General features: G+C 42.3%; 1 protein-coding gene across 1 annotated transcript; it reads left to right on the top strand.

Moving 5' to 3' along the window:
* Positions 1-42,647: 42,647 nt before the first annotated feature.
* On the top strand, positions 42,648-46,604 carry LOC115129284 (SLIT and NTRK-like protein 4). The gene is made up of 2 exons (XM_029659457.2): positions 42,648-43,446; positions 44,050-46,604. Exons 1-2 carry the CDS (start codon positions 43,396-43,398, stop codon positions 46,591-46,593), a joined length of 2,595 nt encoding a protein of 864 aa, XP_029515317.1. The 5' UTR covers positions 42,648-43,395; the 3' UTR covers positions 46,594-46,604.
* Positions 46,605-72,089: the final 25,485 nt, after the last annotated feature.

The raw sequence follows: 72,089 nt of genomic DNA, 5'->3' as shown, positions 1-72,089 counted from the left end.
ATGCAACACCCTAACTAAATATATGCAACACACTCTCTGAATGTATGCAACACCCTAACTAAATGTATGCAACACCCAAACTAAATGTATGCAACACCCAAACTAAATGTATGCAACACCCCCTCTAAATGTATGCAAACCCTCTCTAAATGTATTCAACACCCTCTAAATGTATGCAACACCCTCTAAATTGTATGCAACACCCTCTAAATGTATGCAACACCCTCTCTACATGTATGCAACACCCTCTCTACATGTATGCAACACCCTCTAAATGTATTCAACACCCTCTAAATGTATTCAACACCCTCTAAATGTATGCAAACCCTCTCTGAATGTATTCCGCACCCTCTAAATGTATGCTACACCCTCACTACATGTATGCAACACCCTCTCTACACGTATGCAACACCATCTAATTGTATACAACACCCTTTCTAAATGTACGCAACACCCTTTCTAAATGTATGCAACACACTATAAATGTATGCAACTTCCTCTCTAAACATATGCAACTTCCTCTCTAAATGTATTCAACACCATCTAAATATATGCAACACCCTCTACATTTATACAGTGTTATCAACAATTATGTTTATTATGATCTTTTTGTTTTTACAGCTGATCATAACATCTTACAAACAAATGATGTGCTCTTGTAAATGTATTTATTTACTGCTTTATTGGCATATTAGTGCATCTGAAAGAATCCCCAAAAATTGAGATTTCTGAGGAAAACAATCAAACTAAAAATGTATGCACGCCATCGTCATGTCCTTGGCCTTTAGGTTAATTAAAACATTTTGAAACATTCACATTTCTTTAGCTTTTTCCTCATGGCTCAAGGTCATTCACTTTAAGTCTACAGGCTCCCATAATGTGGATTTTAATCAATTATATTCAAAGTAAATTAACAATGAGATGGAGTGTTTAATATGTCTTGGCTTCAAAGGTCAGGTCTCAGAAAAAGGAATAAATGTATGCAACCCCCTATAAATGTATGTATGCAACATCCTAACTAAATGTACGCAACACCCTAACTAAATGTATGCAACACCCTCTCTGAAAGTATGCAACCCCCTCTAAATGTATGCAACAACCTCTAAGAATGTATGCAACACCCTCTAAATGTATGCAACAACCTCTAAAATGTATGCAACACCCTCTAAATGTATGCAACATCCTAACTAAATGTATGCAACATCCTAACTAAATGTATGCTAAACCCTTTCTAAATGTATGCAACACCCTCAAAATGTGTTTTTAAATGTATGCAACATCCTCCAAATGTACACAACTCTCTCTCTAAATATACGCAACACTTTCTCTAAATTTATGCAACACCCTCTAAATGTATGCTAAACCCTTTCGAAATGTATGCAACACCCTCAAAATGTGTTTTTAAATAAATGCAACACCCTCTAAATCTATGCAACACCCTCCAAATGTATGCAACACCCTCCAAATGTATGCAACACCCTCCAAATGTATTCAACACCCTCCAAATGTATGCAACACTCTCTAAATATATGCCACACCCTCTAAATGTATGCAACACCCTCCAAATGTGTGCAACACCTTCTCTGAATGTTTGCAACACCGTCTAAATGTATTCCACATCCTCTAAATGTATGCAAACCCTCTCTAAATGTATTCAACACCCTCTAAATGTATGCAACACCCTCTAAACATATGCAACACCCTAAATGTATGCAACACCCTCTAAATGTATTCCGCACCCTCTAAATGTATGCTACACCCTCACTACATGTATGCAACACCCTCTCTACACATATGCAACACCCTCTAAATGTATACAACACCCTCTCTAAATGTATGCAACACACTATAAATGTATGCAACTTCCTCTCTAAACATATGCAACTTCCTCTCTAAATGTATTCAACACCCTCTAAATATATGCAACACCCTCTACATTTATACAGTGTTATCAACAATTATGTTTATTATGATCTTTTTGTTTTTACAGTTGATCATAACATCTTACAAACAAATGATGTGCTCTTGTAAATGTCTTTATTTACTGCTTTATTGGCATATTAGTGCATCTGAAAGAATCCCCCCAAAATTGAGATTTCTGAGGGGAACAATCAAACTAAAAATGTATGTACGCCATCGTCATGTCCTTGGCCTTTAGGTTAATTAAAACATTTTGAAACATTCACATTTCTTTAGCTTTTTTCCTCGTGGCTCAAGGTCATTCACTTTAAGTCTACAGGCTCCCATAATGTGGATTTTAATCAATTATATTCAAAGTAAATTAACAATGAGATGGAGTGTTTAATATGTCTTGGCTTCAAAGGTCAGGTCTCAGAAAAAGGAATAAATGTATGCAGCCCCCTATAAATGTATGCAACAATCTCTCGGAATATATGCAACACCCAAACTAAATGTATGCAACACCCTAACTAAATGTATGCAACACACTCTCTGAATGTATGCAACACAGTAACTAAATGTATGCAACAATCTCTCGGAATGTATGCAACACCCAAACTAAATGTATGCAACAATCTCTCGGAATGTATGCAACACCCAAACTAAATGTATGCAACACTCTCTGAATGTATGCAACACCCTAACTAAATGTATGCAACACCCAAACTAAATGTATGCAACAATCTCTCGGAATGTATGCAACACCCTAACTAAATATATGCAACACACTCTCTAAATGCAACACCCTAACTAAATGTATGCAACACCCAAACTAAATGTATGCAACACCCAAACTAAATGTATGCAACACCCCCTCTAAATGTATGTCTAAATGTATGCAACACCCTAACTAAATGTATGCAACACCCACACTAAATGTATGCAACAATCTCTCGGAATGTATGCAACACCCAAACTAAATGTATGCAACACCCTAACTAAATGTTTGCAACACCCTAACTAAATGTATGCAACACACTCTCTGAATGTATGCAACACCCAAACTAAATGTATGCAACACCCTAACTAAATGTATGCAACACCCAAACTAAATGTATGCAACACCCAAACTAAATGTATGCAACAATCTCTTGGAATGTATGCAACACCCAAACTAAATGTATGCAACACCCTAACTAAATGTATGCAACACCCTAACTAAATGTATGCAACACCCTAACTAAATGTATGCAACACCCTAACTAAATGTATGCAACACACTCTCTGAATGTATGCAACACCCAAACTAAATGTATGCAACACCCTAACTAAATGTATGCAACACACTCTCTGAATGTATGCAACACCCAAACTAAATGTATGCAACAGCCTAACTAAATGTATGCAACACCCTCTCTAAATGTATGCAACACACTCTCTGAATGTATGCAACACCCTCGAAATGTATGCAACACCCCCTCTAAATGTATGCAACACCCTAACTAAATGTATGCAACACCCTAACTAAATGTATGCAACACCCTAACAAAATGTATGCAACACACTCTCTGAATGTATGCAACACCCAAACTAAATGTATGCAACACCCCCTCTAAATGTATGCAACACCCTAACTAAATGTATGCAACACCCTAACTAAATGTATGCAACACCCTAACTAAAGGTATGCAACACCCAAACTAAATGTATGCAACACCCTAACTAAATGTATGCAACACCCTAACTAAATGTATGCAACACCCTAACTAAATGTATGCAACACCCTAACTAAATGTATGCAACACACTCTCTGAATGTATGCAACACCCAAACTAAATGTATGCAACACCCTAACTAAATGTATGCAACACACTCTCTGAATGTATGCAACACCCAAACTAAATGTATGCAACAGCCTAACTAAATGTATGCAACACCCTCTCTAAATGTATGCAACACACTCTCTGAATGTATGCAACACCCTCGAAATGTATGCAACACCCCCTCTAAATGTATGCAACACCCTAACTAAATGTATGCAACACCCTAACTAAATGTATGCAACACCCTAACAAAATGTATGCAACACACTCTCTGAATGTATGCAACACCCAAACTAAATGTATGCAACACCCCCTCTAAATGTATGCAACACCCTAACTAAATGTATGCAACACCCTAACTAAATGTATGCAACACACTCTCTAAATGTATGCAACACCCCCTCTAAATGTATGCAACACCCTAACTAAATGTATGCAACACCCTAACTAAATGTATGCAACACCCTAACTAAATGTATGCAACACACTCTCTGAATGTATGCAACACCCTCTAAATGTATGCAACACCCTCTAAATGTATGCAACACCCTCTAAATATATGCAACACCCTCTAAATATATACAACACCCTCTAAATATATACAACACCCTCTAAATAAATGCAACACCCTCTAAATGTATGCAACAATCTCTCGGAATGTATGCAACACCCTCTCTAAATGTATGCTAAACCCTTTCTAAATGTATGCAACACCCTCGAAATGTGTTTTTAAATGTATGCAACATCCTCCAAATGTACACAACTCTCTCTCTAAATATACGCAACACTTTCTCTAAATGTATGCAACACCCTCTAAATGTATGCAAAACCCTCTCTGAATGTACGCAACACCCTCTAAATGTATGCAACACCCTAACTAAATGTATGCAACACCCTAACTAAATGTATGCAACATACTCTCTGAATGTATGCAACACCCTCTAAATATATGCAACACCCTCTAAATGTATGCAACACCCTCTAAATATATGCAACACCCTTTCTGAATGTACGCAACACCCTCTCTGAATGTACGCAACACCCTCTAAATGTATGCAACACCCTAACTAAATGTATGCAACACCCTAACTAAATGTATGCAACATACTCTCTGAATGTATGCAACACCCTCTAAATATATGCAACACCCTCTAAATGTATGAAACACCCTCTAAATGTATGCAACACCCTCTAAATATATGCAACACCCTCTAAATGTATGCAACACCCTAACTAAATGTATGCAACACCCCCTCTAAATGTATGCAACACCCTAACTAAATGTATGCAACACACTCTCTGAATGTATGCAACACCCAAACTAAATGTATGCAACACCCTAACTAAATGTATGCAACACACTCTCTGAATGTATGCAACACCCAAACTAAATGTATGCAACACCCTAACTAAATGTATGCAACACACTCTCTGAATGTATGCAACACCCAAACTAAATGTATGCAACACCCCCTCTAAATGTATGCAACACCCTAACTAAATGTATGCAACACCCAAACTAAATGTATGCAACAATCTCTCGGAATGTATGCAACACCCAAACTAAATGTATGCAACACCCTAACTAAATGTTTGCAACACCCTAACTAAATGTATGCAACACACTCTCTGAATGTATGCAACACCCAAACTAAATGTATGCAACACCCTAACTAAATGTATGCAACACACTCTCTGAATGTATGCAACACCCAAACTAAATGTATGCAACACCCTAACTAAATGTTTGCAACACCCTAACTAAATGTATGCAACACACTCTCTGAATGTATGCAACACCCAAACTAAATGTATGCAACACCCAAACTAAATGTATGCAACACCCAAACTAAATGTATGCAACACCCAAACTAAATGTATGCTCTCTTGGAATGTATGCAACACCCAACTAAATGTATGCAACACCCCCTAACTAAATGTATGCAACACACTCTCTGAATGTATGCAACACCCTAACTAAATGTATGCAACAATCTCTCGGAATGTATGCAACACCCTAACTAAATGTATGCAACAATCTCTCGGAATGTATGCAACACCCAAACTAAATGTATGCAACACCCTAACTAAATGTATGCAACACCCTAACTAAATGTATGCAACACACTCTCTGAATGTATGCAACACCCAAACTAAATGTATGCAACACCCCCTCTAAATGTATGCAACACCCTAACAAAATGTATGCAACACCCTAACTAAATGTATGCAACACCCTAACTAAATGTATGCAACACACTCTCTAAATGTATGCAACACCCTCTAAATGTATGCAACACCCTAACTAAATGTATGCAACACCCCCTCTAAATGTATGCAACACCCTAACTAAATGTATGCAACACACTCTCTGAATGTATGCAACACCCAAACTAAATGTATGCAACACCCTAACTAAATGTATGCAACAATCTCTCGGAATGTATGCAACACCCTCTCTAAATGTATGCTAAACCCTTTCTAAATGTATGCAACACCCTCGAAATGTGTTTTTAAATGTATGCAACATCCTCCAAATGTACACAACTCTCTCTAAATATACGCAACACTTTGTCTAAATGTATGCAACACCCTCTAAATATTTCCAAAACTCTCTACATGTATGCAACACCCTCTAAATGTATGCAACAACATCTAAATGTATGCAACTTCTTCTCTAAACATATGCAACACCCTCTAAATATATGCAACACCCTCTAAATATATGCAACACCCTCTAAATGTATGCAACAATCTCTCGGAATGTATGCAAAACCCTCTCTAAATGTATGCAGCACCCTCTAAATATATGCAACACCATCTAAATGTATGCAACACCCTCTCCGAATATATGCAACACCCTCTAAATGTAGGGAACACCCTCTAAACATTTACATTACATTTAAGTCATTTAGCAGACGCTCTTATCCAGAGCGACTTACAAATTGGTACCTTAAGACATCCAGTGGAACAGCCACTTTACAATAGTGCATCTAAATATTTTAAGGGGGTGAGAAGGATTACTTTATCCTATCCTAGGTATTCCTGAAAGAGGTGGGTTTCAGGTGTCTCCGGAAGGTGGTAATTGACTCCGCTGTCCTGGCGTCGTGAAGTTTGTTCCACCATTGGGGGCCAGACACGAACAGTTTTGACTGGGCTGCTAGGAATGTACTTCCTCAGTGGTAGGGAGGCGAGCAGGCCAGAGGTGGATGAACGCAGTGCCCTTGTTTGGGTGTAGGGCCTGATCAGAGCCTGGAGGTACTGAGGTGCCGTTCCCCTCACAGCTCCGTATGGTCTTGTATGGATGCGAGCTTCAACTGGAAGCCAGTGGAGAGAGCGGAGGAGCGGGGTGACGTGAGAGAACTTGGGAAGGTTGAACACCAGACGGGCTGCGGCGTTCTGGATGAGTTGTAGGTGTTTAATGGCACAGGCAGGGAGCCCAGCCAACAGCGAGTTGCAGTAATCCAGAAGATGACAAGTGCCTGGATTAGGACCTGCGCTGCTTCCTGTGTGAAGCAGGGTCGTACTCTGCGGATGTTGTAGAGCATGAACCTAAAGAACGGGCCACCGCCTTGATGTTAGTTGAGAACGACAGGGTGTTGTCCAGGATCACGCAAGGTTCTTAGCTCTGGGAGGAGGACACAATGGAGTTGTCAACCGTGAACAGTCCTTCCCGGGAGGAAGAGCAGCTCCGTCTTGCCGAGGTTCAGCTTGAGGTGGTGATCCGTCATCCACACTGATATGTCTGCCAGACATGCAGAGATGCGATTCGCCACCTGGTCATCAGAAGGGGGAAAGGAGAAGATTAATTGTGTGTCGTCTGCATAGCAATGATAGGAGAGACCATGTGAGGTTATGACAGAGCCAAGTGACTTGGTGTATAGCGAGAATAGGAGAGGGCCTAGAACAGAGCCCTGGGGACGCCAGTGGTGAGAGCGCGTGGTGAGGAGACAGATTCTCGCCACGCCACCTGGTAGGAGCGACCTGTCAGGTAGGACGCAATCAAGCGAATGGGCCGCGCCGGAGATGCCCAACTCGGAGAGGGTGGAGAGGAGGATCTGATGGTTCACAGTATCGAAGGCAGCCGATAGGTCTAGAAGGATGAGAGCAGAGGAGAGAGAGTTAGCTTTAGCAGTGCGGAGGGCCTCCGTGATACAGAGAAGAGCAGTCTCAGTTGAATGACTAGTCTTGAAACCTGACTGATTTGGATCAAGAAGGTCATTCTGAGAGAGATAGCGGGAGAGCTGGCCAAGGACGGCACGTTCAAGAGTTTTGGAGAGAAAAGAAAGAAGGGATACTGGTCTGTAGTTGTTGACCTCTAAATGTATGCAACACCCTCTAAATGTATGCAACACCCTCTAAATGTATGCAACACCCTCTAAATGTATGCAACACCCTCTAAATGTATGCAACACCCTCTCTGAATGTACGCAACACCCTCTAAATGTATTCAACACCCTCTAAATGTATGTAACACCCTCTATGTAACGGTTTTCTGTATGTGAAGGAGAGTCAGACCAAAATGCGGCGTGGCTATTGCGATCCATGTTTAATAAAACAAAGTAAACACGAATCAAATACAAAAACAAACGTACCACGAAAACCGAAACAGCCTAATACTGGTGCAAAGTAACACAGAGACCGTAACAAGGACAATCATCCACAAAACCCAACACCAAACAGGCTACCTAAATATGGTTCCCAATCAGAGACAATGACGAACACCTGCCTCTGATTGAGAACCATATCAGGCCAAACATAGAACTAGACAAACTAGACATGTAACATAGAATGCCCACTCAGCTCACACCCTGACCAACCAAAACATAGAAACATACAAAGCAAACTATGGTCAGGGTGTGACACTATAAATGTATGCAACACCCTCTAAATGTATGCAACACCCTCTAAATGTATGCAACACCCTCTAAATGTATGCAACACCCTCTAAATATATGCAACACCCTCTAAATATATGCAACACCCTCTAAATATATACAACACCCTCTAAATATATACAACACCCTCTAAATAAATGCAACAATCTCTCGGAATGTATGCAACACCCTCTCTAAATGTATGCTAAACCCTTTCTAAATGTATGCAACACCCTCGAAATGTGTTTTTAAATGTATGCAACATCCTCCAAATGTACACAACTCTCTCTCTAAATATACGCAACACTTTCTCTAAATGTATGCAACACCCTCTAAATGTATGCAACACCCTCTCTGAATGTATGCAACAAAATATATGCAACACCCTCTAAATATATACAACACCCTCTAAATAAATGCAACAATCTCTCGGAATGTATGCAACACCCTCTCTAAATGTATGCTAAACCCTTTCTAAATGTATGCAACACCCTCGAAATGTGTTTTTAAATGTATGCAACATCCTCCAAATGTACACAACTCTCTCTCTAAATATACGCAACACTTTCTCTAAATGTATGCAACACCCTCTAAATGTATGCAACACCCTCTAAATGTATGCAACACCCTCTAAATATATGCAACACCCTCTAAATATATACAACACCCTCTAAATATATACAACACCCTCTAAATAAATGCAACAATCTCTAGGAATGTATGCAACACCCTCTCTAAATGTATGCTAAACCCTTTCTAAATGTATGCAACACCCTCGAAATGTGTTTTTAAATGTATGCAACATCCTCCAAATGTACACAACTCTCTCTCTAAATATACGCAACACTTTCTCTGAATGTATGCAACACCCTCTAAATATATGCAACACCGTTTCTGAATGTACGCAACACCCTCTCTGAATGTACGCAACACCCTCTAAATGTACGCAACACCCTCTAAATGTATGCAAAACCCTAACTAAATGTATGCAACATACTCTCTGAATGTATGCAACACCCTCTAAATATATGCAACACCCTCTAAATGTATGAAACACCCTCTAAATGTATGCAACACCCTCTAAATATATGCAACACCCTCTAAATATATGCAACACCCTCTAAATATATGCAACACCCTCTGAATATATACAACACCCTCTGAATATATACAACACCCTCTGAATATATACAACACCCTCTGAATATATACAACACCCTCTAAATGTATGCAACACCCTCTAAATGTATGCAACACCCTCTAAATGTATGCAACACCCTCTAAATGTATGCAACACCCTCTAAATGTATGCAACACCCTCTCCGAATGTATGCAACACCCTCTCTGAATGTACGCAACACCCTCTAAATGTATGCAACACCCTCTAAATGTGTGCAACACCCTCTAAATGTATGCAACACCCTCTAAATATATGCAACACCCTCTAAATATATGCAACACCCTCTACATTTATACAGTGTTACCAACATTTATGTTTATTATGATCCTTTTTGTTTTTACAGTTGATCATAACATCTTACAAACAAATGATGTGCTCTTGTAAATGTCTTTATTTACTGCTTTATTGGCATATTAGAGCATCTGAAAGAGTCCAAAATGTTTTGAGCTTTCTGAAGAAAACAATCCCACAAAAGATGTATGTACACCATCATTCTGTCCTTGGCCGTTAGCTAAATTAAAACATCTTGAAACGTTCATGTTTCTTTAGTTCTTTTCCTCATGGCTCAAGGTCTCTCACTCTAAGTCTACAGGCTCCCATAATGTGGATTTTAATCAATTATATTCAAAGTAAATGAACTATGAGATGGAGTGTTTTTTATGTCTTGGCTTCAAGCTCAGGTCTCAGAAAAAGCAATAAATGGAGTCCTTGACTACGCCATCTGTTTGCCTACGTCTCGACACTGAGTGTACAAAACATTAAGAAAACCGTGTGAAGACTTACAGAAAACGTTTGACCTCTGTCAGTGCCAACAAAGGGTATATAACAAAGTATTGAGATACACTTTTGTTATTGCCCAAATACTTATTTTTCACCATAATTTGCAAATAAATAAATTAAAAATCCTACAATGTGATTTTCTGGATTTTTTTTGTCATTTTGTCTGTCATAGTTGAAGTGTACCTATGATGAAAATTACAGGCCTCTCTCATCTTTTTAAGTGGGAGAACTTACACAATTGGTGGCTGACTAAATACTTTTTTGCCCCACTGTATTTGCCATACAGGCCTGCCATCATTCACTTTGAACTGGACTGTGTGTTTACAGGCAGTTGCAACACCGCAACTTTAGATCATGAGAACGCATTTGCCAAAAGCTGAAAGAACACACCTGAATGGATTTCTGCAAATATGGAAATACCACAGGAGTCCTTTTACATTTGGGAACTTTACAGTCCTATTGATCAAACAACCATGAAAAGGTTAGGCTCTCTCCCTCTGTTATGCACATCAACAAAAACAAGAACAACAACAAATGCTAGTCAAGGCGAGATGAGCTCAAATCTAACGAGGGAACACTAGGTAAACTCTCTCAAACCTTTTCAGATAGTTGGCCATCCAAATTTCACTGATAAACGATCGGGGAATAGTAGCCTCCTCATCCTTCTGCAGCTTGCCTGCCAATGCATGCTTTCCTAACCCAAGTGTTGATAACTGAATGGGAACTTGCCTGTCCGCCCATTTGATTGACAAATAGATACGGGTGCATTCATAAATTGCCTCCAGTGTGTGAGTGTGCTCTGGGTCTTTCGTAAATTCAGAGCGTTGTCAGATTGTCTGTTTGTAAATTCAGTTTCATTTTCTGCGTGTTCAGAGCGCACACTGCACGACTGACACTGGACGCTCTGGCCGAGGAGTAGGTAACGTAGGGTTGAGAAGAGCGTTCTTCACCACGGCAGTCAAGCACCCAAGCTAACTGGCTAAAGTTAGCTTGCTTCCTAGCTACTTCCTGACATCAATGAGAGAACACCTCACTCTGACCATTTTACTCACCCTAGCAGAGTTGGTTAGGCTGGTTACATGTTATCTAAAGCAATCAGAGTAGTTAGTCAGAGTGAATTTACGAACGCTAACTGGATAACAGTTTTTCAAGTTCAGCATTGCTAGCTAGAAAGCGATTCAAATTTTTTGCTAGCTAACCAAATGAGACCTGCATCTAACTGTAGCCACCGAAAAATGATATGAGGGGGAAAAGTCGATCACTCACCCACTCCTCCAATCACATGGCATGCCTCATATCAGCTAGCTTGCTAAATATAGAGCTACATAAATAGATACACTAACCTATTAGCTACATTATGACTAACATTTACATTACATTTAAGTCATTTAGCAGACGCTCTTATCCAGAGCGACTTACAAATTGGTGCATTGACCTTATGACATCCAGTGGAACAGCCACTTTACAATAGTGCATCTAAATCTTTTAAGGGGGGTGAGAAGGATTACTTTATCCTATCCTAGGTAACTTGATCATTGCCAAGCTAGGTTGATTGCAATAAAATTCAGAGCCTTTGAAACTGAAAGAGTGCTTCTCGAGTGAGTGGAGGCAGCAAACAATGTACCAGGGAGATGTGATTTACAACCTGATAGCAATATTTTTTGGACGACCAAGAAATGTATTGGTGAATTATATCAATCATGCATTGAACTGCATCCATCTATTCTGCCAACAATGCCTTAGTGAACATCATTGAATTTTAAGTCAAATAGAACCTATTTTTAAAACCTCTAATAAAGTTAGTTTTGTAGCATAAACTGGGAGTTTGATATTTTTGATTGATATTATGATTGTCTGTTTGTTTCATATCTGCAAAGTAGTTGAACCACTGTCAGTTCCACTTTAATGAAGAACAATTTTCTCATCCATATCTTTAGGATGTACGTGATGATATCAATTTGAATTGCACGACTGATTCAATGAAGCATTGGATTCGATCTACCTTGCCTGAAACACAACACATGAAGGGAGCCCAATGGAGAAAAATGAAACCAGAAGGGAAGGTGCATTTGAGAATTTGTCCCACAACACAGATGGTGAAAATGTTCATAGGATATTCTTCATTCACCTCCTTAGAAAGCTTCACACACTATTACCTTTTCACTCCCACATGGAAAGGAATCGTAAGTGATATTGACGTTTTAGAGAAAGTAAATGGTTAATGGTTGTTAATAAAGTATTATTTTAGCATGAGAGAAGAGGGGATATCATTTGTATGAGGTCATATTGTTTAGGATAGGATAAGTTGAAATTGAATGTCCCAGGCGGAAAATTGTCTTAGACACACGGTTCTGTTGCATACAAATAAACACTGTATTTTACACACTCAACATAATACTATACACAGTACATTACACGTTACCCTTATCACCATATACTTCTCAAATAGCCACATACTGTATATATACTTTACTGTATAATACTTAGCATATTCCCGTATTCTGTCAGTGGAGTACTAACACAGATCAGCTTTACCTATTGCTGATTAGGTATTTGATGGACATGGGAATGAAGGACTGCTTATACCTGTTCAGCTGTAGAGACCCTATAACATCTGCCTGAGGGAGGGAGGAACCCTATAGCATCTGCTTGAGGAGAGGAGGAACCCTATAGCGTCTGCTTGAGGAGAGGAGGAACCCTATAGCGTCTGCCTGAGGGAGGGAGGAACCCTATAGCGTCTGCCTGAGGGAGGGAGGAACCCTATAGTGTCTGCCTGAGGGAGGGAGGAACCCTATAGCGTCTGCCTGAGGGAGGGAGGAACCCTATAGTGTCTACCTGAGGAGAGGAGGAACCCTATAGCGTCTACCTGAGGAGAGGAGGAACCCTATAGCGTCTGCCTGAGGGAGGGAGGAACCCTATAGCGTCTGCCTGAGGAGAGGAGGAATCCTATAGCGTCTGCCTGAGGAGAGGAGGAACCTTATAGCGTCTGCCTGAGGAGAGGAGGAACCCTATAGGGTCTGCCTTAGGAGAGGAGGAACCCTATAGCGTCTGCCTGAGGAGAGGAGGGACCCTGTAGGGTCTGCCTGAGGAGAGGAGGAACCCTATAGCGTCTCCGGGCAGCCGAGCGGAAATGGAGGAAAACTCGCCTCCCTGCGGACCTGACATCCTTTCACTCCCTCCTCTCTACATTTTCCTCTTCTCTCTCTGCTGCTAAAGCCACTTTCTACCACTCTAAATTCCAAGCATCTGCCTCTAACCCTAGGAAGCTCTTTGCAACCTTCTCCTCCCTCCTGAATCCTCCTCCCCCCCCCTCCTCCTCTCTGCAGATGACTTCGTCAACCATTTTGAAAAAGAAGGTCGACGACATCCGATCCTCGTTTGCTAAGTCAAACGACACCGCTGGTTCTGCTCACACTGCCCTACCCTGTGCTCTGACCTCTTTCTCCCCCTCTCTCCAGATGAAATCTCGCGTCTTGTGACGGCCGGCCGCCCAACAACCTGCCCGCTTGACCCTATCCCCTCCTCTCTTCTCCAGACCATTTCCGGAGACCTTCTCCCTTACCTCACCTCGCTCATCAACTCATCCCTGACCGCTGGCTATGTCCCTTCCGTCTTCAAGAGAGCGAGAGTTGCACCCCTTCTGAAAAAACCTACACTCGATCCCTCCGATGTCAACAACTACAGACCAGTATCCCTTCTTTCTTTTCTCTCCAAAACTCTTGAACGTGCCGTCCTTGGCCAGCTCTCCCGCTATCTCTCTCAGAATGACCTTCTTGATCCAAATCAGTCAGGTTTCAAGACTAGTCATTCAACTGAGACTGCTCTTCTCTGTATCACGGAGGCACTCCGCACTGCTAAAGCTAACTCTCTCTCCTCTGCTCTCATCCTTCTAGACCTATCGGCTGCCTTCGATACTGTGAACCATCAGATCCTCCTCTCCACCCTCTCCGAGTTGGGCATCTCCGGCGCGGCCCACGCTTGGATTGCGTCCTACCTGACAGGTCGCTCCTACCAGGTGGCGTGGCGAGAATCCGTCTCCACACCACGTGCTCTCACCACTGGTGTCCCCCAGGGCTCTGTTCTAGGCCCTCTCCTATTCTCGCTATACACCAAGTCACTTGGCTCTGTCATAACCTCACATGGTCTCTCCTATCATTGCTATGCAGACGACACACAATTAATCTTCTCCTTTCCCCCTTCTGATGATCAGGTGGCGAATCGCATCTCTGCATGTCTGGCAGACATATCAGTGTGGATGACGGATCACCACCTCAAGCTGAACCTCGGCAAGACGGAGCTGCTCTTCCTCCCGGGGAAGGACTGCCCGTTCCATGATCTCGCCATCACGGTTGACAACTCCATTGTGTCCTCCTCCCAGAGCGCTAAGAACCTTGGTGTGATCCTGGACAACACCCTGTCGTTCTCAACTAACATCAAGGCGGTGGCCCGTTCCTGTAGGTTCATGCTCTACAACATCCGCAGAGTACGACCCTGCCTCACACAGGAAGCGGCGCAGGTCCTAATCCAGGCACTCGTCATCTCCCGTCTGGATTACTGCAACTCGCTGTTGGCTGGGCTCCCTGCCTGTGCCATTAAACCCCTACAACTCATCCAGAACGCCGCAGCCCGTCTGGTGTTCAACCTTCCCAAGTTCTCTCACGTCACCCCGCTCCTCCGCTCTCTCCACTGGCTTCCAGTTGAAGCTCGCATCCGCTACAAGACCATGGTGCTTGCCTACGGAGCTGTGAGGGGAACGGCACCTCAGTACCTCCAGGCTCTGATCAGGCCCTACACCCAAACAAGGGCACTGCGTTCATCCACCTCTGGCCTGCTCGCCTCCCTACCACTGAGGAAGTACAGTTCCCGCTCAGCCCAGTCAAAACTGTTCGCTGCTCTGGCCCCCCAATGGTGGAACAAACTCCCTCACGACGCCAGGACAGCGGAGTCAATCACCACCTTCCGGAGACACCTGAAACCCCACCTCTTTAAGGAATACCTAGGATAGGATAAAGTAATCCCTCTCACCCCCCCCCCCTTAAAAGATTTAGATGCACTACTGTTCCACTGGATGTCATAAGGTGAATGCACCAATTTGTAAGTCGCTCTGGATAAGAGCGTCTGCTAAATGACTTAAATGTAATGTAAATGCGTCTGCCTGAGGAGAGGAGGGACCCTATAGCATCTGCCTGAGGAGAGGAGGGACCCTATAGCGTCTGCCTGAGGAGAGGAGGAACCCTATAGCGTCTGCCTGAGGAGAGGAGGGACCCTATAGCATCTGCCTGAGGAGAGGAGGGACCCTATAGGGTCTGCCTGAGGGAGGGAGGAACCCTATAGCATCTGCTTGAGGAGAGGAGGGACCCTATAGGGTCTTCCTGAGGAGAGGAGGGACCCTATAGGGTCTGCCTGAGGAGAGGAGGGACCCTATAGGGTCTGCCTGAGGGAGGGAGGAACCCTATAGGGTCTGCCTGATGAGAGGAGGGACCCTATAGCGTCTGCTTGAGGAGAGGAGGGACCCTATAGCGTCTGCCTGATGAGAGGAGGGACCCTATAGGGTCTGCCTGAGGAGAGGAGGGACCCTATAGTGTCTGCCTGAGGAGAGGAGGGACCCTATAGGGTCTGCCTGAGGAGAGGAGGGACCCTGTAGGGTCTGCCTGAGGGAAGTAGGAACCCTATAACATCTGACTGAGGGGAGGAGGGACCCCATAGGATCTGCCTGAGGGGAGGAGCTTGTACTGAAAGTAAAGTACATTGGAGGGAACTTTTTTTTGCACTTGTTTGGTAACAGTCTGTTCAAAAATAGACTGCAGGGAGAGATGTTGCCTCACACCCATGACCTTCATGGCAGTATGTATCAGGCGGGCAATTTGGGTTTTCCGTTGGACTGATAAATTGCCATGCCAGACCGTGGTGCCTTATCTCAGGATACTCTATATGAACGCATGGTGGAAAATGTGCATTATTTTCTGGGAAACTTCAAAAACCCTGAGTCTCTGTAGGAAATAGAGGCGTTGTTGGACTCTGCAGCAGACACTCTCTACTTGGACCTCCCAGCTCAGGATATTATCCAAGTGTACACCCATGTACTGGTACCAACTAACCTGTGCTATGTAGGCATTGTGGACAACCACAGGCAGGCACATGGTCACAGACTCATTTGGGGTCAAACACCGTCTCCTCCATTTTCTTTACATTGAGGATGAGATGGTGATCATCACACCACTTGACAAACCTTTGAATCTCTGACCTGTACACAGTAATATCAGCATCTTTATATAACCGACCGAGAGTGGAGTTAACATTAGAACATTTGACAATATAGTTACCAGGATTGCTGCTAGTGCATTCATTTGTGTACAGTGTGAATAAGATGGGTGAACTCACACAACCCTGCGGGGCCCCTGTGCTAATGTCTCTTGTCTTAGAGAGGGTACTGTTAACTCTAACCTGTTGAGTATTGTAATTCAGAGAGGGTACTGTTAACTCTAACCTGTTGAGTATTGTAATTTAGAGAAGGTACTGTTAACTCTAACCTGTTGAGTACAGCTAGTCAGGAATGAGTGGTAACCCCTGTACTTATGGTACATCTGCCATCTGCTTTACTGGCTGAGGAGGACATGTGGCTGTATTGTGCTAAACACTGAACTGAAATCAATAAATAACAGTCTAGCATAGGCCTTGAGGTTTTCCAGATGCTTAACAATGAGAGGCGGTATGGTGTTGATAGGGATGTAGAAGAAATCAACAGTTGGGCAATTTATTTCATACCTTCAAAGCCCATATGGTGTAGTCTGATGGGTTAATAGTAATGTATTAAAATGAATGGCGCTGTCCACTTCCCACTGATGTCATGTTGATGTGCTAATAATGTACATTAGGCCTCTCTTCCAGGTGATTTTATATCTCAGTGTGAGTACTGCACCACAGCTTTGATATCTCCATATTGATCTTACCAAAGAGCGGGACTGTATTGAACATTTGTTGAAATGTGTTCTGTGACGTGAAGTGCGACATATTTTGAAAAAACGATGGAACCTATTCAATCAAGCACGGTTATCAAGTTTCAGAGACTCAATCCAACACTCTGGGTTTCAATCAAACACAGACAGACTTCTGGGAATAAGGACTCCCCTTGATAGGCAATAAGGAAAAGTGGATGGAATGTATTTTATTGACCTCTGACTGTAGTCACTAAAAGGACATTCAGCGTTGAACAGACCTGAGCACGGACATTTCCTGTTTTAGTTTTTGTCTGTAGGCTGGGATAAACAAAATGGAGTCGTGGTCAGATTTGCCACGACTCCATTTTGGGGAGGGATTTCCTGTATGTTGTCATGATTACACCACGCTTCGTTAATCATAAGGCATACACCCCCACCCTTCTTCTTACCAGAGAGATGTTTGTTTCTGTCGGCGCGAGGCGTGTTGAAACCGGGTGGCTGTACAGACTCTGATAACATACACCAAGTGAGCCATGTTTCCGTGAAACAGAATGTTAAAATCTCTGTCTCCCTGGAAGGCAACCCCTGCTCAAATTTCATCTACATTGTTGTCAAGAGACTTGACATTGGCGAGTAATATACTCGGGAGTGGTGAGCAATGTGCCCGTCTACGGAGCCTGACCAGAAGACCGCTCCGTCTGCCCCCTCTGCGGTGCCGTTGTTTTGGGTCGTCTACTGGGATCAGATCCATTATCCTGGGTGGTGGTCCAAATAGAGGATCCGCTTCGGGAAAGTCGTATTCCTGGTCATAATGTTGGTTAGTTGACATTGCTCTTATATCCAATAGTTCTTCATGGCTGTATGTACTATGACTTAAGATTTCCTGGATTAACAATGTAAGAGATAATACATAAAAAACGAAATAATGCATAGTTTCACAAGAACACTAAATTAGGCGACCATCTCTGTCTGCGCCATCTTCCCCATTATCCCCAGTGCATTTATACCTGTGTTCTCTATTTGTCTGTTGCCAGTTCGTCTTGTCTTGTCAAGCCTACCAGCGTGTTTTGTTCCATGCTCCTGGTTTTTCCTAGTCTCTGTTTTTCCCTAGTCTCTGTTTTTCCCTAGTCTCTGTTTTCTAGCCCTCCCGGTTCCGACCTGTTCTGCCTGCTCTGACACTGAGCCCGCCTGCCTGACTATTCAGCCTGCCTGCCGCCCTGTACCTTTCGGACTCTGACCTGGTTAATGAACTTCTGCCTGTCCTCGACCTGCCTATTGTCTGCCCCTTATATTTTAATAAATATCAGACTCGAACCATCTGCCTCCTGTGTCTGCATCTGGGTCTCGCCCTGCCCCCACAAAAACGTATATTCATTATAATCCACATAATAATACACATTTCCTGTTGCTGCAGGATTATCTGTTTTATTTCAGTGACAAACATAGAATATCAGCCTACAGTAAATATAACCATATGTCACGCCTTGGTCATAATGTTTTGTGTTTTCGTTATATATTTGGTCAGGCCAGGGTGTGACATGGGTTATGTGTTGTGTTCGTATTGGGGTTTTATAGGATTTGGGATTGTGAATGATTAGGGGTGTGTCTAGTTAGGCTTGGCTGCCTGAGGCGGTTCTCAATCAGAGTCAGGTGATTCTCGTTGTCTCGGATTGGGAACCGTATTTAGGTAGCCTAAGTTTCACTTTGTATTTTGTGGGTGTTTGTTCCTGTCTTTGTGTTGTATTCACCAGATAGGCTGTATTAGGTTTCACGTTCCGTTTGTTGTTTTCGTATTTAACAGTTATTTCATGTGTCACTTTTTCCATTAAAGTCATGAGTAACCACCACGCTGCATTTCGGTCCGACTCTCTTTCGACGAACGAAGAACGCTGTTACAGAAACACCCACCACACACGGATCGAGTGGCGTGGTTACAGGCAGAGACAGCAGGAGCAGCGAAGGGAGGACGTTATGGATAGCAGAGGCCGGGAGTATACGACGTGGGAAGAAATAGACAGGTGGGCGCAGAGCGAAACCCGAAAGTCACCCCAAAAATTTATTGGGGGGTGGCTCAGAGGGAGAGTGGCTGAGTCAGGAGATAGACCTGAGCCAACTCTCCTTGTTTATCGTGAGGAGTCAAGGAGGAGACCAGAACCAGAGCCGGTGTTAGAGGTGAGCGAAGCAGAGACTGTGAAGGAGTTAATGGGGAAAGTGGAGTGGAGAGTAATGAGGGAGTTGCTAGCTTGGTGCTATAGATACGATATTCGTCCGACGGATCGTGTCGGGGATTTGATAGCACCTGAGTTAGCGCTCCATACTCAACCTGAGGTGCGCGTTAGTCGGCTGGTGAAGTTGGTGCCAGCCTCACGCACCAGGCCTCCTGTGCACATCCCTAGCCTTGCACGTCCTGTGCCAACACTGCTCTCAAGATCTCCAGTACGCACTCCAGTCCTCCACACTCCAGTCCTCCGGTGGCAGCTCCCCGCACCAGGCTTCCTGTGCGTGTCCTCGGCCCAGTACCACCAGTGCCAGCACCACGCACCAGGCCTTCAGTGCGCCTCGCCTGTTCAGCGCAGCCAGCGCTTTTCTCCTCTCCTGCGCTGCCGGAGTCTCCCGCCTGCTCAGCGCCGCCAGTCTGCCCAGCGCCGCCAGTGCCGCCAGTCTGCCCAGCGCCGCCAGTGCCGCCAGTCTGCCCAGCGCCGCCAGTGCCCCCAGTCTGCCCAGCGCCGCCAGTGCTCCCAGTCTGCCCAGCGCCGCCAGTCTGCCCAGCGTCGCCAGTCTGCCCAGCGCCGCCAGTCTGTCAGGATCAGTTAGATCCACCAGTCAGCCAGGATCCACCAGTCTGCCAGGATCCGCCAGAAGTGCCAGTCAGCCAGGATCCGCCAGTAGTGCCATTCAGCCAGGATCCGCCAGAGGTGCTGTCAGTCTGCATGAAGCAGCCAGAGCTGTCAGTCTGCAAAGAGCTGCCAGTCTGCAGGGTGCTGTCAGCCTGCATGGAGCAGTCAGAGCTGTCAGTCTGCAGGGAGCTGTCAGTCTGCAAGGAGCTGTCAGTCTGCAAGGAGCTGACAGTCTGCAGGGTGCTGTCAGCCTGCATGGAGCAGTCAGAGCTGTCAGTCTGCATGAAGCAGCCAGAGATGCCAGTCTGCAAGGAGCTGTCAGCCTGCATGGAGCAGTCAGAGCTGTCAGTATGCATAGAGCAGCTAGATCCGCCAGTCAGCCATGATCTTCTAGATCTGCCAGTCAACCAGATTCTTCCAGATCAGCCTGTCAACCAGTCTCTTCCAGATCTGCTAGTCAACCAGAATCTTCCAGATCTGCTAGTCAACCAGAATCTTCCAGATCTGCTAGTCAACCAGAATCTTCCAGATCTGCTAGTCAACCAGAATCTTCCAGATCTGCCAGCCAGCCAGGATCTACCGGAGCCTACTACCTACCTGAGCAACATCTCACTACTGGGCTTCCTCTCAGTACTGGGCTTCCTCTCAGTGCTGGGCTTGCTCTCAGAACTGGGCTTTCTCTCAGTACTGGGCTTCCCCTCAGTTCCGGGCTGCCCCTCAGTCCCGGGCTGCCCCTCAGTTCCGGGCTGCCCCTCAGTCCAGAGCTGCCTCAGTCCCGAGCTGCCCCTCAGTCCCGAGCTGCCCCTCAGTCCCGAGCTGTCCCTCAGTCCCGAGATGCCCCTCAGTCACGAGCTGCTCCTCAGTTCTGTGGGGTTCTGGGTGAGGACTATTAGGCCATGGTCGGCGGTGAGGGTGGATTATCCCAGGACGCGAAGGGGAGGAACTAGGACATTAATGAAGTGGGGTCCACGTCCCGAGCAGGAGCCGCCACCATGGACAGACGCCCACCCGGACCCTCCCTATGGTTTTGAGGTGCGTCCGGGAGTCCGCACCTTAGGGGGGAGGTTCTGTCACGCCTTGGTCATAATGTTTTGTGTTTTCGTTATATATTTGGTCAGGCCAGGGTGTGACATGGGTTATGTGTTGTGTTCGTATTGGGGTTTTATAGGATTTGGGATTGTGAATGATTAGGGGTGTGTCTAGTTAGGCTTGGCTGCCTGAGGCGGTTCTCAATCAGAGTCAGGTGATTCTCGTTGTCTCGGATTGGGAACCGTATTTAGGTAGCCTGAGTTTCACTTTGTATTTTGTGGGTGTTTGTTCCTGTCTTTGTGTTGTATTCACCAGATAGGCTGTATTAGGTTTCACGTTCCGTTTGTTGTTTTCGTATTTAACAGTTATTTCATGTGACACTTTTTCCATTAAAGTCATGAGTAACAACCACGCTGCATTTCGGTCCGACTCTCTTTCGACGAACGAAGAACGCCGTTACACCATAGCAGTTGTGAAAGTCAGGAATGTTTATTTTTCTTTTAGCATGGAAGTGACAAGTATAATACTTCTTATGGCGGTACTTAGGATATTAAGTATGCAAAGTTGAAACTGGAGGAGAACGTTTTCTCCAAACGTTTATTTTTCAAATCCATGAAGGTATGGCACCACAGGGCAACACACAACAGTATTAAATACAAAGACAAAGGATCAACTCAGCCTCCAACACTACTCCCAGTTTAGTCATCCCATGAAAACAGCAAAAGGGAGATGGCGTAGACATTACACCATAGCTCACTATGACTATAGCCCATTTTTTTGTATGTTTCAGGAAAACTGTGTCCTCCAAAGTAACTTTGACTATCTTCCTCCCTATCATTTTGTGCAGATAGTATCATGGATGAAGACATACAATAGATGGGTTGCCTGACAACGTCACGAAACTAGTGCACATATCGAAGGTGTGTTGTGATTCTGGATGGCCAGATAGCGAGTAACAATGACAAGGAACTGCCATGTAGAGAATTGTAGATGACTCGTTTCAGCTAGTTTTATCTTGTTATTGATACCTTGTCTTGTTTTCAGGTGTTTTTACTGATTTCATGTCTATGCTAACATGGCTAAAATTCACTAGGTAGCTAACCAACAACTGTAACAATGTATTTGAGGGACAACAAGTGCTCATTGGACAAATGTCTTTATGTTTTCAATTAACATTTGAGATTAAATATAGTTCACGTTGTCAATAATCCTTCAGAGTTGACAGTTGTTTTGCGCATGCCGTCCATAGACGGTTTACAAGAGAATGAATATACCTAATGTATTAGCCATGATGAAGCAACATCATGTTCTGCCAGACAGCGTCAAAACAACATAGCAGGGATATTTAACAGTAGTCTCTTGACATCATTCTGCCAGTGCTTTATCAACATGCACTAAGCTACTCCACAATACACACATAAACACAATCCCCCTCCCCTCTTCTGAGTCTCATGTGTAACTACAATCCATTTTTTTCTATGTCTGTACATGACAGCAATGCATGTTTTTTTAGACCGATTTTTAGACTGGGAGGACTGGGAGGGCTGGTAGGGCTAGGAGGACTGGAAGTACTGAGAAGACTGGGAGGAATAGGAGGGCTGGGAGGAATGGGAGGACTGAGAGGACTAGGAAGACTGGAAGTACTGAGAAGACTGGGAGGACTGGGAGGACTGAGAGGACTGGGAGGGCTGGGATGACTGGGAGGGCTAGGAAGACAAGGAGGACTAGGATGACTGGGAGAGATAGGAGGGCTATGAGGGATAGGATGATTGGGAGGGCTAGGAAGACAAGGAGGACTAGGATGACTGGGAGCGATAGGAGGGCTATGAGGGATAGGATGATTGGGAGGGCTAGGAAGGCTATGTGGGATGGGAGAACTGGGAGGGCTAGGAGGGCTAGGAGCTGTTTCATGTTGATCTGCATTGACTGGGCAGAAAGTGAAAGAAACAAAATTCAGACTGAGGAAAGGAGAGGAAGGGAGAGGGAGGGAGGGGCCATGAGGAGTGCTTCAATCAGCAGAAAGTCTCCACTCATATTGGCAGATAAATAGAACATGAAGGATAGACAGAAGGGTAAAGGGATCATTTAGAATAGATGTGGCAAGACACATATCTGTGTAGAAGACGCGTACACTAAGTGCTGCATTTGTCATCCCTGACGTTCTGCTAACCTTATTGAGGCTGTTTGTTGTGCAGCAGGGGCCATGTGAGCGTGGTCGCGTGGTAGCCTGGTAGGTGAGATTCAGAGGGGAGACAGGAGGAGGTATCAGTAAACAGGGCAGAGAATAATGCAGTGAGTTCTGCTGCAGCCTCTATTCTATTTCTTGCTCTAAGGGGAGCGATACGACATCATGATGCCAAAGTGGAGTACAACTTTGAATGCAATTAAGAAACTGCAAAGGCACAGATGCCAACCACAAACCATCTGAGCCATATTGTTTTACTCAATACGCTTGTTGTCTGGATACGAATGCTGTGAGTAAGTGTGCATCCCAAATGGTACCCTTTTCATGCTCTGCTCAAAAGTAGTGCACTATATAGAGGCTAGGGTGCGATTTGGGACGCATTCTAAGACTGCATGGCTAAAGTTCAAGGTGCATGGAGCCAACAGGGAATTAGCCATGTTGTGTCTCCTCGGGATCAGCATGTATTTACACAACACAAAGCATCTAGCTGGCTGTAATCTCCTTGTCCTGGTCTTATTGATGACCGACACAGAGTCACTGGCTTGAGGGGAAGGCAATTTCAGATGCAGACTCATTCACTCCTTTTCAAGATCTGTTTTGGAGGAGTTACTTGCCACTTCACCAGACTGTGGGAGGACGTGACAAAGTGAGGAAGCGGGTCCCTGATTAGCACTGAGATGGGAGGCGTTTAACCTTGTGGTGAACCCAGACCAGTCACATTTTATTAGCACCATACCAAACGTATTTATTTCTGACTACGCTGTGGTTATCTCTTCAATACAAGGGCTGGAATAAATGCCTGTACCCTGCAGTCCTACAGGACCAGAGTTGGCCGGTGAGAGTTCTTGACTGAAAGCCTTGACTGAAAGCCTTGACTGAAAGCCTGACATAGAAAATGACTTGCAGGTGAAAAGAGAGAAAGTCAAAATAGAGTTCCAGTGCAGGTGGATCATTACTGTCTTTGTCCTTGTATTGCTTACAACAAGGACATCCATCATTCATTTTTTTGCTCATTACTGTATTCAAATGTGCATTATGTAGTTGTTATACATTATGCATTATCCAGTTATGCTTCCATGCTCATAGGTGTCATTCTGATAATTTTATGGGAAAATGCAATGCCAATCATGCTGTTGATTTATCTGTATAAATTATTAATTCAAAGGTGATTTCTGTTGATGTGCCACTGTGAGACATAACTAAGCTTTTCAAATTGCACAATAAAATTTTAACAAGGAGGGACAGGTGTCTTATTGCTGTTGGGCTGAAAGAATACCTTAGTTTACATATTATACTGTATGTGAAGCTGACATGAGCATACATGCAACCCGCTTCACCTGGTGTCGGTAACCTAAAGATACATGTAGTGATATGAACTACCTTACCACATCACTAGGTCCTGTGGATCAGAATGTATCATCCTTATCGCATAATGAGTGCAAACGATAAGGAACAAATCTGTACTCAGGCAATATAATATAATAATATATGCCATTTAACAGACACTTTTAGCCAAAGCAACATCATTTAAATGTATTTTTAATATATGGTGGGTCCGGGAATGGAACCCACTATCCTGGCATTGCAAGTACCTAAACGTCATGCTCTACCAACTGAGAGGACCACATATTTAGGTCAAAGATTTTGATTGAACATTACATGCTCTTTGGTAGCCCTTTCCTGAAGTCAAATGACCTAGTGGCCTCATGGGTGGAATGGTATTCATATATTTCATAATGAATAAACATTATGACATGTCTATGTCACTTCTATGTTTCTATGTCAAACACATAACCATGTGTGTGAGGTGTGTGAGGTGTATACTTATGTTTCAGTAGATTTATTTAAAACTACCAAGAAACACTATGTGTGGCCATGATTTAGCCTACTGCAGTAAAATGGTGATGTTCTTGTGCAGTCATGTTGACAATAATATAAAGCTGTGGCCTATGGTAAAATGCAGTAAAAGGATAATGTTCTTTCACATCTGTAGCTTGTGTCCTGCAATCGTGGACTGATAATACATGTGTTTACTCTGGTATTGTGCAAAATGAAATGTGAGCTCTGCATTTTTTTCTTGACCTTCCCTGCTTTGCTGTGCCAAATGAATAACAGGACCATAGTTCACCCGGTTCAGCTGTATGGAGGAACCCGTAGCCCAGCTCACTCCATCACCCTGCAGTCCATTTTCCTGTGCCACCTGGCCAAGACACCTCAATAGATTTCTCAGAGTTTTTCTTCAATGTGATTAACTTTGCTCTTGATATTAATAGAATAATTTGCTCCCCCAACACATTAGCGAGGTTGTAAGAAGAATGAACGAGAACAGATAAGACTGGTTCTGTGAGGCTGGTGTCCCGTCAAATGGAGACAAATGATTCACTTTGCTAGAAGAGCACAGGGAGCTTTCCCTTTGAGATGGTACGTTTACCACTCTAGTAACCTTTACAGTGTTTCCTGTGTAGCGCTATGCTACGGCTAATCTGTGTTACAGAGACATGTGTCCTCCCACCATCATCTACAATGTCATATTATATGACGACAGTGGACAACCTCTAGGTCTGTGGTCTTGTGTGTCAGTGAAACGTGCAGCATAGCTGTTCTGTGGAATAATGACAGAGAGTGTTCATGTTTCTGTCACTGACTCAAAATTCATCATTGAGCCCTCAAAGATTATAGGGAGGTCTGACAGTAACAATAGAATGAGTAATCTGTGCTCCTCACTTTACATTTTGATGAGCTCACAGGGCTTATATCGGCACAGAATGCACTGTGGAGACAGTGTGGAGGCACTGTGGAGACAGTGTGGAGACAGTGTGGAGGCAGTGTGGAGGCATTGTGGAGACAGTGTGGAGACAGTGTGGAGGCACTGTGGAGACAGTGTGGAGACAGTGTGGAGGCAGTGTGGAGGCATTGTGGAGACAGTGTGGAGACAGTGTGGAGGCACTGTGTAGACAGTGTGGAGACAGTGTGGAGGCACTGTGGAGACAGTGTGGAGACAGTGTGGAGGCACTGTGGAGACAGTGTGGAGAGTGTGGAGGCAGTGTGGAAGCAGTGAGGAGACAGTGTGGAGGCAGTGTGGAAGCAGTGAGGAGACAGTGTGGAGGCAGTGTGGAAGCAGTGAGGAGACAGTGTGGAAGCAGTGAGGAGACAGTGTGGAGGCAGTGTGGAAACAGTGTGGAGACAGTGTAGAGACAGTTTGGAGACAGTGTGGAGTATAACAACCTTCAAGCTTTGTCCTTTTCCATCAACAACACATCCCAAATGACTACGTATCTCATAGTCATCAATGTGACAGATACAGTTACAGGCACAGAGTGTGCTGTACGGACTTCCAACTCATTCAGATGCATTCAACTTTCCAGCTTGGTCCTTGTTCAAAGCAGACAAAGGTTATCGCTGCCTCGAGTGTCTCATATGCTCAGAGTATAAGAGGGGAGGTGACCCTGAGCTGGCATTCGAGAGCGCCTCCATTCACTGGGATGAAATGGGCTGTGTGATCAGTGTTAAATGTCTACTCCGGCCCTAATGGTCATGCTGTGAACCTGCTGGAACCCTGACGTTGAGGTGCTGCATATTCATGTGGACCTGCCTCACACCATATGGACACATTAGCTCAGGCCGCGCCACTAACCTCTACTCCTCAACTCTATGCCGTATCTTTCAGGTTCACTGGAGTCCAGCTCGCATCAACAAGACATCAAAATGGATCTATATGTTAAGAAACTGCATGGCCCTAGGTAATTAATTAATTGCTAAGCAGCTTGAAGTTGTCAGTGAGTGTGTTTGGTGTCATCAGGTTTCCCAAGTTATCCAGTTTCCTCTAAGGATTACAGTAGGGACAACTGCTATAAATATTTAAAACTGATTCTAATTAAACCTGGGTGCATGGAGCGCTGGTGAGGACAATTGGATGAAATGAAATGCCCTTCATCGATTGATTCTGGGTCTCTGAGTGTCTGTTAAATTCACTGACAGCCCAGCTACATCGACTGCACCACCAGACTCATTCTTCACTCAACAAGTTCAGGACAAAGTAGAGATATTCAAGAACCCAACAACTACACCCTGGTCTAAAAGTTTTAAAAAATGCATAGCTAGCTTGATTCTCCTATACAACGATCTAAAGGTTCTAAAACATATATGGATAGCTTGATCCTCCTGTATGTGCCAGATCTCCCCATGTTGTTCAGGGGCCACTGCTGGATGTGTGTTGAGCTGCAGGGTTTAGGTTCTCATGATACAGTATCATGTATCACCCCCATTAAATAGGCTACATTCTGATTTGATCGGTTTGCCCTAGACAAGGCTACGCAGCGCAGGCCACATTTCAATGTTCCACACATTCTATCTGTTTGTTTTTCTATGCCTCATGACTTAGAAGCCCAATAGCAGTTCTACACTTTTGTAAGATAAACCAAATAGCTGTTCTACACGTTTGCAAGAAAAACCCAATGGTTGTTCTACACTTTGAAAGAGAAACCCAATAGCTGTCCTACACTTTTGAAAGATAAACCCAAAGCTGTTCTACACTATGTAACATACAGTATACATATAAATACATAAAATACAGTAGGCATCTAAAAGATGAAGATATATTGAAGGATCATTGTTTGTTTTTTTCATTCCCACAGTGTCTGACATCACATCAAAACATACTTGCTGTGTTGATGTTCCATTCACTAAAAATACATATTTACAAAGATGTGTCACCACACCAAGATATATTATGAACACACAGAAAACATGAAAGGCATATCTCTTCTTCATGTCTGTGCTTTTATTAAAGTGTCAAATATGACAATTGACATCGTTGTGATACAGCATCAGATCAAGTCCTAGGTGGGCTCTCAACTTTCTCTCTCTCTGACGTTTGGTGCCTAACATCACTCACTCTATCGTTAGTAGGTGTTCATGTGTGCATATCAATGAAGTTACTGCAAGGAAGCACAATGGATAACAGTAATACATTGTATCTGTACAGAGATCACTACCCTTGTTTGTTTGAGACCTAAATCAAATATGTTTTACATTAGACTGCCAATATGTAAGCTTGAAACCTCTTACTTGCAAAGAGACCCAAAGCGATGGGGACAAAAACTCTGTGGTTCTAGGGAGAGCGTCCTTCTTTTCAGAGAGATCACACAGTATGCTACATGGCTGGCTGCAAACAGCTCCAATTAGTGTGACATGGCATGTGAGCCTGGACATGTGGACCTCATTACTGACCAGCAGGATGGGTCATCTCCCACGATACCCTGCAGCGCACTCTGACAGGGCAGTCATAATACAATAGGGGAAGCGTCTACTGTTAGAAGGTAAAACGGGGATAAAAGGGGAAGAAATTGCTCTGTGATGTGCAGGCATTCTACAATCTTGAACTGTGTCCACAGGTAGTGGTAAACAGAGTACAGGTTTGAACATGGAACAATACAACATCTCTTGTGTACATCTTACTTTTAGACAAGAATGTTCTCAGTTCTGAATGTGAGCTGTTGTCGCTCACTCTTGGCTTTTTCGTCAAGAGCTTTATTCTTACAGGACAAGGATTCTTCTGCAATTACAGGGTAAGGACTCTTCTGCAATTACAGGGTAAGGACTCTTCTGCAATTACAGGGCAAGGACTCTTCTGCAATTACAGGGCAAGGACTCTTCTGCAATTACAGGGCAAGGACTCTTCTGCAATGCTAATTTCCTTGAATGGTTGTTACCATGGTTGTGCAGGAGTCAGTTGTAATTTCTTCAGTTAGACACTAACAGACCACTAGGCCCTCCATGTCTTCAGTTAGACACTAACAGACCACTAGGACATCCATGTCTTCAGTTAGACACTAACAGACCACTAGGACCTCCATGTCTTCAGTTAGACACTAACAGACCACTAGGACCTCCATGTCTTCAGTTAGACACTAACAGACCACTAGGACCTTCATGTCTTCAGTTAGACACTAACAGACCACTAGGACCTCCATGTCTTCAGTTAGACACTAACAGACCACTAGGACCTCCATGTCTTCAGTTAGACAATAACAGACCACTAGGACCTCCATGTCTTCAGTTAGACAATAACAGACCACTAGGACCTCCATGTCTTCAGTTAGACAATAACAGACCACTAGGACATCCATGTCTTCAGTTAGACACTAACAGACCACTAGGACCTACATGTCTTCAGTTAGACAATAACAGACCACTAGGACCTCCATGTCTTCAGTTAGACACTAACAGACCACTAGGACCTCCATGTCTTCAGTTAGACAATAACAGACCACTAGGACCTCCATGTCTTCAGTTAGACAATAACAGACCACTAGGACCTCCATGTCTTCAGTTAGACAATAACAGACCACTAGGACCTCCATGTCTTCAGTTAGACAATAACAGACCACTAGGACCTCCATGTCTTCAGTTAGACAATAACAGACCACTAGGACCTCCATGTCTTCAGTTAGACAATAACAGACCACTAGGACCTCCATGTCTTCAGTTAGACAATAACAGACCACTAGGACCTCCATGTCTTCAGTTAGACAATAACAGACCACTAGGACCTCCATGTCTTCAGTTAGACACTAACAGACCACTAGGACCTCCATGGAATGAGCTTTTCAATAATCACTGAGTAGGATGATATAAAAACCAATCTATATATAGAACATACAGTATCATTTTTCCTTTTCAATGATCATTGAGTAGGATGATATAAACACCAAGCTGTATTTAGAACATACAGTCGTGTGATGCTCCTGGATGACCTAAAACAAAACATTTAGAAATGTTTATACGTCAGCCAATCTCAAAAGTTTTGAATCTGACATGGAGCGATGTGGGTGTGGCCTGCTCTGTCTGTACTTGTTAGGATGAATTACTCAAGTGATTGTCTGAAGGCCTGAGCTAATGAAGAGTTTGCAAGTATATCCCACTCTAATCCTCTCACATAGAAACTCATTTCCAGACTTTTGATAGAACGTCATATCACATCTAATTGGATGACGTTGCAAAGATCACTTTTCTATTGACAGGGATAAAATCATTGATGTTAATGGACTGTTTCAGTGTAGAACAGTATATGAGATGTCCGAAAGTATTGAAGAGGAGAGCAATAGGCTAACTATTTACAGTACATAGCTGATAATCGATCATTCACACCAACGATTAACCTGCTGCAACAAGCTGTTGTTACCAACGCATATAGAAAAACAACATCCAGTTAGCAGTGTCACTGAGGATGAACAGCTAGTTTTCTGTTCAACTACTGTAAGGTCTGTTCCAGAAATATGCTTGCATTCCATAGATCACAGAGATGGACTCCAGGTGTACCCTACCCCCACAATGCCCTCTGTTTGCTCAGATCCCTGTGAATACCATCACTGTTAAGATATACCACCATGGCTGACATTTCATTTTCTACTGCGATCCTAACTGTGTTCATAGGGATTACATATGGTTGCTGCGCTCCAAGAACAATTGTGGTTAATGATTTGAAATATGATTGGATTTCCTTTGATAGCATTGTTCCTCCATGTTCAATCCTGTTTCAATATATTTTCTGTTTAAGCACTGGATGTAGGAGCAATGCAGGACTTGTAGAGAATATCAACTAAACTCCAAGCCAACTGTTACCCACTGATCCTATCCCCTCTACCGTCCCTATGCTGTGGGGGTGGAAGCTTTATGATATGGTAGGAGTTTGCGTTGTCAGCACAATTACATGTTAGCTTGTGCACAATACACACTGTTTACTGACTAAAACAAAGTGACATAGTTCAATTAGGAAATGAAAATACCTTAAATATATATATATTTTTAAGAAAATGTATGTTTATTGGTGAACTAAAACAGGCAAGCTACTGTTGCTCCATCTTTGTGTTATTCTAAACAATGCTTTTCCATTCCCATTTGGACCGGTGCCCATATGGGTCTGCACTACGACCCTGTCTCTCATGAAGAGGAAAGACACCACATGAGAGGCTGATGCATGTCTCCATTTGAGTGTCCCTGCTAACAAGCGTTGTGACAGTTTCACACGGCAGCACTGGTGGTCCACCTTCGGGTGGCTGACATGCTGAAGTGCTTCGAAGTGACACTGATGCTGTCCGATGTACTGTGTAGTCTTTCTCGCTCTGCCTATTAGGTGTGTGGGACTGGGTGTGTGGAACTGGGTGTGTGAGACTGGGTGTGATCTACCAGGTGACAGTAGATCATTACTCATGTTCTCTCTAATCAGTAGATCATTACTCATGTTCTCTCTAATCAGTAGATCATTACTCGTGTTCTCTCTAATCAGTAGATCATTACTCATGTTCTCTCTACTCAGTAGATCATTACTCGTGTTCTCTCTAATCAGTAGATCATTTCTCATGTTCTCTCTAATCAGTAGATCATTACTCGTGTTCTCTCTACTCAGTAGATCATTACTCATGTTCTCTCTAATCAGTAGATCATTACTCATGTTCTCTCTACTCAGTAGATCATTACTCATGTTCTCTCTAATCAGTAGATCATTACTCGTGTTCTCTCTACTCAGTAGATCATTACTCATGTTCTCTCTAGTCAGTAGATCATTACTCCTATTCTCTCTACTCAGTAGATCATTACTCATGTTCTCTCTACTCAGTAGATCATTACTCATGTTCTCTCTACTCAGTAGATCATTACTCATGTTCTCTCTACTCAGTAGATCATTACTCATGTTCTCTCTACTCAGTAGATCATTACTCATGTTCTCTCTAATCAGTAGATCATTACTCATGTTCTCTCTAATCAGTAGATCATTACTCGTGTTCTCTCTACTCAGTAGATCATTACTCATGTTCTCTCTAATCAGTAGATCATTACTCATGTTCTCTCTAATCAGTAGATCATTACTCATGTTCTCTCTAATCAGTAGATCATTACTCATGTTCTCTCTAATCAGTAGATCATTACTCGTGTTCTCTCTAATCAGTAGATCATTACTCATGTTCTCTCTACTCAGTAGATCATTACTCATGTTCTCTCTAATCAGTAGATCATTACTCATGTTCTCTCTAATCAGTAGATCATTACTCATGTTCTCTCTAATCAGTAGATCATTACTCATGTTCTCTCTACTCAGTAGATCATTACTCATGTTCTCTCTACTCAGTAGATCATTACTCATGTTCTCTCTAATCAGTAGATCATTACTCGTGTTCTCTCTAATCAGTAGATCATTACTCATGTTCTCTCTAGTCAGTAGATCATTACTCCTATTCTCTCTACTCAGTAGATCATTACTCGTGTTCTCTCTACTCAGTAGATCATTACTCATGTTCTCTCTAGTCAGTAGATCATTACTCCTATTCTCTCTACTCAGTAGATCATTACTCATGTTCTCTCTACTCAGTAGATCATTACTCATGTTCTTTCTACTCAGTAGATCATTACTCATGTTCTCTCTACTCAGTAGATCATTACTCATGTTCTCTCTACTCAGTAGATCATTACTCATGTTCTCTCTAATCAGTAGATCATTACTCATGTTCTCTCTAATCAGTAGATCATTACTAAGCATCCAATGCAACATTGTTTATTGACAACACCTGTAAGTACATATTACTAAATGGGAGTAACACTAAACCTATAATAACCCAAGATATCAAACAGACTAAATAGATTATATGTCATTTGCCAACCGTAAATTGATAGCTTGATCAGAGAACACTGCCTAAAAAGGAAATATTGTTGTTCATGACTCATATCTCTTTGCGCAAACTTTTTGGGGATATACTATAGAAACAACTTTTGGGTCTCAACATTCTGGCATATGGACATACATAATTCAGCATGGTTAAAGATTGAATTTGACTCTCTACACAGTGCTTTCGGAAAGTATTCAGACCACTTGAATTTTTCCACATTTTGCTAAGTTACAGCCTTATTGTAAAATGGATTAAATACAATTAAAATCTCAGCTATCTACACACAATGACACACAATGACAAAGGGAAAACAGACATTTTTGCAGATGTATTACAAATAAAAACAGAAATACATTACTTGCACAAGTATTCAGACCCTTTGCTATGAGACTCGAAATTGAGCTCAGGTTTATCCTGTTTCCATCGATCATCCTTGAGATGTTTCGACAACTTGGTTGGAGTCAGTTGTGGTATATTAAATTGATTGAACATGATTTGGAAAGACACACACCTGTCTCTATAAGGTCCCACAGTTGACAGTGCATGTCAGAGCAAAAACCAAGCCATGAGGTCGAAGGAATTGTCCATAGAGCTCAGAGACAGGATTGTGTCGAGGCACAGATCTAGGAAGGGTACCAAAACATTTCTGTAGCATTGAATGTCCCCAAGAACACAGTGGCCTCCATCATTCTTCTATGGAAGAAGTTTGGAACCACCAAGAGTCTTCCTAGAGCTGGCTGTCCGGCCAAACTGAGCAATCGGGGGAGAAGGGCCTTGGTCAGGGAGGTGTCCAAGAACCCGATGGTCACTCTGACAGAGCTCTAGAGTGCCTCTGTGGAGATGTGAGAACCTTCCAGAATAACAAACATCTCTGCAGCACTCCACCAATCAGGTCTTCATGGTAGTGGCCAGATGGAAGCCACTCCTCAGTAAAAGGCACATGACAGCCCGCTTGGAGTTTGCCAAAAGGCACTTAAAGGACTCTCAGACCATGAGAAATGAGATTCTCTGGTCTGATGAAACCAAGATTGATTTTATTTGGCCTGAATGCCAAGTGTCATGTCTGGAGAAAATCTGGTACCATCCCTACTGTGAAGCATGGTGGTGGCAGCATCATGCTGTGGGGATGTTTTTCATCAGCAGCGACAGGGAGACTAGTCAAGATTGAGGCAAAGATGAAAGGAGCAAAGTACAGAAACACCAGCTCCAGAGCTCTCAGGACCTCAGACTGGGGCGAAAGTTCACATTCTAAAAGGACAACGACCCTAGGCAGACAGCCAAGACAACGCATGAGGGGCTTCGGGACAAGTCTCTGAATGTCCTTGAGTGGCCTAGTCAGAGCCCGGACTTAAACCTGATTGAACATCTCTGGAGAGACCTGAAAATAGCTGTGCAGCAACGCTCCCCATCCAACCTGACAGAGCATGAGAGGATCTGCAGAGAAGAATGGGAGAAACTCCCCAAATACATGTGTGCCAAGCTTGTAGCGTCATACCCAATAAGACTCAAGGCCGTAATCACTGCCAAAGGTACTTCAACAAAGTACTGAGTAACAACCTCTCCCTCAACGTGATCAAGACAAAGGAGATGATTGTGGACAACAGGAAAAGGAGGACCGAGCACGCCCCCATTCTCATCGATGGGGCTCTAGTGGAGCAGGTTGAGAGCTTCAAGTTCTTTGATGTCCACATCACCAACAAACTATCATGGTACAATCACACCAAGACAGTCGTGAAGAGGGCATGACAAAACCTATTCCCCCTCAGGAGACTGAAAAGATTTGGCATGGGTCCTCAGATCCTCAAAAACTTCTACAGCTGCACCATCGAGAGCATCCTGCCTGGTTGCATCACCGCCTGGTATGGCAACTGCACAGCCTCTGACCGCAAGGTATTACAGAGGGTAGTGCGTAAGGCCCAGTACATCACTGGGGCCAAGCTTCTTGCCATCCAGGACCTCTTTACCAGGTGATATCAGCGGATGGCCCCAAAAATTGCCAAAAGACTCCATCCACCCTAGTCATAGACTGTTTTCTCTGCTACCGCAAGGCAAGCGGTACCAGAGCACCAAGTCTAGGTCCAAGAGGCTTCTTAACAGCTTCTACCCCCAAGTCATAAGACTCCTGAACAGCTAATCAAATGGCCTCCTGGACTATTTGCATTAGTCCATGTAGCCATTAGTCCCCAACTCCCATTTATTACGCTGCTGCTACTCTCTGTTTATTATCCATGCATAGTCACTTTACCTCTACCTACATCTACATATTACCTCAATTACCTCGACTCACCTGTGCCCCCGCACATTGGCTCCTTCCCGGAACCCCCTGTATATAGCCTCCCTACTGTTATTTTATTGTTACTCCTTAAATATTTGTTATTTCTCTATTTTTATTTATTTCTCTATTTTTATTCAGTTTATTTTAGAAAATAATTTCTTATGACTTTTTTTCTTAAAACTGCATTGTTGGAGGGTTTGTAAGTAAGCATTTTACTCGAAGGTCTACACCTGTATTCGGCACATATGACAAATACAATTTGATTTGAGTAAAGGGTCTGAATACTTATGTAAATTAAAACGTTTTTTAAGTTTTTATAAATTAGCAAGAATATCTAAAAACCTGTTTTTGTTTTGTCATTAAGGAGTATTGTGTGTAGATTGATGAGGGGAAAAAACAATTGAATCCATTTTAGAATAAGGCTGTAACGTAACAAAATGTGGAAAAAGACCACGAGTCTGAATACTTTCCGAAGGCACTGTATATACATTTTACGTGACATATTTCACTTGAATCACATTTACTAAATCATATACTGAAGTGTGGAATATTGGCACAACATATTTTTACTGCCATGAGAGGACAGAGTGCACTGGCAGCCTGTAACAACCAGAGTTAATAGTGTAGAATGAATATTTCAAGCTTAGACTATCCTCACATTCACAACAATCACAGCTCCATGTGAGGACAAATCCCTCTATTTACCTTTAGGTTAGACAGAAATGTAAAAAAGCAGAACCTATTACAAGAGCTTGTTAACCTTTCATTCATGTTGTGTTTCCTCGTGTGGGATATTGGAGAACAAGGACTCATGGCAGATATTTAAATGGTATACCCTCTTACCTGCAAGAGAATGAAACAGTTAAAAGAGGCACGGTAGTAGGGAAGCAGCTAGTCCATGCAGTTCACCTCCGTGTAGAGTTACAGTGCTGCCTTTCAGAGACGTATCAAATAAAGCAACTCTCACAAACCTGTGCTTACATACTTAAGGTAACACAGAACCCAAACCGTCTGCGCCCATGCGCCATCGTGCATACATTTATTTTGTCCCCTCATACCAAACGCGATCACGACACGCAGGCTAAAATATCAAAACAAACTCTGAACCAATTACATTAATTTGGGGACAGGTCGAAAAGGATTAAACCTTTATGGCAATTTAGCTAGCTATCTTGCACTTGCTAGCTAATTGCCCTATTTAGCTAGCTTGCTGTTGCTAGCTAATTTGTCCTGGGATATAAACATTGAGTAGTTATTTTACCTGAAATGCACAAAGTCCTCTACTCCGACAATTAATCCACACATTAAACGATCAACCGAATCGTTTCTAGTCATCTCTCCTCCTTCTAGGGTTTTTCTTCTCTTAACTTCATATTGCGATTGGCAACTTTCATAAATTAGGTGCATTACCGCCAGCGACCTCATTCGTCTTTCATCACCCACGTGGGTATAACCAATGAGGAGATGGCACGTGGGTACCTGCTTCTATAAACCAATGAGGAGATGGGAGAGGCAGGACTTGCAGCGTGATCTGCGTCAGAAATAGAACTGACTTCTATTTTAGCCCTTGGTAACGCAGACGCTCGTTGGCGCGCACGCGACACGAGCGGTGTTGTCAGCCGTATAGATATCTGAAAAACCAGAAAATAGGTTTTGTTAAATGGTGGTTTCACCACAATTCGACTGACGAGAACAATCAAATAGACCATTTTTATACGGAGCAACAATATATTTTATGAGAATCTGGGCTAAACACTGTTTGCAAGCATGTACATCTAAAATACACATCCCTCTGAGGAGTGTAAATTAACATTATACCTCCCCTCTGAGGAGGGTCATTAACATTAGACCTCCCCTCTGAGGAGTGTAATTAACATTATACCTCCCCTCTGAGGAGGGTCATTAACATTAGGCCTCTCCTCTGAGGAGTGTAATTAACATTATACCTCCCCTCTGAGGAGGGTCATTAACATTAGACCTCCCCTCTGAGGAGGGTCATTAACATTAGGCCTCCCCTCTGAGGGTCATTAACATTAGGCCTCTTCTCTGAAGAGGGTCATTGACATTAGGCCTCTCATCTGAGGAGGTTTAATTAACATTAGGCCTCCCCTCTGAGGAGGGTCATTAACATTAGGCCTCCCCTCTGAGGAGGGTCATTAACATTAGGCCTCTCCTCTGAGGAGGGTCATTAACATTAGGCCTCTCCTCTGAGGAGGGTCATTAACATTAGACCTCCCCTCTGAGGAGGGTCATTAACATTAGGCCTCCCCTCTGAGGAGAGTCATTAACATTAGGCCTCTCCTCTGAGGAGGGTCATTAACATTAGGCCTCTCCTCTGACGAGGGTCATTAACATTAGGCCTCCCCACTGAGGAGGGTCATTAACATTAGGCCTCCCCTCTGAGGAGGGTCATTAACATTAGGCCTCTCCTCCCCACTGAGGAGGGTCATTAACATTAGGCCTCTCCTCCCCACTGAGGAGGGTCATTAACATTAGGCCTCCCCTCTGAGGAGGGTCATTAACATTAGACCTCCCCTCAGGAGTGTAATTAACATTAGGCCTCCCCTCTGAGGAGGGTCATTATAACATTAGGCCTCCCCTCTGAGGAGGGTCATTAACATTAGGCCTCTCCTCCCCACTGAGGAGGGTCATTAACATTAGGCCTCCCCTCTGAGGAGGGTCATTAACATTAGACCTCCCCTCAGGAGTGTAATTAACATTAGGCCTCCCCTCTGAGGAGGGTCATTAACATTAGGCCTCTCCTCCCCACTGAGGAGGGTCATTAACATTAGGCCTCCCCTCTGAGGAGGGTCATTAACATTAGGCCTCTCCTCCCGACTGAGGAGGGTCATTAACATTAGGCCTCCCCTCTGAGGAGGGTCATTAACATTATGCCTCTCCTCCCCACTGAGGAGGGTCATTAACATTAGGCCTCTCCTCCCCGCTGAGGAGGGTCATTAACATTAGGCCTCTCCTCCCCTCTGAGGAGGGTCATTAACATTAGGCCTCTCCTCTGAGGAGGGTCATTAACATTAGGCCTCTCCTCCCCACTGAGGAGGGTCATTAACATTAGGCCTCTCCTCCCCACTGAGGAGGGTCATTAACATTAGGTCTCCCCTCTGAGGAGGGTCATTAACATTAGGCCTCCCCTCTGAGGAGGGTCATTAACATTAGGCCTCCCCTCCCCACTGAGGAGGGTCATTAACATTAGGCCTCTCCTCCCCACTGAGGAGGGTCATTAACATTAGGCCTCTCCTCCCCTCTGAGGAGGGTCATTAACATTAGGTCTCCCCTCTGAGGAGGGTCATTAACATTAGGCCTCCCCTCTGAGGAGGGTCATTAACATTAGGCCTCCCCTCTGAGAAGGGTCATTAACATTAGGCCTCTCCTCCCCTCTGAGGAGGGTCATTAACATTAGGTCTCCCCTCTGAGGAGGGTCATTAACATTAGGCCTCCCCTCTGAGGAGGGTCATTAACATTAGGCCTCCCCTCTGAGAAGGGTCATTAACATTAGGCCTCCCCACTGAGGAGGGTCATTAACATTAGACCTCTTCTCTGAGGAGGGTCATTGACATTAGGCCTCTCCTCTGAGGGTCATTGACATTAGGCCTCTCCTTCACTGAAGAGGGTCATTGACATTAGGCCTCCCCTTCACTCTGAAGAGGGTCATTAACATTAGGCCTCTCCTCTGAGGAGGGTCATTAACATTAGGCCTCCCCTCTGAGGAGGGTCATTAACATTAGGCCTCTCCTCCCCTCTGAGGAGGGTCATTAACATTAGGCCTCTCCTCCCCACTGAGGGTCATTAACATTAGGCCTCTCCTCCCCACTGAGGGTCATTAACATTAGGTCTCTCCTCCCCTCTGAGGAGGGTCATTAACATTAGGCCTCCCCTCTGAGGAGGGTCATTAACATTAGGCCTCCCCTCTGAGGAGGGTCATTAACATTAGGCCTCCCCACTGAGGAGGGTCATTAACATTAGGCCTCCCCTCTGAGGAGGGTCATTAACATTAGGCCTCCCCTCTGAGGAGGGTCATTAACATTAGACCTCTTCTCTGAGGAGGGTCATTGACATTAGGCCTCTCCTCTGAGGAGGGTCATTGACATTAGGCCTCTCCTTCACTGAAGAGGGTCATTGACATTAGGCCTCTCCTTCACTCTGAAGAGGGTAATTAACATTAGGCCTCTCCTCTGAGGAGGGTCATTAACATTAGGCCTCCCCTCTGAGGAGGGTCATTAACATTAGGCCTCTCCTCCCCACTGAGGAGGGTCATTAACATTAGGCCTCTCCTCCCCACTGAGGAGGGTCATTAACATTAGGCCTCTCCTCCCCTCTGAGGAGGGTCATTAACATTAGGCCTCTCCTTCACTGAAGAGGGTCATTGACATTAGGCCTCTCCTTCACTCTGAAGAGGGTCATTAACATTAGGCCTCTCCTCTGAGGAGGGTCATTAACATTAGGCCTCTCCTCTCCCTGAAGAGGGTCATTAACATTAGGCCTCTCCTCCCCTCATGGTGGCAACATCATCATTAAGATAGCCTGTAAGCAATGATATGTATTCACTCGGATGCAAATTAATATTTAATATGTGCCAGTTCCCAAACTAATACCGTGATGACTGTAGCAGTTTGTCTTCTGATAAGGAATCCTACTGATTGTAGCCTTGAGGTACGTGCACTAAGGAGTATAATTAAATAAACATAATTCTGACCCGGGTAAAAGATACCTGCAAGCATCATGCTGTTTATTCCTAAATATCTAACCAAGGTTGGTGTCTTCAGATCAAAAAAAAAAAAAAAAAAGGGACTGAAATGACAACCTCCCTCCCTTCCCAGACCTGGGCATTTAACGTCTGTCCCCACCACCTATTCTGTTCTTCTGTGTGGGATATAAATAGACATATATTTAGCATATCAAAGGGGAGTCTACAGAAAGAGAGGAAGAAGAAAAATACAACCCCCTGTACTCCAAGAGCAAATACTGTCCCTCTGCTAAACACAACACTGTCTGACGCATCCTACTCTAGCTCTACCTGTGTAGAGAATTACCTTAGCACACAGCCCCTCAAGGCTATGCTGCTGTTATTTCATAGCCTGTTGAAGAGAAAAGATATTAACAAATGTTTCTGCAACAACAGACTACATGGCATGCCTCAACTGTTTTCCACGGTACAAAATGGGAGACTGAGTGTGATGGTAAATAAATGTCAACATGTAGGCTACTGCCATGCATGCATTTATTGTCATTCCACTGCTTGACAGTGTAGAATATTCACATGAGGCTCTTTCCGAAGTAGCCTACTAATGCACTTGCATTACGTAACCTATAGCTGATGTAACTGGGTCCATAGGCTATACATTAGGGGCGGCAGGGTAGCCTAGTGGTTAGAGCGTTGGACTAATAACTGGAAGGTTGCAAGTTCAAATCCCAGATCTGTCGTTCTGCCCCTGAACAGGCAGTTAATCCACTGTTACTTGGCCATCATTGAAATTAAGAATTTCTTCTTAACTGACTTGCCTAGTTAAATAAAAAATATAAAAAATATAGACAACCCAGTCGTTTGGCTTCATGTGATGCCATGTAACCTTATAAACTTTTTTTTTTTTTGATAATTCTATCCTAGCCTACAATATAGTCAACATTCAGGAGTGCATACTGTACCGTAACCTATAGGTACCAAGACAATAAAGTAGGTAAAATGTTCAGCCAGATGAGGGCGCTACCTTTGATTTCTGCATGTGTGAGAAACCTCTGCAGGGAGAATCTCAATTGTATACTGTACCTCTCAAGACCTCTCTCCTCGCCTCCTTCTCAAAACCCTTTGGAGGAGGTCAGAGGGGAGGCTTCTGACTTTCTCATCCAATGGATTTTGAGAAGCAGGCGAGGCGAGAGGACGCAAGGATTATGCAATTGGGATTCTCAATGTGATTCTCCCAATATCACACTGCCCATAACGTCAGTTCAGTGGCACACCCATGTATCCTCATGTCAAAACAGAACGGGCAGGGAAAATAGGATACATTCATATTACAATAGCCTACTTTTACTGTCACTGTCATTCAGACTTGACCTATAATTGATTAAGCCTGTATCTTGTTCTCCACATAGTCTAAAAAAATAAGCTTGTAGTGTTTGTCACTCTGCCATTAAAACGTTGTTCACTTGGAGAGCTCTTTGCGTTTCACACATTTGGAGCTATTTTCTCTCAAGTATGAATATTATTTGAACAAACAGGTGAAGTCTAGGCTAAAACTGAGTGGTTCCTATTATTGACTTCACATGAGGGAGCATCCACCTGTTGTCTGAAAACTAAAGTGATGCTGAATTCCAGTCGGGCTGCATTTCCACAGGCAGACAAATTCAGATATTTTTTCACATTAGATCTTTTCACATAAGATATATTTTAGAGCTGATCTGATTTGTTAAAGACAAACTAGTGACACATATTTTTTAAATCAGAAATGGGCTTTTTACACAAGAAACCCAATTATAATATTCTGCCGTTATTGGTAAAATAGCTGATCTGATGGGTCAAAAGACCAATAATTGTGAGGAATAAAATCGGAATTAGGCTACCTGTGTAAATGCAGCCATAACGTCTAACATAAACACGCTATCCAAAGTAGCCTACTCAAAAACAATATGAGCGGTAGTGTCTGTTTATACTACTTCCCTCAGCAATGTTTGACGTGCTTTGACTGCAGTCCACGTTGAATAATAGTCCACATTAGAATGCCGCTCACGTTCTCTGTCGTTTTAAACACTCCAATCATAAAATATAATGCAGGCGCCGACCCCTCTTGAACTGTCAGGTAAGCGACTTCATCCTCAAACGAAGTCTACCGTATGATCTCGATCCAATAGGCTATAGCACAATGCGTGATGCATAACCATTTCTGTTGATCATCATAACGATAAGAAACATAATTCCAAGTCTGTTAAATTAAACTACTACTAAAATCATTCTAGTCAAGGTCTGAAGTTTTCCGTTTGGTATACGAGACCCCTCCCCTCTCTCTCTCTCTACTATCTCTCTCTCGCTCTGTCTCTCTCTCTTTTTCTTCACCCCTCCCCTCACCTCCTCCCCCCTTCTCTCTGCGTCCTAGTCGTGTGGGAAGCTCTATGCAGCTGTAAAGCAGCATACTTATGAGACAGGCAGGAATAGTTGCTATTACGAGACACACTCCCTCCTTCCTGCGTATCCGGATCCCTGGTGACTGTTTTAACAGTAGTTTATTTCAACGCAGTTTCTTGCTTTTGTTGGAAGATGGAGAGCGGCATCTCCTGCTTGCCCGCATCTGACTAAACTGAATTATTCATTTTCCGCGTCAGTTAGTCGCCGTTCTCATTTTTCTGAATATCACAGTGTGGTGTTTTTTTCCCTCTCCTTTTCTTTTCCTTGGAGTAGAGAGGCTCAGCCTCAGATGTCACACTGACAGCCCTGTAAAATGCATGATTCGAAAAGAGACGCTTAGCAAGCAATTTCAGATTTTTGGAGGTGAGTAAACCCGCGCAGGATTGTTTAGGTTTATCGGGTTCTGCTGCTTCATTTTTTCTGCCTGAACGACTCAGGCCAACTTCAGCGAGCCATATACATAGGCTAAGCATCTCTACGGACTGGGTGTTCCAGCAGCACCATTCGTTTCATTTTCCTCTATCGTGAACTGGAGAGAAGTTGTTTTGCAGTCACTTCAGCTGCTCGCCTTTTGTCCCTGCTTTCTTAATAACGCTGAGGTGGGCACCGTGTCTTTAGCTCATTCCGAACTGAAATGCTTCATGGAGATACAACAACATTGGGAACCCTACGAGAGAAATATATTTTTTAACAAGTGGAGCCTGTCAAGAAGAGACGCATAGGCTGAAATCTGAGCGATAGCCTACCTACGTCTGAATGGGAGCACCGCGTCTCAATGCACTGCCAATGTCCGTTTCTCAAGAAACCACATTTGCAAACGCTTACGGTAAGTCTTCTGTTATTTGCTTGAAAAGCTTTAATATCCATTCTGTAGCCTACATTGTTCATATGTTTAATTATAATATGGGTTGATCCGCCTGGGGCACAGGCTTCATGGGATGTTTTAGCCCACAATATGTCAGCATAGGATGCAGTAGCATATATATTTTCTACTCTTTTTGTTATATGCCCACAAAATTGACGCACTACTGTAATATATAATGGTGATTTCAATTATGTTTTGTAACATTATGGATCAGAAGGAGATGATGGTTTTAAGGCTTCTAATTATTAGACTCTTATTATTCGTCTTTCATTATTATGGTTATTATTATTAATATTATTAGTATTATTATTATTAATACTATTTTTAGGTTAAAATGGTACTTGATGGCTGTATTGCTATAGATAAATGGGTTGATTTGCGTACATTAAATTAGCCTGGTGTATAGACAAAGCATTACTAACATCAGCAGTAGGCATATACTAACTAACCATTACTAACATCAGCAGTAGGGCATATACTATCTAACCATTAATGAAGTACTGTCTGTATGTATAGTACCAGTTTGTGTTTTGATTGTTTGTTTGTTTGTTTTTCCTCTCAAAGGTTACTAAATGGTTTTCTGGGGGATTTATAAAAGGCAAAATGCTGCTTCTAGTTCTGTTGGCCTTTTTCGTATCGAATACGTTTTCTGACTTGGATTCTGACCTCTCAGCGGAGACCTGCAGCGCCTGTTCATGCATGTCCATCGAGAACGTCCTATATGTGAACTGTGAGAAAATAACTGTGTACAGACCTACCCAGCTGCTGCCCCCGGTCTCTAGCCTCTATCATTTGAATTTCCAAAATAACCTATTGATTGTCCTTTACCCCAATTCCTTTCTCAATTTCACACACGCAGTCTCTCTTCAACTGGGAAACAACAAACTACAGAACATCGAGGGAGGGGCCTTTTATGGCCTTAGTTCATTGAAACAGCTGCATTTAAATAACAATGAATTGAAGGTGCTCAGAGCTGACACTTTCTATGGGATCGAAAACTTGGAATACCTCCAGGCTGACTACAATTTGATCAAGTATATTGAAAAAGGATCCTTCAACAAATTGCATAGGTTGAAAGTTCTCATTCTGAATGACAATCTAGTCCAGATCCTTCCTGATAACATTTTTCGCTTTGCCTCCCTTACACATTTGGATATAAGAGGAAACAGGATCCAGAAGCTACCATATCTGGGAGTTTTGGAACACATTGGACGTATAGTGGAATTGCAGCTCGATGACAACCCATGGAATTGCACATGTGATTTGTTACCCTTGAAAGCCTGGTTGGAGAACATGCCCTATAACATTTTTATTGGGGAGGCTATATGTGAAACCCCTAGTGACCTGTATGGACGACTGTTGAAAGAAACAAACAAACAGGAACTGTGCCCCATGGGAACAGGTAGTGACTTTGATGTAAGGATGCCCCCTTCACAGCCAGAAAATGGCCGAACAACATCCGACAAGGCCCCCACTACGATACCGCCCATAGCCACCAAAGCTCCCAAAACAACAAACCCATCAAAGATTTATGGAAACGGGATTGTTGGTTTACCCGGTTTGAATAAAAATATTCCAATTATGTCCTATCAAACAAGAACCCCACCTCTCTCCTGCCCACAGCCTTGTACCTGCAAAGCTCACCCATCAGACTTTGGCATCAGTGTGAGTTGCCAAGAGAGAAGTATAAACAATCTAGCAGATATCATTCCCAAGCCACCAAATGCCAAGAAGCTCCACCTGAGTGGAAATTATATCAGAGATATCAGCCCAGTTGATTTCCAAGGCTTTGAGGGTTTAGATTTATTACATTTGGGCAGCAATCAAATAGTCACAGTTCAAAAAGGGGTCTTTGCCAATCTGACCAACCTGCGTAGGCTTTATCTCAATGGGAACCAACTAGAGCAGCTGCATCCTGAGATGTTCCTTGGGCTCAGTAACCTCCAATACTTGTATCTAGAATACAATGCCATACAAGAGGTGTTAGCAGGGACATTTGACTCCATGCCAAATCTGCAGTTGTTGTATCTGAACAACAATGTGCTAAGGAGCCTCCCTGCCTATATCTTTGCTGGCGTTTCCCTGGCTAGGCTAAATCTTAAGAACAACCATTTCATGACTCTGCCTGTGAGTGGTGTCCTAGACCAGCTGAGGTCTCTCACTCAAATTGATCTAGAAGGCAATCCCTGGGAATGCTCCTGTGATTTAGTGGCTCTGAAACTGTGGCTGGAGAAGCTGAATGACGGAGTGGCTGCGAAAGAGGTCAAATGTGCATCCCCAGTTCAGTTTTCCAATATAGAGCTACGGCTGCTGAAAAATGAGATCCTGTGCCCCAAACTTATAGCTAGGCCCCCTTTCATCCTGACCAGTACTACTCCGGTGGTGACTTCCATGTCCCCAGCAGGGGTGGGCAAGGCCCCTCCAGGTGGTCCAGTTCCCCTATCCATCATGATCCTCAGTGTCCTGGTGGTGCTCATCATAACAGTGTTTGTTGCTTTCTGCCTCTTGGTGTTCGTGCTGAGGCGCAATAAGAAGCCAGCCGGACGCCAGGAGGGCATGGGGAACCAGGAGTGTGGCTCCATGCAACTCACGCTCAGGAGACACAACAAATCAAACAAGAAGGATGATCTGGGAGGGGAGACGTTCATCCCCCACACTATCCAGCATATGAACAAGAGTCACACCTGTGGGATTAGAGACTCTGAGTCAGGCTTTAAGTTTGCTGACTCCCAGAGACAGAAAATAATCCTGCTCAACAGCGCTGACCAAGACAAGGACTCACTGTCCTCCCTGGATCCACGCAATAAGAGACTGAGCACCATTGACGAGCTGGATGAGTTCCTGCCAAGAGAATCCAACATGTTTATTCAAAACTTTTTAGACAGTAAAAGGGGGGATTTCAGCAGTATAGGGGGGAGTGGGTTTCAGATCCGTTACCCAGAGAAACCACAGGACAAAAAGATGAAGAAGTCACTAATAGGGGGAAACCATAGTAAGATAGTAGTGGAACAAAGGAAAAGTGAGTACTATGAACTTAAAACTAAACTTCAAGGTACACCTGACTACCTTCAGGTTCTGGAAGAACAGACTCAAATGAGTCAAATGTAGGCTATCTAATCTCCCCCAATGACAAAAGTGCCTTTTGGAAAAGCTTAATGACCAATGGATAAACTGGACAGGAGGCTCCAGTCAGATAACATGATTTCCCGAGAATCAGTGGCTCTGTTGCAAATACAGACTTTCCTCCTGATGTGGTGATGCCATTATAACATGTATTAATATCACATTATACCACAAGACATCCTTAAGAGAAAATTGTAGTATTTTGCTGCTATTGAAATTGGTACTTATCAGATTTTTTTTCAACCAAATCATGGGTCATGAAAACAATGTTGACTGTACCTCATCATAGCTAGTGATCCTTCTGCAGTGTTTTTGTGGCAATATGGGATCAGTATTTTCAATGAATGAACTATCATATGGTGACTTTACAGTTCTCCTGGGAATATAACGTGGTTGGGATCCCCCACTTGCAGACTCTTACCATCTGCCTGGATTATAACTGGTCACTGCTGGACACTGCTGGGGAACCTGACGCCTTGGTTTCACTAAGAAAAGGCACGTATGAACCGAACAGCAGATTTGGAATGATTCCATGACTTGTTTGTGTAAAGAGCCATGTTAATAGTGTTTGAATGAAATGTGGTTCCTCTGGATATGTTTGAGTATGGCACATGTCGGGACAGCTGCTTGCCATGTAAGCATACCTGGATTTATTTTGTACGTCTACATTATTTGTATCTGTGGGACAGTTTGTAAATTACAACAGAAGACAAAACAACTATACCTATAAAAGACAAAACATGTAGAAAAAAAGCAACATTAAACAAACTGAATATTGATGACCCCTGTCAATATATATGATTGATGATCCATGTCAATATATATGATTGATTACCCCTGTCAATATATATGATTGATGACCCTGTCAATATATATGATTGACGACCCCTGTCAATATATATGATTGATGATCCATGTCAATATATATGATTGATTACCCCTGTCAATACATATGATTGACGACCCCTGTCAATTTATATGATTGATGACCCCTGTCAATATATATCATTGATGACCAACTGTCAATATATATGATTGATGACCAACTATCAATTGGTAGTACATTTAACTAATTTATTTATTTTTCTATGCAGGATTATTTAAAGATTATTGGTACTATTTAAAAGTGAAATGGATATTTAGAATGCAGAAGCAAGACAGGCCCAGATCTCACGCCACAAATGATTTCTCAGAGTAACTGTTTCTGTTTTCTGAGTCTTCATGAACTCTACTGATGGCCTGAAAGGGGACTAGAGATGGATGTTATTTCACTTTGACGGTGCACAAACTGAGGCCTGATTAGTATTTGAAAAAAGGTTTATTGTAAAAGGTTTCGTGTAAAGGTTTCTTTTTAACATTATGCAACCAAAATAAATTTGCATTAAGGTGATACAATTCTGGATGGTTTGACTTGGGTACCATGGTAATGGATTAGAAAGGTAATGTATGAGATATGTTCAATTTATCTTTGGAAGAAAATTATGTGGCTATGAATTTGTTTTATATACAGTAGCTACTGATCTGGACAGATTCATATCAAACACCATGTGCAATATTAATATGCTCAATCATAATAGCTTAAATCCTTTATTTGATTTATTAGTTCAAAGTTATATTGTGGAGACAGCTTATATTGTTATTTCAAATGATTTTATCCACTTTATTTTACCAAGTCCTTATTTAAAGTATTGTTAAGTTAATGAGTGTTTGAAATACAAATGAATAGAATGTACCTTGAAAGATATGATCAATACAATGTTCTATCAGTCAGCAGAATACTGTATATTGGTTAGTTTTTATTGTATAAACCTGTTGAAGTCAAGGTACCTATCTGCACTGTGTTTTTCTTTTCCTCAAGAAAATGTCATCTTGTTTCCTCAGTCGTTTAAGTTGCTTTATAAATAAAGCCTTGAATGCTCAAGAAGAAAACCTGAGAATAGTTGAGTATTTGAACACAAAATATGTATGATATGAATCTCAATTCAACATGAGTACATATGATACAGCCCAATCATAAATGCTGTGTGTGAGTTGTTTCATCATGTTCCATTACACTGATCAAACAACGTTTAGGGGATTGTTCTTTCTTATTATTTTTAAAGGCAACAACAGTATTCCTTTACATTACAGTTGTTTTGTTACAGGGGATGAATTGGTTAGTGAGTACAATGATAATATGGTGTCATAACCTGTCCAGATGTTCTGGTGCATGTTTGCTTCTCTATTTAAAATGCCTTCAACAATTGCAGTGCGTCTGTCACCCCCACGCTGCCTCCCCCACGAGAAGTAGATTTAACATTTTTAGTCTGATTCAGCCAATGAATAACTCATGTTCTATGATAAAACAGGCAGCGCCGTTTTTAAGATGTGGGTGAGAACTAAACTACTGTTGGGATGTTTGTGGATGGACAGGTCAAGCTTTTGTACTCTGTAATATTCTGTATGACTTACAACAGCGCAGCTGATGCTATATGTATCTAGTGATTACTTATTTCATTTGTTTGTTTGTTTTTGCCTTTTTGAATGCACTCTATTAGCCTCTCATGTTCGCTCTCCTCCCACAGAGAAATGGTTTCCTCCCACAGAGAAATGGTTTCTTCCCACAGAGAATTGGTTTCCTCCCGCAGTGAAATGGTGTCCTCCCACAGTGAAATGGTGTCCTCCCACAGTGAAATGGTTTTCTCACACAATGAAATGGTTTCCTCCCGCAGTGAAAGGGTTTTCTCCCAGAGTGAAATGGTTTTGTCATTTAGGTTGACTTTTTTCTGCTGACAAAGGAAACAATTGTCTTTTAAGATTAAAGTTAACATGTCTTGCCAGTAAACGTTCATGTTATTCGTTTGTCATATTCACTTGGAGAGAAGTGCTGTACTGTAGGAGATGGATGTCTCATCCTTTTGCTTCCGTTGCCTGGTGCGTACTGCAGTGTGGGGCCATAGTCACTGCCGGTTGTTCAGCTATACTCTGCCTTTATTTTGCTGTCCTTTTGTATGAAATGTCAGTGTTGCAAATTAGCCTGGCTAACATCACATATTTGAAGTTATTAAGTGAATATACTCAGGTTATATTCCTACCATTCCCTAAGTGAATATACTCAGGTTATATTCCTACCATTCTCTAAGTGAATATACTCAGGTTATATTCCTGCCATTCTCTAAGTGAATATACTCAGGTTATATTCCTACCATTCTCTAAGTGAATATAATCAGGTTATATTCCTACCATTCTCTAAGAGAATATACTCAGGTTATATTCCTGCCATTCTCTAAGTGAATATACTCAGGTTATATTCCTACCATTCAATAAGTGAATATACTCAGATTATATTCCTGCCATTATTTTAGTGAATATACCCAGGTTGTATTCCTACCATTCTCTAAGTGAATATACTTCAGGTTGTATTCCTACCATTCTATAAGTGAATATACACAGATTATATTCCTACCATTCTCTAAGTAATTATACTCAGATAATATTCCTACCATTCTCTAAATTAATATACTCATATTTTATTCCTACAGTACCATTCTCTAAGTGAATATACTCAGGTTATATTCCTATCATTCTCTAAATGAATATACCCAGGTTGTATTCCTACCATTCTCTAAGTGAATTTACTCAGGTTATATTCCTATCATTCTCTAAGTGAATATACTCAGGTTGTATTCCTACCATTCTCTAAGTGAATATACTCAGGTTATATTCCTATCATTCTCTAAGTGAATATACTCAGGTTATATTCCTACCATTCTCTAAGTGAATACACTCAGGTTATATTCCTACCATTTTCTAAGTGAATATACTTCAGGTTATATTCCTACCATTCTCTAAATGAATATACATAGATAATATTCCTACCATTCTCTAAATTAATATAGTCATATTTTATTCATACAGTTCCATTCTCTAAGTGAATATAATCAGGTTATATTCCTACCATTCTCTAAGTGAATATACTCAGGTTATATTCCTACCATTCTCTACTGAATGTGTGTGTGTTGTGTTTGTCATGTTGTCTCCATTTTTACACTGGTGAACAAATTGGGTGAAAACAAAGGTGACAAAGCCCTTGTATATTTTTTGGCATTCCAACATGGTCTCATTTAATTTGAATGATCTATGACTTCCAATCATCCTCAATATTGTTTTTTGGAAAAAAAGATAACCTGTATTGCAATATGCTAATTTGCTCTAAATGACTCATGAACGAGAGTACTGCATGTTGACAGGGATTTGCATGTGAGTGTGTTTTGGATGTTGTGTGAGTGTGTGTGAATATTGTGTGAGTGTGTGTTTGGATATTGTGTGAGTGTGTGTTTGGATATTGAGTGAGTGTGTGTTTTGGATATTGCGTGAGTGTGTGTGTGTGTGTGTGTATTGTGTGAGTGTGTGTTTGGATAGTGTGTGAATGAGTGTGTGGATATTGTGTGTGTTTTGGATATTGTGTGAGTGTGTGTGTGGATATTGTGTTAGTTTGTGTTTTGATATTGTGTGAGTGTGTGTGTGGATATTGTGTGTGTTTTGGATATTGTGTGAGTGTGTGTTTGGATATGGTGTGAGTGTGTGTGTGGATATTGTGTGTGTTTTGGATATTGTGTGAGTGTGTGTGTGTGGATATTGTGTGAGTGTGTGTGTTTTGATATTGTGTGAGTGTGTGTGTTTTGATATTGTGTGAGTGTGTGTGTTTTGATATTGTGTGTGTGTGTGTGTGTGGATTTTGTGTGTGTGTGTTTTGATATTGTGTGAGTGTGTGCGTGGATATTGTGTGAGTGTGAGTTTGGATATTGTGTGTGTTTTGGATATTGTGTGAGTGTGTGTGTGGATATTGTGTTGGCGTGTGTTTTGGATATTGTATGAGTGTGTGTTTGGATATTGTGTGTGTTTTGATATTGTGTGCGTGTGTGTGTGGATATTGTGTGTGTTTTGATATGGTGTGAGTGTGTGTGTGGATATTGTGTGAGTGTGTGTGTTTTGATATTGTGTGAGTGTGTGTTTTGATAGTGTGAGTGTGTGTATTTTGATATTGTGTGAGTGTGTGTGTGTGTGTGTTTTGGATATTGTGTGAGTGTGTGTGTGTGTATTGTGTGAGTGTGTGTTTGGATAGTGTGTGAATGAGTGTGTGGATATTGTGTGTCCACTGGATGTCATAAGGTGAAAGCACCAATTTGTAAGTCGCTCTGGATAAGAGCGTCTGCTAAATGACTTAAATGTAAATGTGTGTGTTTTGGATATTGTGTGAGTGTGTGTGTGGATATTGTGTTAGTTTGTGTTTTGATATTGTGTGAGTGTGTGTGTGGATATTGTGTGTGTTTTGGATATTGTGTGAGTGTGTGTTTGGATATGGTGTGAGTGTGTGTGTGGATATTGTGAGAGTGTGTGTGTGTGGATATTGTGTGAGTGTGTGTGTTTTGATTTTGTGTGAGTGTGTGTGTTTTGATATTGTGTGAGTGTGTGTGTTTTGATAGTGTGAGTGTGTGTGTTTTGATATTGTGTGAGTGTGTGTGTGTGTGGATTTTGTGTGTGTGTGTGTTTTGATATTGTGTGAGTGTGTGCGTGGATATTGTGTGAGTGTGTGTGTTTTGATATTGTGTGTGTTTTGATAGTGTGAGTGTGTGTATTTTGATATTGTGTGAGTGTGTGTGTGGATTTATTGTGTGTGTGTGTTTTGATATTGTGTGTGTGTGTGTTTTGATATTGTGTGAGTGTGTGCGTGGATATTGTGTGAGTGTGTGTTTGGATATAGTGTGTGTTTTGGATATTGTTTGAGTGTGTGTGTGTGGATATTGTATGATTATCTATGTGGATATTGTGTGAGTGTGTCTGTGTGGATATTGTATGTGTTTTGGATATTGTGTGAGTGTGTGTGTTGGATATTGCGCGCGTGTGTGTGTGTGTGTGTGTGTGTGTGTGTGTGTGTGGATATTGTGTGTTTTGGATATTGTGCGAGTGTGTGTGTGGATATTGTGTGAGTGTGTGTATGTGTGTGTGGATATTGTGTGTGTTGGGTATTGTGTGAGTGTGTGTGTGGATATTGTGTGAGTGTGTGTGTGTGTGTGTGTGTGTGGATATTGTGTGTGTTGGATATTGTGTGACTGTGTGTACGGATATTGTGTGAGTGTGTGTGTGCATACATTTGCAATGTAACTGTACTACCCATATTGGCAGAGTCTAGATCTGTCAATGCACTTAGCTGTTGCGCCAGATGTCTTTTTAAATAGTTGGTGTATTTATTTACCCGCTTTGATCTAATGTGTTGCCAGGTCTGAATGTTGAGATGACACCTATAGATAATTCATTATATATAACCCTTCAAATGCTGTCGCTTTCAGCTCCTGCTTTTGTGACTTCATGTGTGAAGACTTGCCCTTGTGGAATTGCATAAGAAGTGCATAATTGTGTTTTGTCAAACCAATGGTGGGATGTGAATAGTCTCCATATGGATGGGGTTTCCTGTGATGTATTATGCAGAGCAAAAACTCTTACGCCATTATTTTATCATGTGATTTTGTAGACCTTGAGATTTTCACATCAGAATTTCTTGTTTCATATAGGAGTTGCCTTTGTAATAAACCTGCAGTACAACAACCTGGGCCGAGATCTATCACTATTTTTGATGCACCCTTGTTTTGTAACGCCCCACGAAAGGCTTTTTAGGCTCGATGTCGAGACATATCACATATGGCTGAACCCATCATCAGGGATTATAAAACGATGAACATGTATGTACCCGTAGCATGTTTTATCCATAGAATTATGCTAACTTTGCTATGCAATGAGTTGAACAAGTATGTGTGTCTGACTAAGTAACCATGGAGACAACCAATCCTTTTCATTAGTTGAATACAATATTTTAATCCTCATAGTTTACATTTTTTACACAATGTTGTCATTGGTTCTGCAATGAGTCTACAAAAGTCACTTGTGTTTGGCTCAGTAGCAGTATTTGCATCAGCAATCTTTTCATAGTTTGCATGCACCCCATATATGGTAACGATTAGGAATCCGCTTCCCCAATCATGTATTCCTGGCATCGCTCCTAGCTGGTACTGTAGTCCTGGCATCTCTCCTAGCTGGTACTATCTGGATTTCATTGCATTTATTTGCATTTTTGTGACAAACTCTTTGATGCTGTTGTGACTCATGTAACAGCTCATGTTTGTTTGTAGGGGGGGACGATTTAGGGGTCAGAGCAGGCCCTAAGACTTGGTCACAGTATAGTATCATTTAAAAATGTCACTGAGTGATGGTAATATTCACCCCTCTAGTCTCTTCCCCTGTCCCTGAACACTCCAATGTTGCACTGTCCTGTATGACCGGCATGCCCTCCAACCCTGTCCCTCACCCTGCAAGCCAAGCCCTTTCAAGCCTTCCTAAATGACGCCATGGAACGGCAATTGATTTATTCATGTATATTTGCTCCAGTCAATGTCACATGCTCGTTAGGCAGCACACTTCCTGTAGGAGGCCCCGGAGGTGCAGGAGTGCGGGGCTGCATGCACAAGTAGATGTCTTGGATGCAATGGACGCCTTTTCATTTCAACCACAGAGCGATAAGGACAGCCAAGCGCGAGCTGTGATTGGCAGATAACAAGGATGGATTAAACCTCAGGGTCTTTGCCTCTGCTGAATAATGTGGTCATTTGTTTGAAGAAAGAAAGGCAGAGCGAGGCACTACAGTATAGGGCTGTGTGCAGGCCTCGGACCGCTGCAGAGAAAATACTTATCTGAGATCCCATAGTTTCTCTATGTCAAGATGAGTTCAACAATGGAGAACTGTCCTTGTCTTCTCATTAGGCACAGACGTCAATTCAACATCTTTTCCGCGTTGGTTCAACATAATTTAATTGAAATGATGTGGAACAACGTTGATTCAACCAGTGTGTGCCCAGTGGGTTGTGAATAAGTGTACAGTTAGATTGGTAAAATGATGGTGAAAATAATTGTCTTGAGCAGCATTGAAATAAAGAGAGTTGTTTGTAACATAAAATGAATCACTACAAGTACTTCACATGCTCCAATGAGAGTTCTTGTGTTGCTATGGTGTTTCATACCACTGAGAGTTCTTGTGTTGCTATGGTGTTTCATACCACTGAGAGTTATTGTGTTGCTATGGTGTTTCATACCAGTGAGAGTTATTGTGTTGCTATGGTGTTTCATACCACTGAGAGTTATTGTGTTGCTATGGTGTTTCATACCACTGAGAGTTATTGTGTTGCTATGGTGTTTCATACCACTGAGAGTTGCTCTGGTGTTGTGGTGTTTCATTCCACTGAGAGTTGTTGTGGTGTTGTGGTGTTTCATACCACTGAGAGATGTGTTGTTGTAGTGTTTCATACCACTGAGAGTTGCTGTGGTGTTGTGGTGTTTCATACCACTGAGAATTGCTGTGGTGTTGTGGTGTTTCATTCCACTGAGAGATGTGTTGTGGTGTTTCATATCACTGAGAGTTGCTGTGGTGATGTAGTGTTTCATACCACTGAGAGTTGTGTTGTTGTAGTGTTTCATACCACTGAGAGTTGCTGTGGTGTTGTGGTGTTTCATACCACTGAGAGTTGCTGTGGTGTTGTGGTGTTTTATTCCACTGAGAGATGTGTTGTGGTGTTTCATATCACTGAGAGTTGCTGTGGTGATGTAGTGTTTCATACCACTGAGAGTTGTGTTGTTGTGGTGTTTCATTCCACTGAGAGATGTGTTGTTGTGGTGTTTCATTCCACTGAGAGATGTGTTTTTGTGATGTTTTGGTGTTTCATTACACTGAGAGATATGTTGTGGTGTGTCATACCACTGAGAGATGTGTTGTTGTAGTGTTTCATACCACTGAGGGTTGCTGTGTTGTTGTAGTGTTTCATACCACTGAGAGTTGCTGTAGTGTTGTGGTGTTTCATTCCACTGAGAGATGTATTGTTGTGGTGTTAGATACCACTGAGAGATGTGTCGTTGTAGTGTTTCATTCCACTGTGTGTCCATGCTACTAGGCATGTATTTGTGCCTGTAGTGGTGTGTGTTATGATGCTTCAGGGAGGTTGTTGAGCATAGAGAGTACATCAATGATACTTTATGTTCTGGATGTTTTAAAGTGGCCCATGTGGGAAGGTTGTTTTCAGTCGTGTGTATGTTTGCTTTAAAATGTTTTCTGCCTTAAACTAAAAGGAGGTGTTTGCTGCCCTTCATTTTGCTGAGGAACGTTTAAGCATTTCTCAGTTGAGCAGATTTTACCATTACAAATCATTAATAAGTTATGTGTATTGCATTTTCAAGCTTGCAAATTGAATTGTCAGAAGGGGTTGCCTTTCAGAACTTGTTTTCATGATGGAAAACAGTCACTGTTGCAGTCCTGAGAGAAGTGTCAATCACAGGAGCATAAATTAGGATAACATACAACACTAAGTAGATAATCTGCGCTCATGCTGAGTTTAGTTACAAACAAATTTTTGTGCAACATTTTGGTCACAGACCTTTTCTCTCTCTCATTTACATTAATAGATGTTGTAGTTGATAAATGTTTAATTTGCGAGAATCCTCAGAGTGGGAGTTTGAACTCAAACTGGAATAATCAGAAAGCAAAAAGGGGGCAGAAATGTCCCTGTTGACAGGCATACACAAACAACATCACAAACACCCTGAGCATCTTTAACGCTCTCATGTGACAACAGTGACATGACAGGATGTAATAGTGCTGTTATTCAGGAAGGATTGTGTCTGTCTATCATGGGGGGTGGGGTTGGGGGGCAATGACGGTTTGATGTCTGACTAAAAGGGATAAAAGTACTAACAACATATTTTGACTGTGACAATCCCTCAAGTGTTTTATGCATTTCCAAATGACCTCATCAGTCAGGATATGAGTGTGTTCAGAGTGCAGGCTCTCATGTTGTCTGTGTTTATAGACGTGTGTTGAGAGGTGCCTAGCATATGCATCACCTCACCGCTAGTACTGTACTGTGTCATGTGATAGGCGACCAGGGCCTTTGGAGGGAGACGCTAGTATGTGATAGGAGACCAGGGCCTTCGGAGGGAGACGCTAGTCCTGTGTCATGTGATAGGAGACCAGGGCCTATGGAGGGAGACGCTAGTCCTGTGTCATGTGATAGGAGACCAGGGCCTTTGGAGGGAGACGCTAGTCCTGTGTCATGTGATAGGAGACCAGGGCCTTTGGAGGGAGACGCTAGTCCTGTGTCATGTGATAGCAGACCAGGGCCTTTGGAGGGCCTTGGAGACGCTAGTCCTGTGTCATGTGATAGGAGACCAGGGCCTTTGGAGGGAGACGCTAGTCCTGTGTCATGTGATAGGAGACCAGGGCCTATGGAGGGAGCCTATTGTTCTTCAAATGGTTTCTATTCTGAGCCTGGCAGTACATTTTAAGCTACAAAATGGTGTTAAACAAAAAATAGCTTGAGTTTGAGTTGTTGTCTCAAAAAATAATATTGATTCACACATCCTGACTGAAGTTGTCAAAGTAAATGACCTTTTCCACTGTTAAACCCGAAATCCCCTCAAATAAGTGACAAGTTGACAGATTAGCTAACGAAATCCAGTATTACTGTCACTGTGGGACCCACTGTGTGACCCACTGTCCAACCCACTATCCGACCCACTCTGTGTCTTTGCATTGCTATATTATTTTCTCTGTGCTCTAGAAGCAGCCTGGTTGACTCTACTCCCACAGCAACCATCACTTCTATGTATGCTATGTTTGGATCATTCAGGCAAAGCTGTTCCTATCATGATATGAAAGATGAATATAGTACAAACAATATTGGGTTACCGTTTTCTTGGAATAAAAACCACTGCATCAGAATATTCCTAATTCAATACCGTCAGTGCTCACAATAGTTCCAGTAATTGTATTTTCTGTGCAACCCCTTTAGAATGAATCTAAAATCAATACTGTATTTGCAGGAAAAAATCTACTTGACAGATAAACCCGGAAAAGGTGACAAACATCTTATCAAAATAGTGACCAAGAAGAGATGCGATGAAATAAACTCTAACCTCTAGAATGTTTATTATTTTCCTCTGAGGTGGATTATTAACACGTGCACAGAATCTAATTGTGCTTTTTGGGATTGAATTCTCACCCAGTGATTTCCCTCCGGAAAAGGAGACTATATATTCAGAATAAAACAATTTGTTGTTACATTTCAATTGGAAATAAATGAATAGATAATAAATGAACCCAAAGAAAAGGCGCAGAGCTTTCACGGGTCTCAGGTCAATCATATATTACCATTCCCAGTGGAGACACATTGTACAACACCATCATGTGAATGTGATATAACATCCTTGGTGCTTTAGTCTTGAAAATGTTTCATCCTTGAGGTGAATGTTGATGCAGGAGGTTATTGTCTGATGGTGCTAATTATATATCTTCTGTATCTAACCTCTGATAAGCACCGGTGTGATTTCATGGCCGTGATGTTCCGATATTGTGTGAGTGTGTGTGTGGATATCGTGTGAGTGTGTGTTTGGATATTGTGTGAGTGAGTGTGTAGATATTGTGTGTGTTTTGGATATTGTGTGAGTGTGTGTGTGGATATTGTGTTAGTGTGTGTGTTTTGATATTGTGTGAGTGTGTGTGTGTTTTGATAGTGCGAGTGTGTGTGTTTTGATATTGTGTGAGTGTGTGCGTGGATATTGTGTGAGTGTGTTATAGTTGTTATGGATATGATCTCCAGAGACTGATATTCCTAGGTGTTACGGACATGATCTCCAGAGACTGATATTCCTAGGTGTTACGGACATGATCTCCAGAGACTGATATTCCTAGGTGTTACGGACATGATCTCCAGAGACTGATATTCCTAGGTGTTATGGATATGATCTCCAGAGACTGATATTCCTAGGTGTTACGGACATGATCTCCAGAGACTGATATTCCTAGGTGTTATGGATATGATCTCCAGAGACTGATATTCCTAGGTGTTACGGACATGATCTCCAGAGACTGATATTCCTAGGTGTTATGGACATGATCTCCAGAGACTGATATTCCTAGGTGTTACGGACATGATCTCCAGAGACTGATATTCCTAGGTGTTACGGATATGATCTCCAGAGACTGATATTCCTAGGTGTTACGGACATGATCTCCAGAGACTGATATTCCTAGGTGTTATGGATATGATCTCCAGAGACTGATATTCCTAGGTGTTACGGACATGATCTCCAGAGACTGATATTCCTAGGTGTTACGGACATGATCTCCAGAGACTGATATTCCTAGGTGTTATGGATATGATCTCCAGAGACTGATATTCCTAGGTGTTACGGACATGATCTCCAGAGACTGATATTCCTAGGTGTTACGGACATGATCTCCAGAGACTGATATTCCTAGGTGTTACGGACATGATCTCCAGAGACTGATATTCCTAGGTGTTATGGACATGATCTCCAGAGACTGATATTCCTAGGTGTTATGGACATGATCTCCAGAGACTGATATTCCCAGGTGTTATGGACATGATCTCCAGAGACTGATATTCCTAGGTGTTATGGACATGATCTCCAGAGACTGATATTCCTAGGTGTTACGGACATGATCTCCAGAGACTGATATTCCCAGGTGTTATGGACATGATCTCCAGAGACTGATATTCCTAGGTGTTATGGACATGATCTCCAGAGACTGATATTCCTAGGTGTTATGGAGCTGATCTCCTAATACTGATATTCCTATGTGTTATGGAGCTGATCTCCTAATACTGATATTCCTATGTGTTATGGAGCTGATCTCCAGAGACGGATATTCCTATGTGTTATGGAGCTGATCTCCTAATACTGATATTCCTATGTGTTATGGAGCTGATCTCCAGAGACGGATATTCCTAGGTGTTATGGAGCTGATCTCCTAATACTGATATTCCTATGTGTTATGGAGCTGATCTCCTAATACTGGTATTCCTATGTGTTATGAAGCTGATCTCCTAATACTGATATTTATAGGTGTTATGGAGCTGATCTCCAGAGACTGATATTCCTTGGCGTTATGGACCAGGGGCCGTATTCACAAAACATTACTTACGAAAAAACGTAATAAGTTTTTAAGGAAAAAAATAGGAAGTTCATTAGGTAGCTCGTAAGCGCAATTCCTCTAAATGTTCTTAGGAATTCGTAGTTTTCTTAGGAATTCATAAATATCTTCTTATGTGGCATTGACATTAGTGATGTGCTTGAAACCAATAAATAAGCCTATGTGACAGGGATGAGAGGATTTGACCCACTATACTAAAGTGTTGATATTTCAATTTTGTTACATTTATTTATCTGCTTTATGTCTCAATATTATTTATTTTATGTTGGCTCGTGAACGCTTTATGCACAAAAACAAATTAGACTAGCTATATCAAAACCAAAAATGAATAATCAAAGGAATGCGCAATAAAAACTGAAGCAGACAAGAACTTGAAGTCATGGTGGAGAAAATAGAAGACAGGAAAATGTTTCTGTTGGGGAGACTTAAAAACTGCGGGGTCACTGCAGAGACCAAAAAGAGAGGATGGGGGGGCGAGAGTGGCCGAGTCTGTCTCTGCTGTCGGGTGTATCGGAAGGGACAGTGACAGCGCCATAGAAAATAGTGGTCCGACATCAAGTCGGCTTTTAAAAGGGCTAGGCGTCCCGCTAGCATGCCATGCCATGCGAATGTTTGAGGACGGCACCCCACATCAAAATATTTTTCCACCATCACAGGTTTCATAAATTCACAAATATCGATTAAATATTGACTTACTTTTTGAAAATCTTCCTCTGATTTGTTATCCAAAGGGTCCTAGCTATAACATGTAGTGTCGTTTTGTTAGATAAAATCCTTCTTTATATCCCAACAAGTCTGTTCAGTTGGTGCCATCGATTTGAGTAATCTACTCGTTCAACGTGCAGAGAAAGGAATCCAGAAATCTACCGCTAAACTTTGTTAAAACAAGGCCAAATACGTTTCTATTGAGTCCTCAGATACCCTAAAATGTGATCAAACTATAATATTTCATACGGAAAGAAGTATGTTCAATAGGAAACCAATATTAGCAGCTCGCGCACACATGAATTTTCAATACTGTGTCCCAGTACTAAAACTCCTTATTCTTACTCGTTTTGGAAGAAACAAGCCTGAAACCTTGAACATAGAGTGCTGACACCCTGTGGAAGCCATAGGAATTGCATACTGGGAGCTAGATTTAATTATTTCTCTATACTTTCCATTGTAAGAGCATGGGCTCTTCCCCCCCAAAGAATTCTGGTTGGTTTTTCTTTGGATTTTCTCCTACCATATCTGTTATGGTAGGAGAAACAATCCTACATTATTTTAACAATTCTACAACCTTCAAAGTGTTTTGTTTCCAATGGTACCAATTATATGCATATCCTGGCTTCAGGGCCTGAGCAACAGGCAGTTTACTTTGGGCACATCAGTCAGGCGGAAATTGAAGAAAAAAAAGGACCCTAGCCTGAAGAAGTTTTAAGAAGAAGGGAGCTTAGAGACCATTCATGTGGACCAGCTGGAGGAGAAGGTGTTGTCTATGATAGGAGAGACGGTGGTAGAGGGACTGCACTACCAGTTAGTTAGCTAGCTACATTAGCAAGATATCGCTTAACGACATTATAGCCAACATAGCTAAAGCCATTAAGTTAGTCAAGATCTTCTTTGCAAATTGACGAGCTGATGCTAGCTGTTTAACACTTCTAGACTATTGTTATATATATCCATTTCTTCTTAACTTTTTTCTTAGGAAGAAACATTGGGGGAAAAATTAAGAACTTTTCCAATAACTGTATTGTGCAATAGCAACTGGTTAACTTTCTTCATAAGCCTGTAGTTAAAAAAAATGGCAGTTAAAAATACATTTCTTCTTGATAAAGAAGTATTTGTGAATCTGGCCCTTGATCTCCAGAGACTGGTAATCCTAGGTGTTATGGACCTGATCTCCAGAGACTGATATTCATATTGCTAGGCAACTGATTTAGCTAGCTATCTAGCTAGCAATGGCAATCATGTCAGCATATTTCATACTGAGATTACTGTTCTAAAACATGTTTTTTGGGTTTAAAATAATCAATACTGAAACATTCAGATTAAATTTGTGAGTGAATTAAACATGTTCAATTGCTGTCACGAGCGTATTCTCTCACTACTCTGTTTAAGACAGAGGGTTTAGCTATCTTGGAATTAAGAACCAATACAAAAACGTTATTTTCAGTAATCTAATTCCATCTTTACTTTTGCTTAAGGAGAAACATAAGAAATAGTACAAGAACATTTCCAATAACCTTTTTGAGGAATAGCAACTTTGCTTAACTTTCTTCATAAGTCTATAGTTACTCAAGGAAACAAAACACGAAGCGGATTTAATTTCTTTAGGAAAACAGCCCTAATGTTGGAGACAAACGTCATGATGTTGTCATCCAGAGTTACATGTATTTATTTTCCAAGCTATAGCACACAATATTTGACATACAGAGTCTGCTTCCTGTTTTTATTTTCGGCATTGAAAGAATACTGCGATACTGGTATCGTCCTAATGCACACATCATTTTAGGCACACAATTACAATGTAAACCGTAGACTTTAATATGTAATACAATGTGGGCACTAAGCGGATAAGGTTGTATATCTGGTTAGTGTGTCTGTCCTGCCCCTAGGGCTCTGTGTAGTACTTGTGCATCATCACTGACTGTGGTTTGCCACAATAAGACAGCTTCTTATGCTTCACACAGGAAACAGTCTCCTGATAAATCAAGCTTGCTAATGTTGTCTCTCAAAATCCCATCTATTATTAATAAATATACATGAGTTAAAGACAGCTCATTCCATTCTGATGAGATTATTTTCTCTGACTCTGTAATTAAGAGTCCACCACAAACAAGTTGCACATGAATATTATTAAGGGGGTATGTATGTGTGTCTTGGGGAAATCTAGTTCTCAGTCGCATGTAGACGAATGTTCTCGCTTCAGATTCTTCTTGGCATTCTGCAAGGAAATTAAACAGTTGTCCTTCAACCTTCAAGCTGTACATTTCATTTACCAGCCATTGAGATGTTTCAAAACCTTGGTTTCCTGTTGACGGTGAACATTGCTCTTTTCAATTTAGACAGTTTTTAAAAGAGGTATTATGTCATGAATTGTGAATGAACATGACACATGATTATGCAAGTGGTCTTCTTGAGGTGCTACCTGGATCCACAATGTGTTGTTTGGAATTCTAACTGATAACAACCTTCTTGCGTCTTCACTTCCTACATTTCCTCCTATAGCTGTGAAGCTGCATAGAATCATGTTATGTGAGAAGGAGTAGCAGGGCTGGGATCAATTCAGGAAGTTATTTTAATTTAGAATTAGAAAAAAAGACACTTATGAAATAAACAGCTTCACTTTCTCAGTTTATTGACAAGTCATTAAACATAATTGCATTTTTTTCACATTTTGAATTGTTACTTAAGATGACTTCCTGAATTAAACTGCCTTCAATTGGAATTGACCCCAGCCCTAAAGTTTAGGGTATTAGACTTTTTGCTTCTTAGCTGGAGTTCTTCTTAGCTGCTTGTTGATTCACACAGCACATAAAGTAGTGTTGAATTACATTTTGACAGGGCATCACCCACAGGACACTGGGTGTGGGTACAATGACACCTTGTTATTCTGTGTTTTGAAGCATAATGAATAAAGGAAGGCTGGTCATGTAGACATGGATTCTGTTTACATGTAACATCTTGTTACTATTGGACTCATATCAATCTTGTGTGCAACGGCTTCTACTAGACTGCATGAATGTTGTCTGACTCTAATATTATTTAATGGACCTCAAGCTGCCCTAGCACGCCTTAATGTAACAGCAACAATGCATGTCCCTCGTGATTTTCCTCAGGCTACAATCTGATAACATTTACAGGGAATGGAGTCCTCCGTTATATCCATGTTCAACATTTAACAGTACCATTGTGCAGCGGAGGCAGCTGGCATAGGACACTGACAACGCTGCTGTAACAGCAGCAACACCAGCAGGATTGCTTTGCAGTTTGATTGTGAGGAGCTGCCAGAGGAATACTGAACCCTTTTCACCCCTGAAGTTTGCCTTTTATTTGGGCTCTTTAATTCGGTTTGAGGTACAGGGGGATTGCAGTGCAGGATTCCTCTATTATTAATAACATCCCCCCCTCTGGCAGGCGGCTGGCCCAGGTTTCACTGGGTGTGAATTATAGTCAATTGGTTGCATAATCAACCCCCACATTAATCATGAATGCCATTCCCCATGGCAACTCTTTTAAATAAATTAGTATTTTTTTCCCCTCACAAGAGCAGGCTGGTGTATCTAATGTAGATATATTAATGACTCTTACTGGACTCAAAGACATCAATTCAAATTTGGACACCGGACATCACTGATAGCTTTGATTTACAGTTCATACTCTTACCTACATTTAATATTTTTATGTGGGCTTAGATGACTTTTGAGTGCAAATTCTGCCCCGCTGTAAATTAGACAATGAAAAGAAGCAGGTCTAGCAAACCATGAGAAAGGAATGACAGATGAACCGTCACAGCATAAAATAGAAGTCCCTCTCCGTGGCCTGAGGCTGTGAGAACGTTTCGTGCTGCATATCTATGCAGTGTGTGCAATGTAGTGTAGGACCAGCAGAAGGACAGTGGTTCCTGTCACTCTGATGTCACACACAGAGCCCTTCTGCTGGGGACTGGGCACGGCTCTATCAGTGACGCTCTCTGTCTGTCCTCCTGCGCCTCACCACAAATCAAATCAAATTTTATTGGTCACATACACATATTTCTGTATTAAAGATCGCATTTCCTGCCTGGAGAGTGGAAACAGAGTAAAGTGCCTCTTAAGCTGGTTCAAATGGGTCGTTAGTTTAATCAGGGGGAAAAGCATGGGAGTGACTCAGTCCATTAGGGGATGGCGTTTCTCCCTTTCGGTAACCACAGCGGTCTGATTTGTGCTGTTCCAACAGAAAACGCTCTGTTTGGAACGCAGGATCCTTTGCTCTTTGGCATCCCACATCAAACATTTCTCTGTAAACCCATCAAAAGAGATAAAGATAAAATGAAAACACTGACACCAGAGAGTCATTTAAACTTTAGAAGGTAATTACTCAACGTGTAGTGGTGCTTGAAGAACGGCTGGTATGGGGGTCTTTCTGTCTTTCTCTCTCTCGCTCTCCCTCAGGGGATAGTGCTGTTATATATAGCCTGTGGTGGGTAGGTTAGGTAGAGGATGTTGATTAGGGTAGTGGCAGTGATAGTGATTGGTGCTCACTTCATGCTGAAATGTGATCACAGTCCCAGGCAGGTGATGTTCATTTATCTGTTACTTTGCTACTGTTATCAGGCCCTCAGAATGCTGCAGGGCCTTCCCCTGTTCCATCCCTCTTCTCACTGTTAAATCCCTCCTTATTTAGTCTAATAATGTAGACACGTCTGAAGGCATCTGCTTGTTGGTTTACCCTCTATTTTATCTGTTATACTATCTGACAACTCTTCAGTCAATCTGGAGTCCCTGTGGCTGCGTGTTTTCTATTTCACCTTTATTTAACCAGGTAGGCCAGTTGAGAACAAGTTCTCATTTACAACTGCGACCTGGCCAAGATAAAGCAAAGCAGCGCGACAAAAACAACAACACAGAGTTACACATGGAGTAAACAAACATACAGTTCAGTAACACAACAGAAAACATCTGTATACAGTGTGTGCAAATTAAGTAAGGAGGTAAGGCAATAAATAGGCCAGTAGTGGTGAAGTAATTACAATTTAGCAATTTACACTGGAGTGATATATGTGCAGATGAGGATGTGCAAGTAGAAATACTGGTGTGCGAAAGAGCAGAAAAACTAAAAACAAATATGGGGATGAGGTAGGTAGTTGGTTGGATGGGCTATTCTACAGATGGGCTGTGTACAGCTGCAGCGATAGGTAAGCTGCTCTGACAGCTGACGCTTAAAGTTAGTGACGGAGATATAAGTCTCCAACTTCAGTGATTGGCAGCAGAGAATTGGAAGGAAAGGCGGCCAAAGGAGGTGTTGGCTTTGGAGATGACCAGTGAAATATATCTGCTGGAGCATGTGCTATGGGTGGGTGTTGCTAAGGGGACAAGTGAGCTGAGATAAGGTGGAGCTTTACCTAGAAAACACTTATAGATGACCTGGTGCCAGTGGGTTTGGCGACTAATATATAGCGAGGACCAGTCAAAGACAGCATACAGGCCACAGTGGTGGGTAGTATATGGGGCTTTAGTGATAAAACAGATGGCACTGTGATAGACTGCATCTAATTTACCGAGTAGAGTGTTGGAGGCTATTTTGTAAATTACATTGTCGAAGTCAAGGATCGGTAGGATAGTCAGTTTTACAAGGGTATGTTTTGCAGCATGACGGAAGGAGGCTTTGTTACGAAATAGGAAGTCGATTCTAGATTTAACTTTGGATTGGCGATGCTTAATGTGAGTCTGGAAGGAGAGTTTACAGTCTAGCCAGATACCAAGGAGTTTATAGTTGTCCACATATTCTAAGTCAGAACCGTCCAGAGTAGTGATGCTAGTTGGGCAGGCGGGTGAAGGCAGCGATCGGTTGAAGAGCATGCATTTCGTTTCACTAGCATTTAAGAGCAGTTGGAGGCCACGGAAGGAGTGTTGTATGGCACAGTGTCCAAAGAGGGGCCAGATGTATACAGAATGATGTCGTCTGCATAGAGGTGGATCAAAGAATCACCCTCTGCAAGAGCGACATCATTGATATATACAGAGAAAAGAGTCGGCCCCTGTGGCACCCCCATAGAGACTGCCAGAGGTCCGGACAACAGGCCTTCCCGATTTGGCACACTGAACTCTCTCTGAGAAGTAGTTAGTGAACCAGGCGAGGCAGTCATTAGAGAAACCAAGGCTGTTGAGTCTGCCGATAAGAATACGGTGATTGACAAAGTCGAAAGCCTTGGCCAGGTCGATGAAGATGGCTGCACAGTACTGTCTTTTATTGATGTCGGTTATGATATCGTTTAGGACCTTGAGCATGGCTGAGGTGCACCCATGACCAGCTCGGAAATCAGATTGCATAGCGGAGAAGGTACAGCAGGATTCAAAATGGTCGGTTATCTGTTTGTTCACTTGGCTTTCGAAGACTTTAGAAAGGCAGGGCAGGATAGATATACAGTGGGGAGAAGAAGTATTTGAAAAACTGACGATTTTACAGGTTTTCCTACTTACAAAGCATGTAGAGGTCTGTAATTTTTATCATAGGTACACTTCAACTGTGAGAGACGGAATCTAAAACAAAAATCCAGAAAATCACATGGTATGATTTTTAAGTAATTAATTAGCATTTTATTGCATGACATAAGTATTTGATACATCAGAAAAGCAGAACTGAATATTTGTTACAAAAATCTTTGTTTGCAATTACAGAGTTCATACGTTTCCTGTAGTTCTTGGCCAGGTTTGCACACACTGCAGCAGGGATTTTGGCCCACTCCTCCATACAAACCTTGTCCAGATCCTTCAGGTTTCGGGGCTGTCCCTGGGCAATATGGACTTTCAGCTCCCTCCAAATATTTTCTATTGGGTTCAGGTCTGGAGACTGGCTAGGCCACTGCAGGACCTTGAGATGCTTCTTACTGAGCCACTCCTTAGTTGCCCAGGCTATGTGTTTCGGGTCGTTGTCATGCTGTAAGACCCAGCCATGACCCATCTTCAATGTTCTTACTGAGGGAAGGAGGTTGTTGGCCAAGATCTCGCGATACATGGCCCCATCCATCCTCCCCTCAATACGGTGCAGTCGTCCTGTCCCCTTTGCAGAAAAGCATCCCCAAAGAATGATGTTTCTACCTCCATGCATCATGGTTGGGATGGTGTTCTTGAGGTTTTACTCATCCATTTTCTTCCTCCAAACACGGCGAGTGGAGTTTAGACCAAAAAGCTATATTTTTGTCTCATCAGACCACATGACATTCTCCCATTCCTCCTCTGGATCATCCAGATGGTCATTGGCAAACTTCAGACGGGCCTGGACATGCGCTGGCTTGAGCAAGGGGACCTTGCGTGCGCTGCAGGATTTCAATCCATAATGGCGTAGTGTGTTACTAATGGTTTTCTTTGAGACTGTGGTCCCAGCTCTCTTCAGGTCATTGACCAGGACCTGCCGTGTAGTTCTGGGCTGATCCCTCACCTTCCTCATGATCATTGATGTCCCACGTGGTGAGATCTTGCATGGAGGCCCAGACCGAGGGTGATTGACTGTCATCTTGAACTTCTTCCAATTTCTAATAATTCCGCCAACAGTTGTTGCCTTCTCACCAAGCTGCTTGCCTATTGTCCTGTAGCCCATCCCAGCCTTGTGCAGGTCTACAATTCTATCCCTGATGTCCTTACACAGCTCTCTGATCTTGGCCATTGTGGAGAGGTTGGAGTCTGTTTGATTGAGTGTGTGGACTTGTGTCTTTTATACAGGTAACGAGTTCAAACAGGTTCAGTTAATACAGGTAATGAGTGGAGAACAGGAGGGATTCTTAAAGAAAAACTAACATGTCGGTGAGAGCCGGAATTATTATTGGTTGGTAGGTGATCAAATACTAATGTCATGCAATAAAATTCAAATTAATTACTTAAAAATCATACAACGTGATTTTCTGGATTTTTGTTTTAGATTCCGTCTCTCACAGTTGAAGTGTACCTATGATAGAAATTACAGACCTCTACATCCTTTGTAAGTAGGAAAACCTGCAAAATCGGCAGTGTATCAAATACTTTTTCTCCCCACTGTAGGTCTGTAACAGTTTGGGTCTAGAGTGTCTCCCCCTTTGAAGAGGGGGATGACCACGACCGCTTTCCAATCTATAGGAATCTCAGACGATATGAAAGAGAGGTTGAACAGACTAGTAATAGGGGTTGCAACAATGGGTCTAACCAGCTGGTCCCATGCCAATTTCAGAATGGTGGATTTTCAGTTTGTTTCCGTTTGTCTGTTTGTCTTTCCCTTCCTGCATGCTGCTGCTTGTTAGTGAGCCTAATGGAAACTGCATTAAATTGACTCACCCAGTGACAATACCTTTTAGAAAACACAACAATACAAATATATTTTTTCACTAAACCTGCTCTCAGAGCACAGTCAGGGAGATCAGCCATATTTACAAATGGAAAAGGGATGGGTGTTTTTATATGTTCCCACAGTGTGATATTTGCTAAGGACTTTGCAACACACACCTCCTTGCCTTGCTGCTCCAGAAAATGTCATGTTTTAAATAATTGCTTCCAAAACCAGTGATGTTACAAGATCCTTGCCAAGTATAAGGGAAAAAAAATAATCTTCCTTGTGCCATGAAGCAGCAAACATCAGCCAAAATGGAGACTTGAGGATTATACTTTATTCATGTGGCATCTACCATGTCTCTTCTTTACCTATACATGTACTTTTTCACCAGACAGTCCTCTAAATTCAGTTTCTCACCAGACGGTCCTCTAAATTCATAAGAGTAAGAAGCGAGTGCGGACCCACAGGCTTTCCAAACACAGGATCGGAGGGTAATTATGCAGATTGTATTCATAAACCCATTCCCAGAGCCTTGCCTCTGCTGGGACACAGATCAAGATTGCTGTCAGGCACTGGGGTCTCTGTGGGCCACAGATAAAGAGGCAGTTTGAAGTGTCTTGAAATGGTTCCTAATGTACACGACACATTCCTTTTTCAACTTCCGATAAAAAGCCCATCCTTCGTATGTAACAAGCAAGGGGAAGCTAACAATGAGTGGAGACATAATTGGAAATGATTACAGAGGGTAATTCCAGGTTGTGCAAGTCTTAATATAGAAGAATGAGACCCTGTGCAGTGTCTGGTCTTAAATATTAATGTCAGAGCATGATGATTATTAATCCAGCTAGGGGAAAATACAGATTAAAATGTTGACACAGCTTGTGTACATTGCTGTGTCAGTATGTGTTCCGTCAACCTAAGTCTTTATTCCACATGTTTAAGGGTGCTGTGTCAGTATGTGTTCCGTCAACCTAAGTCTTTATTCCACATGTTTAAGGGTGCTGTGTCAGTATGTGTTCCGTCAACCTAAGTCTTTATTCCACATGTTTAAGGGTGCTGTGTCAGTATGTGTTCCGTCAACCTCAGTCTTTATTCCACATGTTTAAGGGTGCTGTGTCAGTATGTGTTCCGTCAACCTAAGTCTTTATTCCACATGTTTAAGGGTGCTGTGTCAGTATGTGTTCCGTCTACCTAAGTCTTTATTCCACATGTTTAAGGGTGCTGTGTCAGTATGTGTTCCGTCAACCTAAGTCTTTATTCCACATGTTTAAGGATGCTGTGTTCCGTCAACCTAAGTCTTTATTCCACATGTTTAAGGGTGCTAGAAGTAGAAGTTTGTAAACAATGGTGTGCAAGAAATAACTCGGTATCCTGAATATGCAGCTATGGTAATAGCATGTTACAACTTTCAGTGGAACAAGTTTGATGCTTTGACATAGTTCATCAAAACCCTTGTCTGTTTTCCTTTGACGAGCAGCAGTCAGCGACAAAAATGATCACAATCACGCCTGGTTCCCTCCTACAGCCTCCTGCCCTGAAAGAAACCCCAATGAAAGTGACATCTACCACAAAGAATCCATGCAACCATGTAATTGAAGGTCTTTTATGGTAAAAAGACAGGCCCATTAAAAAAAATATTGTTCATACTTAATCATTTTTGGCTCTATGACATGAGAATGGGATTTGCTATAGGGAAAAAGTCAAATGGTATGCATTCCTTTCCCCTAACCTACAGGTAATTAAGTTTAAAAAAAAACATGTTGAAGTACTCGACAATTATTGGGGTCACAGTTTCATGTGAAAAATATAGGAGATATTTAATTGAATCACTTACACCATTATTATTCTTGCCACTGTCAGAAGCTAATCAATTTGTATTACATGTATAGAGCAATCCCTAAAGGTTGGACAGACATGGGAAAAAGGTTGATTAAAACAATTGGAACTAGGTCACTACAACTAATACAGTTTGACACTGTTAATTTGGCTATCCAATAGGTATGTTTCAAAAAGGCAAATCAGAACATTATCATTTTATCATTTACTTTTTGTTTAATGTGAACCTTGATGCTGTAAAAAAAAACATTGATAAATAAATTGTGATACAAAAGAAAATGGACAATCGGATGGGGAGTACTGTATATACAACGACAGCCTGAAATAATCAGAAGACTTTCAAGATCCTCACTCAGGTAATTTACCATGATGCAATGTTTGTGATGATGTTATGTTTCTCTCATCTAGATTTTAATTATGTGGTTCTCAGCTTAACATAATTAAAAAGCATTCTGTGTTGTGATACCTCTCTGTAGCTTTATACCCCCCCCCCCCAAACCCACAACCCTAAATGATCTACAGAGTGACTGGGTATATTTCTGTTTGTTGCATCACCTTCTGTCAGTTAGTCAAGTGTGATATTGCTCTTGGTCCTTTGGCTGCATTTACAGAGGCAGCTCAAGTCTGATGGTATATTTTTTTAACTAATTGGTCTTTTGAACAATCAGATCAGCTCTGAAAAGATCTGTGATAAGATCTCATGTGATTGGTCAAAAGGACCAATTAGTGAAAAAAAGATCTGAATTGGGCAGCCTGTGTAAATTCAGCCATATTCATCCCATTAAATGTAATATGTTGTCACATTGAATGCTTTGTTATGTCTGCTGGAAATCATGAGCAGAGAGAAGAAACGTCGGGAGGAAGGTCGCGGGAGGCTGTGAGTGGAAGAGAAAAGATTGGTCATTAGCATGTAATTATGATTGATTGTAGCCCAAGAATAACATATCATATTGTTTATGGACACTTAGCTGAACCCTTTGGAGATTTCATTCAGCTCCCTATCCTGCTGCCTCTGTGTTACTGTCGCTTTCTCAACCAAACTTAGTGTTACTATGACTATGTTTAACAACATGCCAGGAAATGGAGATCATACATAGAACAAGTGTTATGGATTACATGAAGAAAACACTCCACATTCCGGTTTCAGACAGAAAGCCTTCAAGTAGTTACACAGATATGTGTAGATATTGTATATGCACTCGAGTGAAAGCAACATTACTATTAGACAATATTAGTCAATACTAGACACCTTATTAGAAAGAAGTGGTGACTTGAGTGGCACAAGTTTTCTCCTTTAGATTTGTTGAGGTCTTGAAAATGGACCGCTGACTCACACTCCAAGCATCAAAGACTCCTGTTCTTTGGCGGACACTACACCTCCGGCTTCCAAACAGTTTTGGGGTGGGGTTCGACTGCAATGTCATGCCACATCAAGTCTGTCACCTCAGCTACTTTTGATGCTTGCAGAGAGAGGGAGATCAGCCTGAACTCATCTGGGCCAAGAGTTGAATACCCACTACATCCTTTCACTGGGGCCTGTACTGAAGCCTCCTGGGAGAGATATTGAGGACATGGGTAACTGGGAAGATGAGCCAAGTGTTTTCTGGACTAATCAAGACAGAGAGAG

Source organism: Oncorhynchus nerka, linkage group LG5 (assembly GCF_034236695.1).
Source record: "Oncorhynchus nerka isolate Pitt River linkage group LG5, Oner_Uvic_2.0, whole genome shotgun sequence".
NCBI lineage: Eukaryota > Metazoa > Chordata > Actinopteri > Salmoniformes > Salmonidae > Oncorhynchus > Oncorhynchus nerka.
Note: the sequence above shows the minus strand (reverse complement) of the source record. Positions and strands in the feature narration are given on the sequence as shown.

What these genes read in the sequence shown, in the direction of transcription:
- LOC115129284 (XM_029659457.2), top strand. Translation starts at nt 43,396, where the DNA reads ATGCACTGCCAATGTCCGTTTCTCAAGAAACCACATTTGCAAACGCTT. An exon ending in CACATTTGCAAACGCTTACG is followed by an intron (nt 43,447 to 44,049) that starts GTAAGTCTTCTG and finishes TTCCTCTCAAAG; the next exon opens with GTTACTAAATGGTTTTCTGG.